The sequence below is a fragment of the Schistocerca cancellata genome, chromosome 7 (assembly GCF_023864275.1).
Source record: "Schistocerca cancellata isolate TAMUIC-IGC-003103 chromosome 7, iqSchCanc2.1, whole genome shotgun sequence".
Lineage (NCBI taxonomy): Eukaryota > Metazoa > Arthropoda > Insecta > Orthoptera > Acrididae > Schistocerca > Schistocerca cancellata.
The window spans coordinates 309,226,650-309,298,738 of NC_064632.1; positions in this window are offsets into that span (position 1 = coordinate 309,226,650).

Genomic DNA, 72,089 nt, shown 5'->3' on the forward strand with positions numbered 1-72,089 from the left:
GTGCACGCCATCCAAGCTCTGTTTGACTCAATGCCCAGACGTATCAAGGCCGTTATTACGGCCAGAGGTGGTTTTTCTGGGTACTGATTTCTCAGGATCTATGCACCCAAATTGCGTGAAAATGTAATCACATGTCATTTCTAGTATAATATATTTGTCCAATGAATACCGGTTTATCATCTGCATTTCTTCTTGGTGTAGCAATTTTAATGGCCAGTAGTGTAGTTCCTTTTGCAGTACTCTCCTGCCGCTACTGTGTACTGTGTTTTGCTCATATTTATTCTATGGTCGCATCTTTCAAATGCTTCCATTAACTTCTTTATCGTAAATTTGATATCTTCTCCACTTTGTGCTATGCTGGAAAGGAATTGCTCTGCCTCCTCAAGGCATATTCCACCGTTCCAATATACAGTGATCACCGAGAACATTATGACAACATACCTAATAGCCAGTATGTCCACCTTTGCCACGGTTAACAGCGGCGATGCGTCGTGGCATGTTAGGTCGCTGGAGGGAGTCGGCACCACATCTGCACACACAAGTCACCTAATTACCATAAATTCCGGGAAGGAACGCGACGAGCTCTGACGCTCATGTCATTCAAGATGCGTTCGATCGGGTTCACAGTTGGCGGGTTGGAGGACCAGCACATTAATTGGAGCTCGCCACTGTGTTCCTCGAGCCACACCATCCCACTCCTGGCCATATGACATGGCGCATTATCTTGTTCAAAAAAGTCTCTGCCGCCGGGAAACGTGGTCGTCAAGAGGGGAGTGCGTGGTCTGCAAAAAGAGTGCCATACTCCTTGGCCATCATCGTGCCATGCACGGGCTCCACTGGACCCATCGATGCCAACGTTAATATTTCCAATAGCATAATGTAACCGCCGACGGCTTGTTCAAAATGGTTCAAATGGCTCTGAGCACTATGGGACTTAACAGCTGTGGTCATCAGTCCCCTAGAACTTAGAACTACTTAAACCTAACTAAGGACATCACACACATCCATGTCCGAGGCAGGATTCGAACCTGCGACCGTAGCAGTCGCGCGGCTCCGGACTGCGCGCCTAGAACCGCGAGACCACCGCGGCCGGCGCCGACGGCTTGTTTCCGTCCCGCAGTACAGGTGTCAAGGAGCTGTTCCCCTGGAACACGGCGGATTTTTGCCCTCCCATCGGCATGGCGAAAAAGGTATCGGTTTTCGTCAGACGATGCAACGCTCTGCCATTTCGTCAACTTCCAGCGTTGATGGTCACGTGCCCATTTCTGTCATAGTTGCTGATGTCGTGGTGTTAGCACTGGGACACACATGGGCCGTCGGTTGCGGAGGGCCACCGTTACGAGTGTTCGGTGCACTATGAGTTCAGACATACTTGTAAACTGCCCAGCATTGAAGTCTGATATTACTTTCCCAACAATTCATCGCCTGTCCTGTTTTATCAGTCAGCCCAGCCTATGACATCCGACGTCTGTGATGGGAGGTGATCACCCCCCCAACCCCACGATGTCTGGACGTGGTTTCACATTGGTTTCGCCACGCGCTGAAGACACTTGCCACAGCGCTCTTCGAACACCCAACAAGAAGTGCTGTTTCCGAAATGCTCTTGCCGAGCTTCCGGGCCATCAGAATCTGCCTTCGGTGAAACTTAGATAGATCGCGCACCTTCCCCACGCACACGGACAGCACGCTCACTGAACTGAATGCACCGTGCGTGTGTCTGGCAATGATTCCTCGGCAAGTGAGGCTGCTGTCTCCTGGACGCAATTGGCTTGGTTCAAATGGCTCTGAGCACAATGGGACTCAACTTCTGAGGTCATCAGTCCCCTAGAACTTAGAACTACTTAAACCTAACTAAACTAAGGACATCACACACATCCATGCCCGAGGCAGGATTCGAACCTGCGACCGTAGCGGTCACGCGGTTCCAGACTGAAGCGCCTAGAACCGCACGGCCACTCCGACCGGCTGGACGCAATTATATCGATAGTAGGTCAGTGGTCATCACGTTCAAGCTGATCAGCGTATACTGCATATGTATTTTAAATTGGGTCAGTGACATACTGATGTCATATCTAAGTCCTTCCGATGTTTAGAATGTCTCACTCAGCTTTCTCCCTACTTTAACTGCTGCGTACGATTGGTGCTATATTCTCCGAATTAGGGGTATTTGTTGTGCTGGTACACCTATATACTACATTGCCTCCCGTAGTGCGTTGATGGGTAGAGAATCGTCTGCTTTCTTTAAATTCCCAAACATTAAGTGTATTTCCTGAACCTTAGAACACACCTTCTCATTTGTCTAAGGCTAAAATATGATCGATACAAGACCATGCAACTGGAAAAAACTGGAAAAAAAAGAAAACAGGCACTAAGGCAGAAAAAATTGTTTTTGATGCAGCTAAGATTGTACTGACGCCATTCATTGTTCATTCAGTTAATTCTTTCGTGGTGCAGTTTAGTTCTCTGAATTTAATGCACTATATTTTATGTAAAATACGTTTTCAGTTTAATGTAACAGTAATATACCCTCCTTTTCCCGAAATGTCATGTCTTTGTAGCGTGTTACTTACTGGCATCATATTTGACACTGTTGAACTTTGTAACCACACTATATATTTGTTTTTGTATCTTATAAGTGACCCAGACCTAGTGCTGCGTATTGGTATTCTGTTTCTTGAGCATCGTAACTGTACAATACTGAAAACCAAAGCGCCCGCTTGTGTGTGTGTGTGTGTGTGTGTGTGTGTGTGTGTGTGTGGGTTGGGTGGGTGTTTGGGTGTGTGTGGGTGAAAATACGAACAAGAGATGAATGTAATTCGTTGGAGGGTAACTGTAAAAACTAAATGTTCCAGCCGGACATTTCACGTTAGGTGCATTCTGACACAACTCTGAAGCGCAACCGCTATTATTAGACTTTTGTAATAGTGCACTATTGCTTATCCTGGGGCAACTCACCTGTAAACTAACGTGACATGCGTTTTAACGAAAGTATGTAAGCAGTCTGATAATAAACTGTATCAATTCGAAAGCAGCAGTGGTACTTTTTGAATAAAGTAAACCGAAAGCAATTTGTTTCTGTCTGCTCCTGCACACCATCAATAATTTGTATCACGTAACATCCACGATACCGACCATGTCTTTGTTTGACAAAAGTTCATAATGTAATTATTACGAACACAGTTTCTCAGTTCAAAACCAACTTATTACTGTATTTACTCAAATGACTACGTTTCCCACCTGCAATTTATGATAAAATATTGTACTTTATTTTGGCAGTACTTCTCTATACTTTATTTCTCGTAATTTGATGTCAGTATTGTTAACGTTAAAGTTTCTTGTCGGCGTGGCAATTGAGAAAGACTCAAAACCGGTTAATTTCAGATTCTTTGCAATGAATAAATACTGCATATGAATCTTCTAGACTGTGTGAGGTAAACAGATCTCTCTGGACTGTTTATTCCACGGAAAGTTAGCCGACGGCCTCCAAAGTACTGTTCGTTGCATACCGGCCATAATTGCAACATTTTGTGTCATGATGTGACTATCGGCAATCTGAGGGGACTGACAGTTGTGGCATTAGCATGGCAAGGCCTTCTCTTACGTGTTTCAATTTGCTTTCGCTGCAATAAAGCTGGGCTCTTCGGTTTTATAGCTTTGTGCAACAGTGAATCACAGCTAAAGGCAACTTCAAAAAAGTACTCCCTGTGCACTTACAAAACGTAATTTTAACCGTGAAAGAGATGAATTAGATAATGGATATGTAACACCGAAAACACGCACCAGAGATGGTACAGAAGACAAAACGATTGCAGCAGTATGAAAGTCAATCAGCAGTCGAACATGGTGCCCCGTTAACTAGTGATCCACGGTACGAATATAATGGAAAATGCAAATTACGTGGATCACATTTACAGTTGCTTTGGCTGGAACAGGAGAGGTGAGTGGAAAAATCTTTTGCTCACGCATATATTGTGTATACATGTAGGTATACTGGACTGGACATCAGCATTCAAAGACAGAGATTTTTCTGTGTTTTTATAAAAAAATGAATTACTTACTTATCTCAACCTAAATATTGACTGAAAACTTGCTGTGAAGCTATTTAGCAGAGACAGCTATTTCTTAAACACTGTTAAAAGCTATAAAAATATATTTTTAAACAAAATAGTTAAGCAAAATAAATAATACTTTATTTTGATACAATGTACTTTTTCCTTACCTTTAACAACCATTATTCCTTATCTGCTCTGAAAAGTGTGGCAACCCTACACATGAGTTTCGGCGAATCATTAAATTCCCATTGGGAAATGAAAAGTTATTCTATAAAATTTCCGCGTTCTGAGTCTGAATAGATCGCTGACGTAGTCGTGTCTCCCGTAGCTCTAACTGCCTTCTGTTAACAGACTGCGATTTCATCAACTGGCAGTATTGTATAGGGACTCTCGTTCGTGCACTGCCATACAAACAATCAAAAAAATGAATGTCAGTTCTGTTTCTTAAGCGTTTCCCTATTCCTGTCTTAAGCAAATCTGTTTTGTTTTCCATGTTTTATTGCATTTACCATGTTTCAGTTTGTACATTCGTAACTTATTCGCGAAACGTACTCGCAGGAGGAAAGGAAGCATGGGCGTCCGCAGACGTTTATCAAAGAGGAGAGAATATTCTAATATATTTGATACAACTCATTCGGTGAATCTTTGAATCTTTCGAGCCCCAAGAATTAAATTTGGTAGGGAGTACGCAGCAGTTATTCCATATGTACTCAATGTGGTACCAACGGTCGATATCACACTTGTCACGCTATCGACCGCGGGCAGTATTAGTGTCGCTGGACCCGCGAGTCGCGGCCAGCGCCGCTCCGCGGCTTGTGTCAAGCTTCTAGCGATCCCTCGTCCACTCTTGCTCGGGACGTCAAGTAGTAAAGTAGCATAGCCTTCAGATGATAGGAAGCAACCTCTAACTAGGCGCTTAGTAACTTATGCCCAAGTGAGGCCTCAAGAGGTATCTCTTTATAATTATATGTAAGCAGCCAAGAAGAATCCTGTACAACCTGTTAAGTACAATATATATTATTTTTTACGAAACGACTTCTAATTATTTTAGTCGTTGCAGATCTAGACCATGCAGCCAGCACCTTATCGACGTTTCTGACAGATCTGGTGTGAGTTATATGTTTCTATTTAGCATTGGCCACCAGTCAACATTAGCGACGATTCGTTGGTCATCAAAACACCATATTATTTTCCACTCTTTTTGCTACATAACCCTATTTTTCAACATCATCTCCGTTCAATGCGAGGCCTTACATCACCTCACTGGGGGGGGCCTGTATGCTCACATGATACCACTCTGCTGGTCGACGCTGGAGCCAATGTCTTGCTACACCAGTAACCTCCCCATCATTCATTTACTGCTTGGAACAGAGAGCATCCTTCATTGGGCCAAACAGATGGAAGTCCGAAAGTGCAAGACCCTGGTTGTAGGGTGGGTGAGGAAGAACAGTGAAGAACATCGAAGTTTTGTGAACTCCTCTCGGGTGCGCAGACTTGTGTGAGGCCTTGCGTTGTCAGGGAGAAGGAGACATTCGTTTGCATTTTTGTGGGATGAAGACGCTGAAGACGTTTCTTCAGTTTCGTGAAGGTAGCTCTATACACTTCAGAGTTGATAGTTGCACCATGAGGGAGGACATCGAATAGAATAACACCTTCAGAGTACCAGGAAACCGTCACCATGGCTTTACCGGCTGGGCGTGAACTTTTGAAATTATTCTTCGGAGGAGAGGTGGCGTGCCGCCACTCCATGGATTGCCGTTTCGTTTGCAGTTATAAGCGATGAACGTATGTTTCGTCTCCTGAACGAAAAAAAAAAAATGGTCATGATCAGCCTTGTAACGCACATGCAGTTTCACACAGATGGTCCTTCGTTGCTCTTTATGCTCTTCCGTTACAACGGGTACACACCTTTGAGTACCACCGCAACTGGTAGACGAATGTGTCAGCATTACCAACAGAGACATCCAGCGAGGTGTTTCATTGTGTTCCGTAGATAGCCTCGAATGAAAGTGTCCGCACGTTCCAACATGGCAAAAGTCACATCTGTGTACGGCAGGCCGGCACGAGGGAAACTGGACAGGTTTGGGGAAATTTGTTGAGGTGATGACAGACGCCTCGCCCAACGACTCACCTAGATTTCCTACATTGCCAGGTCTCCGTAGACATTCTCCAAACGGTTATAAATATTTAAATGTTCTGGTTTTTCGCCAAAAGCAAGACTGGTCTCTGCTTGGAACGGACCTCCTATACAGACGCCACTTTGAGGGCTACGTATAGCGCCGCCACCTATTGGAACATCATGAAAATATAGGGGCTGGAGTGGGAATATTCCACGTTATCCCAGAACAAATTTCCCGTTTTTTAACCGAAACATGCCGAGAAAAATACATGTTGCATTACTTATTGAATGCCACTAGTACATCATTTTATATTGTCAATAGCAATAGGAATATGAATGACGTCTTTGATTCAGCGATCTGGAGTTAGATGCTTCTTTTGATAAGGTCCAGGATCTCCATCCAATTATTCGCAGATTCATACTACAGTAACTTCGGCTTGGCAGTGAAAACTCAAAAAAGAAAGTGACCTAGTAAAGAAAATTGTGATAACTATAAAATCGTGTTGGATAGGAACAGAAGTAATCTGCAAAAAGTACCACATTAATACTCCTCAGAGTGGACTCAAGGGCCGGTCGGAGTGGCCGAGCGGTTCTAGGCGCTTCAGTCTGGATGCGCGCGACCGCTACGGTCGCAGGTTCGAATCCTGCCTCGGGCATGGATGTGTGTGATGTCATTAGGTTAGTTAGGTTTAAGTAGTTCTAAGTTCCATAGTGCTCAGAGCCATTTGAACCATTTGGACTCACGGACAGATTTGAACCTGCTGCTATTTCCCCCGCACAGAGTGACAACAAAACAAACCCAAGTTCCATGGCGATTGCTAAAGCTACAGTATTTCACAAATCTTCCCGAAATGCTGTGGTTTAGTAATATCATTGGTAGAAACGTATGTGACTAAGAAGTCGATTCCCCAGATCCCAGGAGAGGGCAAGTACATGCTCATCCGCTTCTCCGTTTCCCCACTCGTCCCCTCATCTTTGGGGATGCCTATGGAAGGAAAAAGATTAGTGTTTAACATCCCGTAGACATCGAGGTCATTCTAGAAGGGTATATTAGACAAATAGCATTACTTCCAAAATAAAAAATTAAATCCTGTAGGATGTGAGAGCGATAGTTCCTTGACAAGGTGAACACAAAACGTATCTCTCAATGTGATAGTAGTACAATGAGTAACAGCTCTTTGACAACTGCTAAGAAACGTGTTTACACAAAAGTATGGAAAACAAATTTGCTTTACAGAGAACACACCACCCAAACTATTGACCTTATCGTTTGTACAGTACAGATCCTTCAGTTATTTCCACGCTAGATTTGTACTGGGAAATATTTCCGGGCATTTTACTGGATTTTTAACGAGGTGCTCCAGCGACAGTGGACGAAATGAACCCATTAGCCGGCTCCACGTGTTTGTTCTAGCAGCAGACGCCTGTCAGCTAATGACGAGCCCGGAGCGGGGGAACAGGGAAAGGGCTGAGGGAGCGTTAGTCACCTCATGAAAAATTCCGACGGCCGCAGCATGGGGAAGACCGGCCGGCGCCACGTGCAGCTCGGTCGAACGCGTATTGTGTGCCGTCGTGTTGGTACCTCTGGCACTGCAGCACGCAGCGGGCAGGTCTTACGTAAACACAGGCTATCTAATCACGTCCACGTGGAAGCCAGGCTTATGGGTGCTTCAAGGGTCCTCACAGGCCTCCTTCGTAACAACATCAAACAGCGTCCACCGACCTGGGGGGTATGTTCAAACTATAAGGAATATTGTTTATTTCACGTGTTTTTTCGTTGTGTTGGTTAGCATGTCTGAAAAGTATCTGTACAGTGTTAGCCATAACAGATATCACTGGTCAACAAAATTTAAGTTTTTTAATGTTAAAACACTGTAATGCATTACTGATACTAGGTGTTTTGTGCTGATTTCAAATATTTTTACGGAAATTTTCCATTGCCCTGTTTTTGAATAATCACAATAATAACACTTTTGGTAATTACACATTTGAGCACAAGCTCTGATAAGGGAAGGATGGGCAAGGAAATCGGCTGTGCACTTTCAAAGGAGCCATCCCAGCATTTGCCTGAAGTGATTTAGGGAAATCACGGAAAACCTAAATAAGGATGGCCGGACGCGGGTTTGAACCGTCGTCCTCCCTAATGCGAGTACAGTTTCAACAAGAACTAAATGCAGTCAAAACAATAGATGTTAACAATGCCTACCAGCCCACTCTTTCTGACAGTGTTGTTAAGAAAAAGGTGAAAACTCAGCCTAAAACACTACTACAGGGATATACACCAACAGTGCCTCAAATTATTGGCAAAACTACCATATGTATTGCCATTCGGTAGTAGATGGTCTACCAAAATAGAGAATATTCTGGAAAAAAACATATTTAATGACAAAATGTACCAGAGGAACAGAAGGCAATTCTTTTTAATAAGAAAGACAAGTAGTTCCCAGTGAACAGAAGTGAATCTGCCATATCAGTTCCAAAAAGTATGGTTCTTATTACGTGGGAAAAACAAGCAGATCAGTGTGCACTAGACTTAAATAACACCACAGAGGCTGGAAGTCCAGATTCCACCTTTACGCAGCGCTATCTGGAAACCAAACACAGTTATGTAGCAGATGCAGAAATACGACATTTAGGGCTTACAAATTGACCCTATCCGAGGTGCTCCACATCAAGAGACAATACAGGAACGATCCTGAAGTACTACTGAATCAGCAAACAGACATCAATTACTTTCCACTTCTTGCTCATGCAAAACCTTACTGCTTACCCATTACAGTTGTGTTAAATTGTTCCCCATTGTAGAGGGTGTCCGAGAAACATTGGAAAAAAACTTCGTGTGGTTGTAGAGAGTGTCTTGAGGAACAAATAGAGCTTAAGAAACCGTGTCCAGAAAAGTTATCCAACGAAGCTATGGAGCGTTGAAGTTATAGGCCGGTTCTAGGCGCTTCAGTCCAGAACCGCCCTGCTGGTACGGTCGCAGGTTCGAATCCTGCCTCGGCATGGATGTGTGTGATGTCCTTAGTTTAGTTAAGTTTAATTAGTTCTAAGTCTAGGGGACTGATGACCTCAGATGTTAAGTCCCATAGTGCTTGGGGCCATTTGAACCATTTGAATGACCATTTTGGACACAGGTTTCCACCTGCTGTTTATTTTTCTCCTGGAACCCTCTGACATCTCCAATGTTTTTCAGCACACAGGAAAAAAAATTAATTGCAGGTAGAAACCCTTGTCTAAAATCATCTCTACCGAGGCAACAGAAGATAACACACACACAGGAGACAAGACCTGTCTGTGGAGCAGCTACCTCCATCTACTCCACTGGCGATCGTGGCAATCAGTAGCAATCACTAACAAACGATATTGCAAGACACTCCACCTACTGCCCGTCAGTGTACAAACTCACATTTACTGCCAAGGGGTGGCCTAGCGGTAGGCACCAGCACCTACAACTTCAAAGCTATGTAGTGTCATAGGATGACATTTTCGGACTGGGGTTCCTATCCTCGATGTGTTTTTCAAGACACCCTCTATAAACCCTCTTAAGTTTGTGGCAACATTTCTGAGACACCCTGTATGTCGATGTGCTGGTTATGTATTTACTTATTTACTTTAGTGTCCTATGGATTATAAATATACTGTTTTGTATATTCAATGTTAACAATTTCTTTGGTGTTTATAAATGCTTTGTTCTTTACATCTGAATCGTTATTAACTACAACTTCTTTGCCAATGTTGTTAGACAGTGGGAAATAACCTGCAACCTTGATCGTAAAAACAGTTATCGAAAAAAGCGACAAATAACGGTATTTTATCCATATAATGCAACATTGATTACCCACAGTGAAAGCAACAGAAACACTCAGTACGGTATTACAATATATCGAGTTACAGCACGAAACAGTACCGAGTGTACTCTTAATGAACAGCAGACCATTATTGTCCTTTTAAAATTAATTATATTGAATACTGTATTACATGACAAAAACATCATACGATCAGCGTATGTGTTTATCTAACGTGCCAAGATTAGGGTCATGAGGCCCTCTCTTATATCTCATTATTTATTTATTTACATGGAGAAAATGCTCACTATTGCGGACAGTACAGATTAAGAGATTACATGACACTTGAGCCTATTCTTAGAATGTTTTCATATGGAGTACCTTATTCAAGATAGTGTGAGTCTACATATACAAACACAAGTTTTTAATTTACTATGCAAACAAGAGTACAATATTGCGAGTCTTAACATTCAAATAAAGCGTCTGAATGATAATAATAATAGTAGTAATAATAATAATGATAATAATACTAGTAGTAAGAGTAACCATAGTAGTAATAGTAGAACTATGTATTCAACGAACAGAAGAGTGTTAATCCAATGACTGGGCTGCCACCAATGGATTACTTGAGCCAAAAGGACTTACAGTACAAAGCTTAAATCTATGTATCAGCTTCTTGTAAATATTCCACTATCAGGCATTCTATGTATTTTACACTACATCCAACACGACGACCATATTATCAGTTACATGTAATATAGAATCCTATATTTAGAAATTGCTATGACACAAATAGTGAAAAAAGACCCACAGATTATAATCGTTGATCAGAAGGACAATAATGAAGACACACTACTGACAATCATATTTAAAGTATTTGCGATAGCAGCAATGGACTTGGGGGAAGGGATCGCTGGAGGCAGGGAAAAAGGCCCGTGATAAAGCACAAGTAATGAAAGTATGGAAAAAGCGTGTGACATTACTGACTGAGATATGAAAAGGAAGGAAGTGTAACTAGGAGGAGATGGGAGCACTTAGCTTACTATTTGACAGAGTGTTTTCTTAACGATGTTACAAATTGTCAGGGCTGATAGTGCTGGACTAATGTATCAATTTGAGGTAAGGGACCTTGGTCCGGAAAACATCGAGTCGAAAGTTACAAGCAAAAGTCGTCTGATGCCCCCGGTAGTGGATCTCTTCTACTAGAAGTTCTCTGCTATCTATGTCTTTGGATGTCCAGTAACCATGGGCTTTTAAGTACATAGATTAAGAGCTATGAGCATTTATTCATCTTTGCTACTCCAAAACACGTCACTTCTACTGAAAAACTGTTAGCAGCTCTAAAGATAAGAACTTAAGAGCCTATGTTTACTGCACAATTTTTTCTTCTCTTGGTCGATATTACCTTCGCATAAAACATGGAACGCAAAGAGCTTGTCGTAGAAAAGATCCACTGTCGGAGCTATCAGAACGATAGTCGCTTGTAACTGCCGACTAGGTCGTTTCCAGGCCAGGGACCGTTGCCTAAGATCGATGTATTTATCCTTTCCAATTACCTCTGAACCTTTGTGACATCATAACGGAATTACCCTATACGTCAATTTTCGGGGAGGTGTTACGAGATTGACAGTAGGAAGTGTTTCGGTATCTTTTTAAAAGCAACAGGTCATTGAATTGTGTGCAGACTGCATGGTGCTTTTCTAGAGACGAACAGAACCAGCAGAGAGGGATAATAGTAATAATAATAATATAGATATATTTTTGTTTTGTGGATAGGCTAGGCTAGGATACTACGCAAGCATATGTCAATTGTAATTACATACACCATTACCTACGGGTTTTCCACTTCAATATTACCTGGTATCACACGTTTTCGTACAAAAAAACTAGACTGAAGAAGAACCGAAGTCACCATACTCATAGAGAGGCTATTTCATTGTTGACGGCCGGCCGCGGTGGTCTAGCGGTTCTGGCGCTGCAGTCCGGAACCGCGAGACTGCTACGGTCGCAGGTTCGAATCCTGCCTCGGGCATGGGTGTGTGTGATGTCCTTAGGTTAGTTAGGTTTAAGTAGTTCTAAGTTCTAGGGGACTTACGACCTAAGATGTTGAGTCCCATAGTGCTCAGAGCCATTGTTGACGCTCTGTTGTTCATCGTTTTGTTTGTGTTCAGTGGAACGTTAATTCTGAATATTTAGTGCAAATGTTTGTGGTTTAGCTGCTCAGGAAAACATGTGTGTCCCTGTGTGTGTGTGTGTGTGTGTGTGTGTGTGTGTGTGTGTGAAAGAGAGATAGATAGATAGACAGAGAGAGAGAGAGAGGGAGAGAGAGAGAGAGAGTGGAGCGGGTAGGGGAAGGGAGGGGGGGAGGTTGATGTGGTGTCACCGCCAGACACCACACTTGCTAGGTGGTAGCCTTTAAATCGGCCGCGGTCCGTTAGTATACGTCGGACCCGCGTGTCGCCACTATCAGTGATTGCAGACCGAGCGCCGCCACACGGCAGGTCTAGAGAGACTTCCTAGCACTCGCCCCAGTTGTACAACCGACTTTGCTAGCGATGGTTCACTGACAAAATAGCTCTCATTTGCCGAGACGATAGTTAGCATAGCCTTCAGCTACGTCATTTGCTACGACCTAGCAAGGTGCCATTACCAGTTACTATTGATACTGAGTCATGTACAGTCAAGAGCGACGCTCATCATTTATGGATTAAAGTTAAGTATTCCACTAGCTACGTCCGTTTTTCTAAAGTCTAATTTCCGTGTCCTGTTCCAGACCTCACGCCAGCCTGCGTGAGCTAAAACGCGTGCCTTTCGGCTTCCTCTAGTATCACAGTGTTGGCTCTCCTGCCAACCCACCACATTGGCGACGAGGCAACACTGCGTTCTTAAGTATACTGTCCTGATTTACTTGTGTAATGGCTTCGCCACAATCTCCAGATGTACTGTCCGAATTTTATCGCTTCCAGAATCAGCAGACGCAGGCCTTACGGGATGCCCTTGGACAGCTCGTCCAGGGTCAACGTGCGATGCAGAACTATGCGGCAGCAGGCGATCCACTGCTAACGCAGCCACAACACGCAGTTGCACCAACTTTTCGACCTTTTGGTGCTGCACTGGAAAGCTGGACGGAGTGGTCACGCCAATTTGGACTCCATCTCGCCGCCTACAGAATTCAAGATAACGAGCGGCAGCCTTTTTTGTTATCATCAATCAAAGTGAACATGTACCAAGTGATCGTCAAATTATTTCCCCAACGCGACGTAGCAACTCTGTCCTACGAAGAAATTTTGTCTGCATTAGATGCCTATTTCAAAGAATCAGTCAATGCAGTTGCGAAACGGTATACCTTCTTTCGTACAAAACATACAGCAGGTCAGTCTAATCAGGAGTGGGTTGCAACTTTGCAAGGCCTTACTAGGGATTGTGCTTTTGAGTGTCAATGTGGACTCCCTTATTCAGATACTATGGTACGTGATGCAATTGCACAGAACGTTTCTGATGTTCATATAAGGGAACAGATTTTGAAACTAGTCAATCCCTCCCTTCAACAAGTGATGGACATATTGGATCGGCAGGACACACTTGACTTTGCTGAGGAATCATTTGAAACTTCGCCACCTGTGTGTCAGGTTAACCGGCCCGCCGGGCGAGCTGCACGGAACAGTAAACAGTCCTCGCGCCCAGCCGCGCCACTGCCGACAGGCTCTCCGCCACGTGTACCGCGCCGGCAAGCAAATGCAGTGCTAAAATCATGCCCGCGGTGTGCTTCTAGACATTCGCGTGAGAATTGCCCGTCACGCCAAGCTATTTGCTTTTACTGTAATAAAAAAGGACATGTTCAGAGTGTTTGCCAGAAAAAGCTCATAACGGAAGCTCAAAACCATTCCAGGTCCTTTGCATCGCGCCGGAATCGGAATCGAACCAAGGATACTCAGGCTCGCGACACTTCGCCCATGGAAATTCATGTAGTTCATTCCACTCCGCCCAGTGCCACTCTCTCTAACAGTGACTGTGTTCGTCCCACAAATAGTGTGCGTCGACGTCGCCGGCACTCCCATCAAGTCGCAAGTGATTTTGTACGTCAGTTCACGTTGCACGAGATTGTCGCTCTTGTCATCAGCAGGACAATAAACTTTTTGTGGATTTGGACATTAACAGAAAAGTGATACCATTCCAGCTCGATACCGGAGCTGCAGTTTCACTGATCAATCAAGACACTTACAAACTGCTGGACACACCTCCGTTGCGTGCCGCAAATGTTCAGTTAACTACCTATTCAGGTCACGAGCTCCATGTGTTAGGACAGTGCAGCCTTCTTGCAACATACAAGGGACAAACAAATTTTGTGTCATTTTACGTCCTTCGTTCTTCTTCTGCAGTGAACTTGTTTGGTTTAGATTTATTTCAGTTGTTTAACTTGTCTATAGTCAATCAGGTCCTATCAGTGAACCAGACTGTGCCTTCCGACAGTGTTTCTCGTCTATGTGAAGAATTTGCAGACATTTTTGCACCGGGCCTCGGTTGCGCTAAGAACTATAAAGCACATTTGGAACTGAAAGTAAACGCGCAACCGAAATTTCTCAGAGCGCACAATGTTCCCTACACATTCCGTGATAAGGTCGCAAAAACATTACACGATTTGGAATCACAAGGTGTAATTGAACGTGTGCAGGCTCCTCTCTGGGCATGACCCTTAGTAATTTTGCCAAAACCTTCCGGAAAATTGAGACTTTGTGTGGACTACAAGGCAACAGTGAATCTACAACTAGTGACTGCAACTTTTCCTTTACCCCGCCCGGAAGATCTTTTTGACAAACTGTGCCCGGGTAAATATTTTTCGAAGTTGGACCTAGCAGATGCGTACTTGCAAATACCGGAGGACGAAGAATCGCAGCGCGTTTTCGTGGTTAACACGCATCTTGGTTTGTATCGATTCAAACGACTGCCATTCGGGTGTGCATCCGCCCCTGCATTGTTTCAGCAATATCTACAAACTGTGCGTCGGTCCCTACTGCAGCAAACTATCTGGACGATATTGTGATCTCCGGAAAGACGAAAGAAGAACATTTAGCCAATCTCAGAACATTATTTCAGGTCTTGCGACAAAATGGTCTTCGCTTGCGGAAGGACAAATGTGTGTTTTTTGCTCGTGACTTACCCTATCTGAGGCATACATCCCAGTCCCGAGCACCTCCGTGCCATACAAGACTTGTCTTCGCCGCAGAATTTGAAGCAGCTACAGAGTGTGCTGGGAAAAATAAATTACTATCATCGCTATGTGCGCCACGCCTCTACCATTTCAGCTCTGCTTCATCGCTTACGCCGTAAAGGTGTTCCGTTCGTCTGGACGACGGAATGCGACCGCGCCTTTCGCCAGTTGAAATCGGCGTTGCTTTCCAATACTTGCCTTACGCCATTCGATCCCCGGAAGCCCCTTTTGTTGATGGTGGATGCATCGGATTTCGGGATCGGTGCTGTGGTGGCGCACAAAGATGATTCGCACGATCGCCCTATTGCCTTTGCGTCCAAATTGCTCTCGTCTGCGCAAAGAGATTATTCACAGATCGAGAAAGAAGCTTTGGCTCTCGTATTTGGTGTTACAAAGTTTCATGATTTCTTGTATGGTTGTCACTTTAACATCATCACAGACCACAAACCGTTGACATCGCTTTTTCATCCGACCAAGCCTGTACCTCCACGCACAGCGCAGAAATTCATTCGCTGGTCTATTTTCCTCTCGCAGTACCGCTACGATATCTTGTATCGGTCCACTGCTAAGCACGGAAACGCCGATGCGTTGTCCCGTTTGCCTGTTGCTGAGGATGGAGCATTCGATTCATCCGAACTTGCTTGCATGTTCATTGATTCGGAAACCGATGACGTGGTCGAATCGTTTCCGATTGATTTTCGTCGTGTAGCTACAGCCACAGCTGCCGACCCTGTCCTTGTTACCGTTCTGCGTTTTGTTGCTACGCAGTGGCCCTTGTCAAAGTCACGGATCGGGGATCCGTTGGTTCGCCGATTTTCTGCTCACAAGGAGAGACTTTTTGTACGACGTGGTGTTTTGGTGTTGCGTTCTGATAATGATCAGTCCAGGGTCGTGGTCCCACGTTCGTTACAGTCCTCTGTCTTACGGCTTCTCCACCACGGACATTGGAGTATAGTGAGAACGAAAAAACTTGCTCGTCAGCACTGTATTTGATTCGGAATCGATGCCGCGAACGAATATGTGCTCTTCTTGCATGGTGTGTGCCGAAAAACAATCAGCACCACCACGGAAATTCTTTGCATGGCCAAAAGCCACTTCCCTTTGGCAACGCTTACACATCGATTTTGCTGGTCCATTCTGGAATGCTCGGTGTTTGGTTGTGGCAGATTCATTCAGTAATTTTCCTTTTGTAGTCCGGATGTCTTCCACGACGTCATCTGCCACCATCCAAGCGTTATCCGCTATCTTTTGTATCGAAGGTCTTCCACAGACTATTGTTTCCGACAATGGCCCACAATTCGTGTCCGCAGAATTTCAGTCATTCTGCAAGGCCAATGATATTCAACATCTGACGTCCGCGCCGTTTTCGTCACAGTCAAACGGTGCCGCTGAACGTTTGGTCAGGACTTTCAAGTCACAGATGTTGAAGTTGAAAGAGTCGCATTCTCGGCAGGACGTGTTATTGCTCTTTTTGTCCTCGTATCGCTCTCAGCCCCGAGATGGTCGCTCGCCGGCTGAGTTGTTCCACGGTCGCCCTCATCGCACCTTGATGTCTTTGCTACATCTGCCGCATCAGGTTCCTGTGCAGCGGCAGACACCTGCTTTTGCCCCAGGCGACGTTGTCTACTACCGCAACTATCGAGGTTCACGGCGTTGGCTCGAAGGGCGCATTCTTCGCTTCCTCGGTTGCGCTATGTATCTGGTTTTGGGGGCCTCTGGTGAGGTGCGTCGGCATCTCAATCAGCTGCGCCTCTGTCGTCGCACGGGATCTGACGCTCCCCGTCTGCTTTCAGCGACGGTGCCGTCCGGTCAGCGCCCTGGGGACCCATCTACTGGCTCGCCTCAGCCCCAGGTGTTACCGACGCTGCCTTCCATTTTGCCCCATGGCGACGCGCCGCCGCCGCCGCCGCCGCCGCCGCCGCCGCCTGTTCTCCCGCCGGCGACGCCCGCAGTGGACGCGTCGCTGCAACCGCCGGACGCCTCCCTGGGTCACGCGCCGCCGATCGCTTCCCGTGACCAGTTGTCCTCCGACATGGAACTCTTGCCCGCTCCGGACCATATGTCGTCTTCGCCCGTCGGGTGCCCCGGTCCGATGGAGGTCGACCCTTCGGCCCCTCCTGTCTCTCTACGGGCGCATACACCGCATGTTGGCGTGCACCCTGGAGCGGGTTTTCAGGCGTTTCCTAGCTCCCCGCGGTCCGAATGGCAGGGTGCGAGTGGCACAGCCTCACCTGTTGTTAGGCTCCCCACCTCGTCGCATACGTCAACATGGGGTCATCCCCACGGCGGGCGGAAGCCTTATGCCACAACCGTACGCCGATTTGCGGGGGAGGAATGTGGTGTCACCGCCAGACACCACACTTGCTAGGTGGTAGCCTTTAAATCGGCCGCGGACCGTTAGTATACGTCGGACCCGCGTGTCGCCACGATCAGTGATCGCAGACCGAGCGCCGCCACACGGCAGGTCTAGAGAGACTTCCTAGCACTCGCCCCAGTTGTACAACCGACTTTGCTAGCGATGGTTCACTGACAAAATAGCTCTCATTTGCCGAGACGATAGTTAGTGTAGCCTTCAGCTACGTCATTTGCTACGACCTAGCAAGGCGCCGTTACCAGTTACTATTGATACTGAGTCATGTACAGTCAAGAGCGACGTTCATCATTTATGGATTAAAGTTAAGTATTCCACCAGCTACGTCCGTTTTTCTAAAGTCTAATTTCCTTGTCCTGTTCCAGACCTCACGCCAGCCTGCGTGAGCTAAAACGCGTGCCACTCGGCTTTCTCTAATAATACGGTGTTGGCTCTCCTGCCAACCCACAACAGTTGAGAAGAAGGTTCTTTTGGGTAAGAGAGAGTGCATACTAGGTTTTCTTTGAAGAAATATCTTTACATATGTTTTGTTGCATAGTATTGTTAACTAATGGGGGCCATATCATATCGCTCTGACAGAAAGCAAAGGTTGTCAATAGCAAAGTCACGATTAAGCTATATGGTATAATCCAATTGGGAACTAATTACATGTAGTGCCCTACAGTGTTCTATCTTGGGGTCGTTACTTTTTACGTGTATTGTTTATTAATGATCTTTCAACAGTAACATTATCACATGACAGGTTTGTTTTGTTAACAGCTGATATAAACATGGCAATAAATAGCAATAATGTACAGTTTTAGAAAGATCGGTTAATGAAATTTTAGTGAACATTAATAAATGGCTTATAGTCAAATATTTCTCACTAAGTTTTGATAAAACATACTTTATGCAGTTCAGAACTTTTAAGAGGTTTCACCTCAGTCTATCCCTAAAGTTATATGACAAGCAAATAGAAAATGTTGATGGAATTAAATTTTTGAAATAACAGCTTTTAAAAAAATTCAGCTGGGAGCAGAACTGCTGAAGTGCCCAAACGAATCTCAATTTGCATTGCGGATGTTGTGAGGCACAGGTGACATAAAAATAAAAAGCTACCATACATCGACAGCTCAGTTAATGGAATTAGAACTGGAAATAGGAATAATCTTCACAAAGATTCAAAGTCACTTACTCTGGACCATAAACGTATCCACTACGCACGAAACACATTTTCAATAACTTTCCAGCAGCCATCAAATGTATAAGCACAAATTCAAGATACCAGAGGAATCTATGGAGTTTAATGATGGCCAACTCCTCATACCCCACTGACGAATTTTTTGGATGAACCGATTGAATGTGCATATATTATTAATGATATCAAAGAATACATAAAGTTTGATGTCTGCACATCTTCAGTGCAGTAATGGGATCAATGTAATTAAGTGTTTTGAAGTGATGTTTCTCTTTCATGATGTGTTGCTGCAATAGACAACGAATCATCGTATACAACTCATTATATAAACATTTATTTGTTATGTGACACACTTTTATTAACTTTAGGATCAACATATGTTTAATATTATTGAATCACTCCCTTCCCCAGTTAGGATCTGTGTAAGATGCGCTAAAACATTAGTTTTTCCTTTACGAATATGTATAGTGTATTCTTGTTTTATGAAATTTTCTACATCCTAGTGGATCTACTCTCAGTGAAATCAGTTGGAATGATAAGTGTTTGTTCTCTATTACAATCTAAAATTTCATTCAAATCTTCCCTTCATTGCGTTACGGCTTAAGTGTAAGGTTTCCTTTATTAGTGGAGACTATGGTTTCCTCAAGGCCCTGAGACAAAGCAATAGTCGCTGAGAGCACGTGCAGATTGTGGCAGCGGGTGTTCCGGCGTCGTCAGCACCGGCGCGAATGTCAGCAGCGGCCGCGGCTGCGTTCCCAAGCACGCACAGCTGCGCCCGCGCGTCCCACGGCCCGCCGCCGGCTCGGTTACATCACGGCGGGGCGTGACGTCACCGCCAGCACATCCGCGTGCTGCGCTTTTGTTCGCGACCGCCATCTGGCCGCGGGCGCTGGAGGCGAGATTTACGGCGCGAGCAGGTGTCCGTCTGGCGTCCCTGTAACACACCGCTTCTCGCCAGCGCGCCGAGCAGCTACACGACGCGGGGGATTCAGCGCTCGCTTCTTCTACATCACTCACGGACACAAAGCACTCTTTTCATCGGATGCAGACTAGTGATGGTTAGAACTCAATATTGTAGCACATCGAGAACTTTGGGCTAGAAAGCCAATGTAATCAAAAATATACCCGAGATCTGTAGAGCGTAGACATACATACACCGCGAACGTCTATTTATGTTTGAAACCAACATCTAAGTCGTATGACGGGTGAAGGACGTCACATTCGCCATTGACCGTAGAGATTATTTACTTCACAATTGCTATTTTGGCCATGACGCCATCATCAAATAATAATGCTAAAGCTAAGAAATGTAAAAAATAAGACAGTGTAGATGAGGGTCGTCCAGTAAGTAAGTTTCTCTATTTTATTTCTCTTTAAAACAAACTGTGCCCGTGTCATCTGAGGGCTGGCGAGTTCGATTGGTGTCTGTTGACAACTTACTTATTGGATGCCGCTCGTATATACAGCACGTAACATGTATAAGTGCCGATATTCCTACTGAACAACATTACATAAGTATTTACGTCATTTGCAGACAAATAATTATAGGTGTTACAAGTTGTGTGTCATTAGGTTGCTCAGTACCTCCAGGTGCATGTGTGCAAGAGCAAGCCATTGATGCTTATTTTCCCCTGGGCAGCAGCAGGTTTTGAAGTGAGGACGTGTGGATGCAACACAGTTAGTCTATACTGACAACAGTACTCCACTTAGTGGCGCTGTTAACAACCACGCAGGAAACATCAGGTCGTAAAATTTGTGACGTATTTGTGGGAAAACAGTTCATGACAGAGAAAAAGAAACCAGTACACTAAGGTGTGTACATATTAAGGTTCCACAGTCCGCAGCTCGTGGTCTTGCGGTAGCGTTCTCGATTCCCGCGCGCGGGATCCCGGGTTCGATTCCCGGCGGGGTCAGGAATTTTCTCTGCCTCATGATGACTGGGTGTTGTGTGTCTTTCATCATTATTTCATCATCATTGACTCGCAAGTCGCCGAAGTAGCGTCAACTAAAAAGGACTTGCGATTTCCACGGCCGAACAACCCACGTGGAGTCTCCCGGCCAACAATGCCGTACGAGAATTTCATTTCATTTCAAGGTACTACACATAAAAATATCTACACTTATAACAGTTTCACCCCGTATAGGATTGCAGGTACACACCGTGTATACAGTAGCACATCCCAAAAATGGCAAAAATAACGCATCTGTTACATGTCACTTCAACACATGTTAAAGTTTAGGATCCTCCTGCATGTATACATTTTTTCTACAGAACTAATCTTCTACACTATAAGAATACAGCGGTGTTGAACGAGCGCGAAACTCTGTAGATCGTGAAATGATGGAAATTGACGGCCGCGGTTGCCGAGCGGTTCTAGGCGCTTCAGTCCGGAACCGCGCTACTGCTACGGTCGCAGGTTCGAATCCTGCCTCCGGCATGGATGTGTGTAATGTCCTTAGGTTTACGTAGTTCTAAGTTCTAGAGGACTGATGACCTTAGAAGTTAGATCCAATAGTGCTCAGAGCCATTTGAACCATTTTTTGATGGAAATTACATGAACTATTGGCAGTGTTAACATCCTTAACACAAGTCGCAATAAGCTAATGTTCTTACACGTTTGGACTGAAGCAGTTGCTACGAAAAATTCATTCATAAGTCTTGTTTTCTTTGCTCTTGTTAGAGATATTATATTCCAGAGAGAAAAAGTGTAAGCGTAGTATTGAAACATCATTTTAAATTTGTTGACAAAATGCATCTTTCTATGTAATGATACATTCAAACGGTACAGAGGGATGGTATAGGAAAATTTCTGTATAACGCAGCGGCGTAATAAATTTTACGTGCCTGAGTCTCAGGCCTGAGAAGTCAAAGCCGAATGTCTTTCATTAGACTACAGGTAGCCTAATTTCTGCAAAATGCTAAGCGTTTTAACAGTCAGCCTTTGTAAGCATAACAAAGTCTGAGACATTGTTTCTGTGTGTAGATTTTACAAGCGCCAAAATTACATTTTCTCCAGTGAATTTCCTACTTTTTCTAAAACTGCATTATTTAGTTAACCGCTACCACAGAACTACAAGACAAAATATGAGTTTCGAAGGAAGCATATAGTTTCCAGACAGTTCCTAAAAAACTGTGTCAAATATTATATCAACTGTTATAAGACAAGTCATCTGATTTTGTCAGTGGCGTCCACTTCATTCACGAAATAGTCGCTTACGTTTTATGACGAGGTACGGAAACGTTAGCAAAATATCAAGCAGAATATATTACAAAACCTTGATAGTTGAGAAAATTCGTGTAGTGGGTTCCATAATATAGGCAGTAAGGTCTGTAATCTGTGTTAGTGTCTTAGAGAATAAGGACAGTGATCTTATGTGGAAAATAATCAATGACAAGTGCATTAGTGGTACCCAGAAAATATGACTTCTAGATCTGGAACGAAGAACTTCAGGAAATTCCTTAGGTACATTACCCATGGGAACATTGAGCTGCCGCACGGGGTAGCCGCATGGTCTGCGGCACCTTGTCACGGTCCGCGTGGCTTCCTCCGTCGGAGGCTCGAGTCCTCCCTTGGGCGTGGGTGTGTATGTTGTCCTTAGCGTAAGTTAGTTTAAGTTAGATTAAGTAGTGTGTAAGTCTAGGGACCGATGACCTCAGCAGTTTCGTCCCATAATACCTTACCACGAATTTCCAATTTTCCGACACTGAGCCAACATATAAGAAAAAATTAAAATGTGCGTAAGATGAACATAAAAAAGAGAGGATATGCAACTAATATTTCATACATTTATGGACTTTTCTTGAAGAGACAGACACAGAAGAGTCCTTATCAATAAATTCATAATATTTAAGCAAATACTCCCAAACAGAAAATCAAATGGTGCTCCTTAGAGTGAAACCACGATGATGCCGCAAGGTTGGGCGTCCATACTTGATCACAGCACGTGGATGTCAGAGGCTTATCCGCTCTGTAAAGCAGCATACGCGGCGATCTGTGGTGGATATGAATACAGGATACAACGCTGGTGCAGCCATAACTGTCTGGAGCACACAATTCAGCGCACATTACCGAACGTGTGAGGCTTCGCAGTGGACGACCCCACCGTGTCCCATGTTGACCTAACGACGCCGTCAATGAAGACGGCACGGTGCACGTGCCGCCAGGTGGGGTGAGTCACTTTCTTACTACACCAGATCGAAACATGCACCGCGCCATGGACCAAGGCCAGTGGGGGCAGTATTAAGCTACGGAGGTGCTTGTGGGTGCTTCACTGTTTTTGTTATGAATGGTTCAAATGGCTCTGAGCACTATGGGACTTAACATCTGTGGTCATCAGTCCCCTAGAACTTAGAACTACTTAAACCTAACTAACCTAAGGACATCACACACATCCATGCCCGAGGCAGGATTCGAACCTGCGACCGTAGCATTCGCGCGGTTCCGGACTGCGCGCCTAGAACTGCGAGACCACCGCGGCCGGCTGTTATGAATGGCAAGAAACATTTGTCACACACCGTTACCCACATTATCTGATTGTGCACCGGCGTTCCTGCTGCCACAAGTAGTAAGAACTGAAAAAAAAATTGCACGTAAATACACAACATTGGGGATCTGGGTATGCATTATTTGCTTATTGTTACTAGTTTCCCTCTGCCAACCAGAGCATTATCAGCTATTTAGAGTTTGGCGACCATAATGAGCGTAGCTCAGAATTTTCGACATGGTGACATCAGGCTACGAATATCTGAAGATGCACTCGTTGGCAGAGCGAAACCAGTAATAAAAAAGCTGCCAATAAGACCTGTGGCGATTTATCTTTACATACACTCCTGGAAATGGAAAAAAGAACACATTGACACCGGTGTGTCAGACCCACCATACTTGCTCCGGACACTGCGAGAGGTCTGTACAAGCAATGATCACACGCACGGCACAGCGGACACACCAGGAACCGCGGTGTTGGCCGTCGAATGGCGCTAGCTGCGCAGCATTTGTGCACCGCCGCCGTCAGTGTCAGCCAGTTTGCCGTGGCATACGGAGCTCCATCGCAGTCTTTAACACTGGTAGCATGCCGCGACAGCGTGGACGTGAACCGTATGTGCAGTTGACGGACTTTGAGTGAGGGCGTATAGTGGGCATGCGGGAGGCCGGGTGGACGTACCGCCGAATTGCTCAACACGTGGGGCGTGAGGTCTCCACAGTACATCGATGTTGTCGCCAGTGGTCGGCGGAAGGTGCACGTGCCCGTCGACCTGGGACCGGACCGCAGCGACGCACGGATGCACGCCTAGACCGTAGGATCCTACGCAGTGCCGTAGGGGACCGCACCGCCACTTCCCAGCAAATTAGGGACACTGTTGCTCCTGGGGTATCGGCGAGGACCATTCGCAACCGTCTCCATGAAGCTGGGCTACGGTCCCGCACACCGTTAGGCCGTCTTCTGCTCACGCCCCAACATCGTGCAGCCCGCCTCCAGTGGTGTCGCGACAGGCGTGAATGGAGGGACGAATGGAGACGTGTCGTCTTCAGCGATGAGAGTCGCTTCTGCCTTGGTGCCAATGATGGTCGTATGCGTGTTTGGCGCCGTGCAGGTGAGCGCCACAATCAGGACTGCATACGACCGAGGCACACAGGGCCAACACCCGGCATCATGGTGTGGGGAGCGATCTCCTACACTGGCCGTACACCACTGGTGATCGTCGAGGGGACACTGAATAGTGCACGGTACATCCAAACCGTTATCGAACCCATCGTTCTACCATTCCTAGACCGGCAAGGGAACTTGCTATTCCAACAGGACAATGCACGTCCGCATGTATCCCGTGCCACCCAACGTGCTCTAGAAGGTGTAAGTCAACTACCCTGGCCAGCAAGATCTCCGGATCTGTCCCCCATTGAGCATGTTTGGGACTGGATGAAGCGTCGTCTCACGCGGTCTGCACGCCCAGCACGAACGCTGGTCCAACTGAGGCGCCAGGTGGAAATGGCATGGCAAGCCGTTCCACAGGACTACATCCAGCATCTCTACGATCGTCTCCATGGGAGAATAGCAGCCTGTATTGCTGCGAAAGGTGGATATACACTGTACTAGTGCCGACATTGTGCATGTTCTGTTGCCTGTGTCTATTTGCCTGTGGTTCTGTCAGTGTGATCATGTGATGTATCTGACCCCAGGAATGTGTCAATAAAGTTTCCCCTTCCTGGGACAATGAATTCACGGTGTTCTTATTTCAATTTCCAGGAGTGTAGTTCCAAATGTTCGATGTGTCCTCTGCCGTGGTACCTGCGTTGGCTAATATTGTTTTCAGTCAGTCCCTTATTCTCGTGAATGTTCACTTTGTCCTTAAATCTCTGTTACGTGCAGTGTAATCAGATGTGCACATTCCTGAGTGCTTGTTCAACTGCACTGCCAGCTTCTTATAAGTTGGGGCGTAGAAGGAACACGACCTGGAGTTCGCCTAACTGTCTTTCACCTGCAACCCGCACAACTTACTTGACTTGCATATCTGCTTCATCAGATGGTTTGGTGAACGGTGTTCATTATTTTAATTGGTGTTTTTCATGTATCACGCTTTTGACACGAGTCACGTAACAGTCTTACGTCTTCCATGCTCTCACTCAAATATGAAATAACTCCCTGGGCGATTTTTAATGTCTGAGGGAATTAACATGCCTATACAAAAATTTACAGGACGATGGGGTGTCCCATAAAGAACACAACTTTTGAATTCATTGTAACAAAGAAATTTATTTATGAAATTAAGCAAATTACTACCTGCGATTACGAGTGAAACGTGATATTACTCAAATGCCCTTCACGACTCTGCAGATATACTCCCGTTCTTTCGATGAAATTTTCCATAACTTTGCGGTAACTTGCACTTCTAGTTCTGAAATTACACTCTGAATCACTGTCTTGAGCTCTAGTAGCGAAAGTGGTTTGTTGGCACACACACTAAACTTCAAACACTTCCACATAAAGAAATCACACTGCGACCGATTCCAAGATCTGGGTGGCTAATTTACGTCACTATTGCGAGCAATCACCCGATCAGACAACTTCTCTCGTAATAGGTCCATGCATGAATGTCCCCCATTTGTTTCGGGAGCATCCAATTAGCAAACGTGTGATGCTTTTCTTGTTTGTTTGGCTTCAATTCTTATGTCACATTTTATAAGCTCAGAGGCGCAGATTTTCTTTCAGAATTCGGTGTATGCTGTTGCTGGGAATATCCCGTTTGCTCTGAACGTCTACGAATAGAGTTGACCAGACTTACAGCAACATTGCCACTCAGGATGGCGGTGTTTTCAAAAGCACGACTAGCAGAAGGACTTCCAGAGGGTTTAATGTCCGCAGTAGACCCTTTTTTTCAGATTTATCAGTCAGTCTTATCACAGCTGACTTATTCGGTGGATTACGTTGGCGAAATATTCTATGGAGATTTAGAATAATCTTTGCACAAGATTCTCTTCATTTGTAATAAGTTCTCAATGTGAAACACCCTGTTCCGTTGTGAAGCGCTCTGTTACTAACTACGAGTGACTAAAATTCGGACACTACAACCGACATACAGAGAGGGTGAAGTGACATCCCTTACTTGCAACTTTGGAGACGACATATTGGATCTTATCGTATTTTGTAGTTTCTGTTTTACAACTTGCGCTTCATGTCAGTTATGACAATCTACCATTTCATGGAAATGGTGGTCTGAAGATTTGTCACAAACGTCACTCTTGGCATCATTTGCAACAATTAAGTTTCAGTTAACGACACGTAAGAGGTTAAAGCGTTTAGTAAATTTCCATGGTAAACAATACTAATGCTCAGAGTTATATATGACCAGCATGGTATTGTGGTTAGAGACGCGTGGTTATGGAGTCGAAAGAAGTTGGTTCGCGTAATAGTAGATAATTATAATTTTTTTTTTCAATTTCAACGTTTGTAACATATTCTGCTTGTTTCCTAATCATCTAATAGAAGTATGTTCTGCAACATTTGATTTAATTACATATAAGAGTGTTTTCCCTCAGGAACAAGTTTTTTTACTTCAGTCTGATTGAAAAACGAAAGATGATACTGCTGCAAGTAAAACGACCACCAATGATATTTGTATTCTTGACTGTCACAAATATTTGCATTTTTTTACGAATATGTAGCGATTTTCGAGAGTGTGGTTAGGCAAGGAAACTGAGAGTACAGCTCAAATCTCTGCGAATGAAACAAGCAGCAATCATATTCTTAGTCTTGCTTGTCACAAGTATTCATCTGCGATCGAATCGTTAGCAACGCTTCTGTAAATTCGGCGGTCAAGACAAAGATTGCACCACAATGCTAGCGGGGGACGCCACATGAGTTGAACTCCAGCAAAATGCCGAATTCCGACTGTAACATCCGAATTTTATTCACTCTTTACTAATTGCAATGAAAACAGATGAAAGTCGTGGCATTATTCAATGCTGTCAACTTAATAGAACAGAAATGGCGGGCTTTTCAAATGTTGCATTCCTTATGGGACACATTTTTACACTGTTGGTCATTACAACTGCCACAACACGAAAGCGGCATGCAACAAACATCAAATCAGCATGAAGCGTACATTGTGTAAACGGCTGGCACTTCAGCGGAACCGCGACACTCCGTCTTGCTTTTGTTACTCAACACGATATCAGCGCGCCAAGCATCCAGCAAGTTCTACTGTTGTGAAAGCGAATGCAAATCGTAATCGTTTATATTGGTTTGTATAACGGTTTTACAAACGGTAGCATCTCTAGTGCAAAAAATTATAGCAAGAAGAAGGCACCACATTTGTCTTTTTTTTGGGGTTTCCTAAGGGCCCTGAGAGGTTTTAAACGGTATGTTATAGGACAGTTTATTTCTTGTAACCTACAGATATTTACTGAAGAATGTCGCTTTGTTTTAGGCACAAAAATGGCTAGTAAACAGCACCAGACCTTTTGCAGAAAAACGTCGCATATCTACACAAGAAAGTGTCAGATCAGTGAATATGGAACGTAGGAAACGTGTATGGAATTAAATACCAACATTAATTAAAGTAGAAAATAAGCCACCACGGCTGTGGCTAAAGGGGAAATCACACAGACGTCACAATAAACCGACAGAAGTAATACTGTTTCCCAACGAAGACGAAAACCAATACCCCAATTGTTGTACATCTCAGCCAGAAACGGCCAGAATCTTCAACACATTCGCCTTTGAAGCAAAAGTGATTACATTTACAGAAATATTCGTGAAGTAGAAAGTCAAGTCAAGTGAAGTGTAAGAATATGCGAAATTAGAGATCGTACAAAATTGTTCTGTATCAAGGAAGGTGCCTGTCTTAATAAAAACAGACAAGAACAAAAAAATTTGCTTCTCGTTCATTAAATAAGGGCTTTCAGCGGAATAAGCTGCAATTAAACACATATTCGAAAGTATTTCTTCGTGAGTAAACTGTAGATTATATCTCTGAATCAGTGAGAGTCAGCTGTTTTTACACTTATATCACAATCATCACTCATGTTTTTTGATATTACAACAACTCTTTGAGTGGAAAAGTAAGGTGTTTCGTATATCACGTAGAAAAGGGTTGCGAAAGAAACATCGTTCTTAAGGTGCATGTCGCTGTGCTTTCCCATAGCTTGGAGCTCTGTTGTCACTCCAGCTGTCAAAAGGTAACAACTCTTTCATTAGAGCCTTGACTGTACGTATTAGACGGTGATATATAAGGTCACTTTAAGCATTGTGCAAGATTACATGATGTCCGTGTTGTCTTGACCTACTTTCATACACGTGGCGTATGACTTTTGCCCTACGCACCACCCACTGGAATGAGCACGCATTGGTTGCTCAAATACTCACCATTCACCATGATCCGTTAGTTAGCTAGTTACATGTTTCACAGACCATGTGAAAGATTCTTTTATCGAAATAGTATGGAACGAGCCAGTTTAGAGAATATGCATACGTTATTAGTGTTAAAATTAATGATACATTATTATTTTTAGCCCTGGTCATGCAACTACACTTAAAAAAGAGATTTCTTTTTTTTTTAATTAGCTACCAGTTTTAAGCACAAATTCGTCAGTGCAATAGAAGGATCTGTCCAGGAGAATTGATTTTATGTTAGATTTAAAGTTTGCTTCGCTACTATCAGATATTTTGTTTTATTGGGCAAATGATCAAACATTTTTGTTGCTGCATGCTGAATTTGTTTTCGAACCAATGACAGCTTTAGCAGTGGGTAAAATAACAGCATTTTTCGTTCTGTTATAGATATGGACATAATCGTTCTTCTCAAATTGAGATGGACTGTTTATGATGAATTTCGTTAACGGGTATATATATTGTGACAGCCCAGTTAAAAAGCTTAGCTCCTTGAAGAAGTACCTACAGGATGTCCGTGATAACACCACATATTATTCTTACTGCTCCTTTGATGCAACCAAAACTTTCTTTCTAAGTGATGAGTTATATCAGAAGATTATTCCCTACGAAATTATCGAGTGGACATGTGTAAAATATGTCAGGAGGTTGATACGTTTATTTCCAAGATTAGAAATTATTCGAAGAACAAGAGTAACTAAACTTAATTACTGTAGAGGTACAGTAATATACTTCTTCCAGTTCAAGTTTTCATCAATATGTACACTCAAAAATTTGGAACGTTCTGCCCTATTTACTAATTCCTTCTCATGTGATACATCCGTTGTTGATATGTGTCTATTTGCTATACAGAACTGAACGTAGCGTGCATTTTTTTTTTCATTATTTAGGAAGACCCTATTTCCGGAGAAATATCACTTACAAACTTTTCTCTTGTTTTCTCTCTAATGAGATTTATTATAACACTACTACCGTCTGCAAAAAAGTACCAATTTTGCTTGTTTAATGTTAGGTAGAAGGTCATTCACAATATAAAGAATATAAGTGGTCCCAAAATTGAACCCTATAGGAGTCCCTTTGTGATTTTTTTTTCCAGTCTCTAAAATGGATTGGTAAACTCGTTATCTGCCATCCAAGCTCGATTCCACTCGATGCCCAGTCACGTTGAGACCACCGTTGCTGCTGTGGCAGCTCTGTGAACTGAATTTCGCAAACTGTATCATCTACAATTTCAGTCATGTATTTTTCCTGCTATACCGTCGTGTTGCTGGGGGCTTCAGCCCTAAGGCTGGTGTCATGAAAGTCTCTGCCTAGCATATTCCGTAAATGTCTCTACACAAGTCTATATAATTATCCGTCTTGGTCACTATATATATATTCTTAAGTCAGTTACGTGTCCATTGACTATGGGCCACGGCATAAATGGCCACTTTGCAGCGTCATCGCGAGAAGGAAACACAATAGCCGCCGGACGGGGATAGTACCAAAGCTTATAGATAATACCTTGCTGTCTATTTTTATATAAAGTCGTTACGTTTGTCCATCCCTGGTAGTTGAATGGTCAGCGTGACAGAATGTCATACCTAACGGCCCGGGTTCGATTCCCGACTGGGTCGGAGATTTTCTTCGCTCAGGGATTGGGTGTTGTATTGTCCTTATCATCATCATTTCATCCCCATCGACACGCAAGTCGCTGAAGTGGCGTCAACTCGAAAGACATGCACCAGGCGAACGGTCTACCCGGCAGCAGGCATTAGCCACACGGCGTTTACCTTTTTTTTTATTTACATTATGTCTTATGTCCTGAACTTACGAACCTAAGAAGCAGCTTGAAATGTAGCTTGTCACGCCATGTTGTGGACATAAAATTACGGTAAACTCTGTCATGCATAATATTATACACTCCTGGAAATTGAAATAAGAACACCGTGAATTCATTGTCCCAGGAAGGGGAAACTTTATTGACACATTCCTGGGGTCAGATACATCACATGATCACACTGACAGAACCACAGGCACATAGACACAGGCAACAGAGCATGCACAATGTCGGCTCTAGTACAGTGTATATCCACCTTTCGCAGCAATACAGGCTGCTATTCTCCCATGGAGACGATCGTAGAGATGCTGGATGTAGTCCTGTGGAACGGCTTGCCATGCCATTTCCACCTGGCGCCTCAGTTGGACCAGCGTTCGTGCTGGACGTGCAGACCGCGTGAGACGACGCTTCATCCAGTCCCAAACATGCTCAATGGGGGACAGATCCGGAGATCTTGCTGGCCAGGGTAGTTGACTTACACTTTCTAGAGCACGTTGGGTGGCACGGGATACATGCGGACGTGCATTGTCCTGTTGGAACAGCAAGTTCCCTTGCCGGTCTAGGAATGGTAGAACGATGGGTTCGATGACGGTTTGGATGTACCGTGCACTATTCAGTGTCCCCTCGACGATCACCAGTGGTGTACGGCCAGTGTAGGAGATCGCTCCCCACACCATGATGCCGGGTGTTGGCCCTGTGTGCCTCGGTCGTATGCAGTCCTGATTGTGGCGCTCACCTGCACGGCGCCAAACACGCATACGACCATCATTGGCACCAAGGCAGAAGCGACTCTCATCGCTGAAGACGACACGTCTCCATTCGTCCCTCCATTCACGCCTGTCGCGACACCACTGGAGGCGGGCTGCACGATGTTGCGGCGTGAGCGGAAGACGGCCTAACGGTGTGCGGGACCGTAGCCCAGCTTCATGGAGACGGTTGCGAATGGTCCTCGCCGATACCCCAGGAGCAACAGTGTCCCTAATTTGCTGGGAAGTGGCGGTGCGGTCCCCTACGGCACTGCGTAGGATCCTACGGTCTTGGCGTGCATCCGTGCGTCGCTGCGGTCCGGTCCCAGGTCGACGGGCACGTGCACCTTCCGCCGACCACTGGCGACAACATCGATGTACTGTGGATACCTCACGCCCCACGTGTTGAGCAATTCGGCGGTACGTCCACCCGGCCTCCCGCATGCCCACTATACGCCCTCGCTCAAAGTCCGTCAACTGCACATACGGTTCACGTCCACGCTGTCGCAGCATGCTACCAGTGTTAAAGACTGCGATGGAGCTCCGTATGCCATGGCAAACTGGCTGACACTGACGGCGGCGGTGCACAAATGCTGCGCAGCTAGCGCCATTCGACGGCCAACACCGCGGTTCCTGGTGTGTCCGCTGTGCCGTGCGTGTGATCATTGCTTGTACAGCCCTCTCGCAGTGTCCGGAGCAAGTATGGTGGGTCTGACACACCGGTGTCAATGTGTTCTTTTTTCCATTTCCAGGAGTGTATTATACACTGGCCAGTCACATTAATATGACCCCTGCCTATGTTCGACAAAGTGCAATTACCACTCATAGATGACAGGAGGCGTCACCAACAATGGAGAATATATGAAGCGGGTCGGGACGACGCGGTAAAGAGTGCAGTCGTTATTGTAATGCGGAACCGTAGCGATTTATCTGACGTCCAAAATGCCATGATCATTGGTTATTGAGCCAAGGGTGGAAGCATTTCCGACACGGCTAAGTTTGTAAACTGGTCGCTTGCCGCCATAGTTAAAGTATACCGTGCAAGACAAAAGGCGCTATCCAAAACCGGCGCCGAGGCAACTGCGATGCACCAGGTGCCGTGATGACAGGGGTGAACAACGGCTGCGATGTGCACGGGCGAATAAACTTGCAACTGTTGAGCAACTGACGGCCAAAATGAACCAAGGGGCTACCAACAGTGTCGTCTCAACGTTCAACGAACGTTACTGCGTATGGGCCTCCGCAGCAGGTTCACGCACCCATGCTAACTGCTGCTCATCTGCGACTATGTCTGGAAATCGCATGCCAGACTAAACAGGAAGTCCACTGAGTGGCAAAAGATGGTCTTTTCAGATTAATCATGTTTTATGCTCCATCGGCGTGAAACGTATGAAAGGAATCATCCTACTACAAACGTCGGAAGTGCCCGTGCCAGAGGAGGGAGCGTTATGAGCTGGGCAGTGTTTCCGAGGCCTTCTGGAAAAGGCAGTGAATCAACACAATTACACATTTATCCTTGAGAACCATCTCTACCCCTACATGTAGTCTGTTTTTCCCCGGCACGACGGCATCTACCAGCAGACTTTGCAAGTGTCACACAGCAAAGAGCACCACGATGAGTTTACCATACATCACTGGTCACCAACTCCCGGCTCTAAACCCAATCGAGAATGTGTGGGGACCACATCCATCGGGCTGCTCGCCTCGTAGATGCGCAACCGAGAAACATAGCGCAGCTGGCAATGGCACTAGAGTCGTCATGGTTCCACATTCATGTCCGTACGTTCCAGAACCTCACTGGCTCTCTTCCTGCACGTCTCGCAGAGGTCCACACTACAAGAGGTGATTTTTCAGGCTTTTGACAGCTGATCACATTAATATGACTGGACGGTGTATAATCTTATAGGTACATTTTCAAATGTTTTGTAAGCACAATTCTACATTTTAAGTTTTTACAGATAAATTTTTATGGGATGACTGTATGCTTAACATAGCATATTAACTTGAATTTTTAACGTGGTAAGTTGTATTCATTATTTACATACACTCCTGGAAATGAAAAAAAGAACACATTGACACCGGTGTGTCAGACCCACCATACTTGCTCCGGACACTGCGAGAGGGCTGTACAAGCAATGATCACACGCACGGCACAGCGGACACACCAGGAACCGCGGTGTTGGCCGTCGAATGGCGCTAGCTGCGCAGCATTTGTGCACCGCCGCCGTCAGTGTCAGCCGGTTTGCCGTGGCATACGGAGCTCCATCGCAGTCTTTAACACTGGTAGCATGCCGCGAAAGCGTGGACGTGAACCGTATGTGCAGTTGACGGACTTTGAGCGAGGGCGTATAGTGAGCACGCGGGAGGCCGGGAGGACGTACCGCCGAATTGCTCAACACGTGGGGCGTGAGGTCTCCACAGTACATCGATGTTGTCGCCAGTGGTCGGCGGAAGGTGCACGTGCCCGTCGACCTGGGACCGGACCGCAGCGACGCACGGATGCACGCCAAGACCGTAGGATCCTACGCAGTGCCGTAGGGGACCGCACCGCCACTTCCCAGCAAATTAGGGACACTGTTGCTCCTGGGGTATCGGCGAGGACCATTCGCAACCGTCTCCATGAAGCTGGGCTACGGTCCCGCACACCGTTAGGCCGTCTTCCGCTCATGCCCCAACATCGTGCAGCCCGCCTCCAGTTGTGTCGCGACAGGCGTGAATGGAGGGACGAATGGAGACGTGTCGTCTTTAGCGATGAGAGTCGCTTCTGCCTTGGTGCCAATGATGGTCGTATGCGTGTTTGGCGCCGTGCAGGTGAGCGCCACAATCAGGACTGCGTACGACCGAGGCACACAGGGCCAACACCCGGAATCATGGTGTGGGGAGCGATCTCCTACACTGGCCGTACACCACTGGTGATCGTCGAGGGGACACTGAATAGTGCACGGTACATCCAAACCGTCATCGAACCCATCGTTCTACCATTCCTAGACCGGCAAGGGAACTTGCTGTTCCAACAGGACAATGCACGTCCGCATGTATCCCGTGCCACCCAACGTGCTCTAGAAGGTGTAAGTCAACTACCCTGGCCAACAAGATCTCCGGATCTGTCCCCCATTGAGCATGTTTGGGACTGGATGAAGCGCCGTCTCACGCGGTCTGCACGTCCAGCACGAACGCTGGTCCAACTGAGGCGCCAGGTGGAAATGGCATGGCAAGCCGTTCCACAGGACTACATCCAGCATCTCTACGATCGTCTCCATGGGAGAATAGCAGCCTGCATTGCTGCGAAAGGTGGATATACACTGTACTAGTGCCGACATTGTGCATGCTCTGTTGCCTGTGTCTATGTGCCTGTGGTTCTGTCAGTGTGATCATGTGATGTATCTGACCCCAGGAATGTGTCAATAAAGTTTCCCCTTCCTGGGACAATGAATTCACGGTGTTCTTATTTCAATTTCCAGGAGTGTAGATTATTTTTTATGTGAGGCTGTAGACTCAATTTGTGGACGTTATTTTGAATTTTAGCGTGACAATTTCAGTTCGTTGTTTCTTCATTTAATGAAATGACCACATTGTTTGTTTCTATTTTACATTGACAAGTCGTATTGCCTTTAACGCCACCTAACTGCCACAGAGCATTTTTTTTCTTCTTTTCTTTTTGAGATAGGCTGCCTCACCGAAGAGCTCTAGCCATGAAACAAGTGCACGTGTAACTGACGAGATGCAGTGTACGAAGTTTTTTTTTTTTTTAATGTGGAATGTCTTTATTCTGTTTTTACACAATGTACCATTGAAATTGTTATAGAATATTACTTCTCACTTATTCTCTTTATCTGACAGGTTCTGATGATAGCTGTGGCCTAAGCACGTAAAAAAAAGATAAGAGCGATCTAAGTATTTGGTGATAATGGTCGTAGACTTATACGATGATTTTATCTCATTTATGGACAAATCTCTGCATAAGTACTGCATCGTACATCGATATGAGTATGGTTATTATATTCAAGTTTTGGTCTTCCTCTATAATACTGGTCGATATCAACCAATAGTTTATTTAGGTCAAGTTGTGCTACAAATTTCTCTTTCCACAATTCCGTCAGTACCTCCTCATTTATTATCCATTTTACCCAAGCAAATAGCATTCCTTTGTAGCACATTTGAAAAGGTTCTCTTCTCGTTTGAAATGTTCAGTGTTCACATTTCACTTCCATACAAGAGTGTGCCCCACAGAAATACGAGGGTCGTCTAGAAAGTAAAGAACGACTGGGCGTAACGCCCGGAACCGATCCCCCACCACCGGGATTACAAGCGTGCCCGTTCGCTCCTCCCCCTTCTCAATGCTAGCGGAATTTTGCTGCCGACCGGTCACTCCTCTTTATTCTGCAAACTTTGGAAATGTCCGTGTCCATCGAAAATCCCGCCAAATGCGAAGTATGTAGTCTTATTTGTTCGATCCATGAGGAGTTCGTGACAAGAACGGGAACAGTCAATGCAGAAGCCAGTTGTGAAACTCTTGAACGACTACGGCGCGCCATTCCAAACAAGAGACGTGGAATGCTGACGGCAAAGGTGTTTTTGATTCATGGCATTATGTGTCATCATGCATCGGCACGAATATAGTAAAGAGTTCAGCGTCTTAAGTGGGAAATTTTTGGACATCCTCCTTACAGAAATGACTTGGCACCAAGTGGTTTTCACTTATTCCAGAAACTAAAGGAGTTTTGGGATGGGAAACAGATCTCAGACAAGCAGTGGCATCCTGGCTCAAATCTTTGGCGGTAGAGCAGTACAACATAGAAGCCGAAGAACTGGCCCCATGTTACAATAAGGGCCTTTACAGTTGTAGCGACAATGACAGATAGGGAAGGTACTGTAGATGCGTAAATAAAGTTTTGTGTTGAAGTATCTTTTTTGTTCTTAGTTTTGCCAAAACGTTCTTTACTTACTAAAGGAGTCTGGTAGCTTCGGATACATTCCCCACGACTTAAATTTATATTCAATGTTAACAAAATTTTCGTTTTCGAATGACTGTTGTTGTTGCTGCCATTATGCATTTTATATATCCTCTCTAGTTTAGTCATCTTCAGTTACACCGCCATGCAAAAAAGAAAAAAAAAGAAAAGAAACTGAAGCACCCGGCAACATAACTGTGCTTGGCTTAATACCACTATTTATGGAGGATCAGTGCAGAGGCAGGTCATAATACAGCTGTGGATGTCAAATGACTGACGTCAATGATGCCAGTCTCAAAGCAGCTCGTTTCATTCCCTTCATCGACTGCAACATATGTTGTTCTCTCTTTCTCTCCCTAAGCCAAATAGAGTGAAATCAGTACCGATTATGGTAGCATAATATATCTGACCAAACAGAGGTTACCTTTAAGCTTTCTTTTGGAACCAGAGAGGTTCACGTAATGTTCCCGAGAATATTTCACGGTAAAAACAATTTACTGTTCGCTTAACCTTTAGATAAATACACTGCCTGAGACAATAAGTTAAACACCCGAAAGACTTGGTCGGATGCCAATGTAACTCCGCGCACTTATACACCATCTGCGGGCATGTAAATGATTACAGGTGAAATTCTCTAGTGACAACTAGAACAGTCAGCAGAGTGCATTAGTGTTGTTCGCGTTTAGTTTTCTTACCAAGCCTCGTAGGGTGTACAAGAAGCGTGAACAGTGTCTGATGTTGAGCGATCAATGTAAAGGAACACGTAGATGCCGCGTGTTCGTGTGAGACAGAGTTATCAACTCGTGACAGAGTTTGAAAGCCGCCTTATTGTGGGTCTTTATTTTGTCGGCCGGTCGACTTGTACAATATGAAGATAAGTGGGGCATTTGGATGTGACAACAGACCGATACTGGACTGCGTGGAACGTGAGGCAGACATATTCATCGTCAAGGTTCAAAATGGCTCTGAGCACTATGGGACTTAGCATCTGTCCCCTAGAACTTAGAACTACCTAAACCTAACTAACCTAAGGATATCACACACATCTATGCCCGAGGCAGGATTCGAACCTGCGACCGTAGCAGTCGCGCGGTTCCGGACTGAAGCGCCTAGAACCGCTCGGCCACCACAGCCGATCATCGTCAAGGTTCCGGTCGACCACAGTGACAACCACAACGCAGTATCGCCGTATTATGCACCAAGCACATTGTAGCCATATCACACCTGCGTCTGCAATCCGAGAACAAGCAATGGACTCCCTGCTGCAGTCTGTGTTACCATGTACCATGTAGGCCGCCGTCTGCACCACAATAGAAACGGCTGCGTTTGGAGTCATGAGGTTAACGGGTAGCAAGAACTGCTGATGAATGGTGTTTCATTTTTTTTTTTCAGGGATGAATCGCGGTTCTTCTCTGTTCCGAACGATCATCGTCGGCGAGTGTGACGGCGACTGGGGAGAGATCTCGTTCTACCAATGACTCTGAGAGGCACAGCGATGTTACTCTTAGCGCCGTGGGGCGGGGAGTCATGAGATGTGACTGCAGTCACGGCTGGTAGTGAGTGAGGAAACTGTGGCGGTATAACAGCACATCACAGGCATGGTGCGAACTTAAGTGTTATCCTTCATACGGCAGCACTTTGATGTCGTTTACCAATAGGTTAATGCTCGTTCAAGTGTGGCACGTGTCTCTATGAAATGCGTGATTTTGTGTTATTCCTATGGCTAGCAAGGTCTCTCCCAAAAGAACAAGTGTGGGACCACCCTGGACGTCAACTCCATTCCAGAGCCAGTATACAGGATATCAAGTTACAACAGCTGTGGGCCAATACTAAACTAGACTCCTTTCTAGCAGATCATGACGGCCCAACGGTACCGACCGGCCGCCGTGTCATCCTAAGCCCACAGGCGTCATTGAATGCGGTTATAGAGGAGCATGTGGGCAGCACACTGCTCTCCTGGCCGTATGTCAGTTTACGAGACCAAAGCCGCTACTTCTCAATCGAGTAGCTCTTCAGTTTGCCTCAGAAGGTCTGAGTGCAACCCGCTTGCCAACAGCAATCGGCATATCGGACAGTCACCCATTCAAGTACTTGCCCAGCCCAACAGCTCTTAACTTCGGTGATCTGCTTGGAACCGGTATTAACACTGCTGCAAGGCCGTTGGCAGTTGTGGGCCAGCTCGTCTGAAAAGGAGATAAAGCGGCTTTATGACACCCTTCCTAGCCGAACCAGTACATGCCTCTGCGCCAAAGTGGGTACAATATCATACTCCTAAGTGGGCTCATTTTGCAAAATTCTTTGTAAATCAGATTCGAGTTTTTAATCATTGAAATAACGTCACGTACTCTTTCAACCATTAGTTTTTTATTTAATTTCCACCTCACTTTCTGGGTTTCACCAGGTAGTTTGGATACTCATCCTTCGAGACGACGGAAGGCCTAAAAGCGCCGATTCACACTGGTGCGCCGACACACTCGCCAACCCATCCGACTGTGTGCCACAGATGACTGCTCGGTGAACCCTAACTGCCTGCACTGAAGGATTATGGGCTGGCAGATCGCGGCCGGGGCTAGCAGGTAGAGGTCCGCAGGTCAAACCGACGAACGTAGACCACGAATCGGACAGAGGACCCGCTCCCAAGTACAGGCGAATGGGTCCGTGCAGGAGCGCTCCTCGGACGGGTCGACGGACTCGTCCCATGTGTGTGGGGGCCTTTACTGGAGCTGGCGATATCCGCACATCTGCGCTTTCGAGCCGTCGTGTCCGCGTCTGTCCCAACACCGCCAGCACTCGAGGGGCATCCACAAGTTAAATGTTTATTAAACAACACTATATTTCAGTCTAATGTATTGAAGCCATCATCACATTGTCAATTTATTAACCACTAGCTGGCCTGACCATGTGTTCCTGTGGTTCAGTCTCATAAAGTACACGTTTCTGAAACTTATGGAAATTGGATATACATCCTAATCTCCTTCCTCCCTCTGTCTCTGTCCATCTCCTCCTCTCCATCTCTTTGTCCAGTGAGACTCACGTCGATTTTACAGACTACCATTTAATGTGCAAATACGACGTACTGCTCGAAGTGGACCACAGCTGGAATGTGAAACACTGCCTTGATTTCATTCGACAGACTGAAACTCTGTTTTCGTATTTAAAATGTGAGCAGCGTGCCCGAGATTAATTTATTAAGTTCACAGCTCGTTGCCTAGTGGACGCCAGCGCAGTAGCTCAGCGTGATCGTGCAGGGGACGGGCAACACCTGTAACAAAAATATGAGTAAATGTCTCATCATTGAACTTTGTACTTTGCGAGACGTCACGTGACATCCACGCAGAACTTCAGGGCAAAAATGACGAAGAAACAGGTAGAAAAAGAAGTGGTTAGCGCGCTGCATCTATATCCTTGAATCCCGGGTTCAATTTCTGGCATGTCAGAGATTTTTTCCCTCGGTGATTTAGTGTTTATCATCTCATTTCGTTTTATCGCCGCCCAAGTAACTGAAATAGCGTCAAATAGAAAAAATTTTATCGGCTAGTCAAAATATGCTAGCCAATAATGTCATTCATGTTGTATTCTTGACTACGTTTACTTAATCTTATGGACTGACTTTTTTCGGGTTCATAAACATTTTATTTTTGTCTGGTATTACTTTTATGTTGTAATTCCATGTACTGACATGTTCCATGACCTTGGAGATTTGCTCCTCAGTTTGGTCCTACGAAACTTGACGTTAAAGAATAAAATATAAAAAATACGTTATTAAAAATTATAGATGGGTAGATTGCTTCCATAACAAAAGAAGACTTTATGAAACGCTGTGAGTGCGCAAAAAAATTAAAGAGCATTACATTTCAAGTGGAAGTTTACTGGACCAAGGCTGATGACCTTAAATGTGGGAAGTGATGGACATGAACAGTGAAAGTCACGGGGATGGAAGCAACACTGATTCCGCAAGTGAAGATGACAATGGATCAACTGACAACGTGTACTGATTCTCGAAATACCGACAGCAAGACATCCGTAGTATTATCTCAAACAATGGACTGTATTATTTGAAATGTGCATTTGTGTCTGTAATTATTCTAAAGATCTTTAAACATCTTATAAACAGCGAAGCTAGTAATTACCACCAAACTGTACTTTTCACATGACTCTGCTTGTGAAATAAATCTGCTTATACTTCCCTATGTATGTTTGTGCCATCTCCAAATCGTTTGCTCGTAATAAAACTTCATCCCCTCCGTTGCATTGTAATAACTTGTCCCCTCTATTGCGTTACCCCTCCTACACATTTCCCCTCCTGTGCATAAAAGTGGCCTCTGTTTGCATGAAGTGTACCACTAAATAATGTTATTATTTTTAATTGGATACTAATAGCTGTTAATTTCCCCCAGGAAACTGAGCCATGCAGCAATGGGGTCCCTGATAGCTCTGGGCCTGTAGCATATGTACATGTGCCACATGGATAAACTACTTGTGGTGAGGGGGCTAGAGGACCACTGATGAACCGTAACATGAGCATTGTCCACTGCCACACTGAATCCCACCTGGTGGGGATGCAGGCATTAAGGAGACCAAATAAGAGGAGCAGATACGAATGGGGAGTCAAGGCCTTTGACACTGTCGACTCTGGCATTTTACCTCCGAAACATAGCAGTCTAAATATCTCTCCAAGCGAAGTGCAATGGCTTGGCTCATACTATGGTATCACTTAATGGTATGGTAAGTTTCTGTCCAATGTCAATAGCTACCGTATGTGATCTGGCAGACCCAATGGAGCCCGCCCGCTGAGCCACACCTCCAGTGGCTCTGGACAGTGAGTGCCCTCTACCACCACAACAGCAGCAGTGACACGGCCCACTTCCGCTTGGAGCCACTTCACAACGACACCATCAATTGTGTCCAGTACAATGAGCTTCATCCTTGTTGACATTATGATTACTGGACTCTACTTTTTGCTGTATCACGTGTAATGTGTCTTCATATGTTTGGAGAAATACAAAGTAAGGAAATCTTCTGTTTGTTGTATTAACACATTATAAGGTGGCAGAATAAATGAAGGTCAATTTCGCACGTTACATAAGAGTTTCATACATTGTAACATGAAGGTGAATATGACATCTAACTTACTTTGGCGGTAATGAGCCGATTTGCCTCTAAGTATGTAATGCAAAAGGGATGACACCCAATCGATGATATTAACACACCACTCCCATATAATGAATGTCAATGCCAGCAGAAGGTGAAACAAGCAGCGAGAGGAAACGTTTTGTGTGGGAGCAGGAGCGGGTAGAAGCAGAGGCCGCACCACGGGAGGCACCACGAAAACCTCTTAGGGAGCGTCCCGTGGCGGGAATCAGCGAGCAGACAGGTAACGCATACTGGAGAGTAAGTAACGGACCACCAGAAATATTTTATTTCGTGTTTATGTTATTCATATCTATTTCATTTTGAGTTACGTTCGCGTTCTCTTTTCGAGAGCTGCGAATAATGTGTTTCAAGAAAACAGTAATAGGTTATAAGTGAATCCTTTAACATAGGCCGCCACTCAGAATCGGCCGCTCTGGGCAGCTCCTTAGCCTGCCTAGGCCTAAACTATCCTCTGCTTGCGTCCCTTCGTACTTGAAATATTCTACAGTGGCAGCGCCATCCTTTGGCAAGGTAACTCACAGTGTCACAAGGCCAGAATCGTACTACAGTGGTTTCAGAAGCACGATTGTGAACTCGTGTTGATGTCTTGGCCTCCAAATTCGTCTGTCTGAATCTAATGGGAAGCCTATGGTCACTTCACAATGCCAATTCGGCACCCACAACCCACTAGTCGTAATATCCGGGATTTCTTTGACCTCTGCCTGGATATAACCTCTGGAAACGTACCAGTGACTTGTGGAATCCATACCAGTTGCTGCTGTATTGACTTCCAGAGGTGTACCAACACACGTTCTAGTGGGTGATGACGATGTTTTGACCCGTCAGTTGAAACGTCCCCTACGTCCCCTTAGAAAAATTATCCACGACTGTGCTTATAAACCTCTTACACTATTTGCTTTTCAAACAGCTGAGCAAAACTGAACGTACTCAAACATTCACTAAAGTGACACACAATATTTTTAGCGCAACGCAATCTGACTATCAAAGATCCCTGCAAAAGAATGGCCCTGAGTAACATTAAACTACACCTTTCAGAAATCACTTACCTCACAAAAATCTTCATTACTCGAACTACTGCAATACAGCGAGCACCACTACTGCCAGCTAAATAAAAGATACAAACTACGGAAGGCACTAACTACTGATAGGGATAGTTAGCAAATGAAAGATATTAATAGAGAACAAACAATGTATTTACCTTAATAATCATAATATATATCCAGTTTTACAAATTTCAAAACTCCGCCATCTCTCTCCCCAGATCCACCACTGCTGGCGGCTCACCTCCAACTGCGCAACGCTACGCGCTGTTCACATCCAGCTGCCGCTGCCCAACACTACAATGGCAGACAACAATGCAAACTAGCCACAGACTGCACACAGCACGGCCAGTGATTTTCATATAGAGCGCTACGTAACGTTGCCAATAAGAAAACATAAACAGCCTACTTACACAGTATAGGTAATGCCCGCTCTAGTGTAATGACTGAGGTGATCCGTCGTTTACTGCCACCCCTCACCACGCCCAGACCCTCGGATTCCTCCACGGAGCCACAGCGGAGCGCCTGGCGAGGACAATGGCTGCAGCCGGCCGGCCGGCATTCCTCGTCCAATTACAAGGCGCGCGTGACGTCACCGTGACCCCGGGCCTTGACCCGCTCGCCAGGCAGGTACTCTCGCCGGCTTTCGCTGCCACGGCCTCACCGCATGAAACCACCGCCGCGCCGGCGCATCCTGCTGCTTACCTCAAAACACGCCAGCGTGCTGACGTACCTCTATGTGCCTCTTCGATGACGTGGGCGAGTGCCAACTCTTGATCGTCGTTGCAGGAAAAACACAGTACACAGGAAAGTTCTGCGGGAAACTTCTCTTTGCTAAGCAGTGGAGGTCTCTGGTTGTCGACAAGTGGCACAAATTACTTTTCCCAACATTTTTCTGCCGATTCCTGAAAAAACGGAGCGTCTCTTGCAAGGACTAAAAAGCAGCATTATACTGTCCATTAGCGCACTTCCTGGCAGGGTTCTGTGGTGACACATTTATTTAATTACTGAATATTAATTCGCAAAATACATGTTTTGTAATCCATATAGAAAATCATCTCCGTCGGCAAAGAAGTTCAATAAATCTATGACTTATACTACCTCCTTCTACCCAAGCTCTAGTCTCCTCATTAGTTCATAAATTAATTTACAAAATGTTGTTGTGCCTTCCATTTTTTGTCAGGACGAGACGTGAAATATTAGTAAGGGAATATCTGGAATGACGACAGTGATTAATTAGTCGAATTTCAAGTAACGTCAAATAAACATTCTCCAACTACTGCCAAAGATCATATAAAGTTCCAAAACGTTAGCATAAATAAAATTCTTCCTTCGTGTATAATACAAATAAAGTCTTTCATAATCATCACTTCCTGTCTGAAATTTCCTCCTTCTGGCTTCTTAGCTTGTAAAAATAAAATATATCACTTGATAAAAACAATCGTCGAAATTTTAATCAATCATTCTATTATTCTCAGATATTATTTAAATGCACATTAACTTTTATCACGGAGGTGAAATAAAAGGAGGTGGCCCTACAGACTTACGCTGTTCATTGCTTTGAAGCCAAAGTCGCCATATTATTAGCCCCTAAACATTAGCAGACTAATATTTATGCTTGATTCTGGTTTTAATTTTTGTTGTTTTCACGCAACAGTTACTGTAAATAGTAAGTATTACACTGAATTTTCTCATGTTCAGAAATTCCAAGGAGCAATCTATTTTACTTAGTAAAAAAGCTTCTGTAGCCATGATCGCATAAATTCTCCACATTTTGAGTTCATACCTGAATCCGATCATCTGTCTATCATTTCATTTCTTTATTTTACTGAATATGTGCCTGAATGTAAACGAATGAGTATTTTTATGTATACTTCGGGTTTTCTTGTCTAGTAGTAGTTCCATGGAATGTCTGCTCGTAGCGGAAGACAAGTTGCTTGGCCTCTGCTTTTACCTGAGCAACGGGGGTTGCTTACTATTAGGTTGGTGGCGGAAACGGCCGCACTGGTCAGTTCTGTCTGTAATCCGGGGTAGCTTGGAGCTTTGTTCAGAACGGTACGCTTCGTCTGATCGCCGATGAGTGTGGTCATAGGATTAAGTAAGCCTTCTGCTGAGTTGGAATATGGTGTTACGCCCGTTTTGCAGTTACTAAAGAAATGGTTCAAAATATTTAAGTTCCTTGAGGTTAGATAATGCGCCGTTTTTTTTATTTTTCTGTTCGTTTTTGGATTCTGGAGTGGAATATTTTTGTTTCGGAGTTTTTCAGTGAGCGAAACTTCCCTTGTTACTTTGAAACAGCGGGGTAGGATAGTCACCAGTAGGAGTGTTTAATGTGAAGTAGTAACTTAAAATATCGTATGAGTGTGGTTTAATTGAATTCATATGCGTGTGTGCTTTTATGTTTCTGATTTTACGTATATTTCTGCAGGATTTCTGTGTCTGGTTCATACTTGGGTTTGAACATCATGTACTTTAGGCGACAAATGGTTCAAATGGCTCTAAGCACTATGGGACTTAACATCTGAGGTCATCAGTCCCCTAGACTTAGAACTACTTAAACTTAACTAACCTCAGAACATCATACACATCCATGCCCGAGGCTGGATTCGAACCTGCGACCGTAGCAGCAGCGCGGTTCCGGACTGTAGCGCCTAGAACCGCTTGGCCACAGCGGCCGGCGATAGGCGACGAGCCACGAGTGTTGCTCCTAGTTTGTAATCGTACTTCTTGATTCGGTTTAAATTTCACTAGTGCCGATAAATCATTTGAACTTTAAGATTTGAGTGTTTTATACGAACTTGTGAAAGCTGCATTGTTTGGTGAAGAGCCACGCGTACCGTGAAACCGTTCTTAGTATTCACTTTTACAAGGGTAGTTCTCCTACGTGTGGCTCTCGATCATTTAATCTCGTCGTTATTTTTGTCAGATTTCCGGTATTCTCGGTGTATCTATTTTCGTGGAAGAGTTTCAGTTAGTTTAAATGTGTATGGTAACATTGCCATGTGGTTGAAGTCGGCTCTTGGTTGTTGGGCGCTATTCATTATTCTTTGATATTACTTTTGTAAACTATTCGAAACGGATTAGAACGCTTTGCTAGTTGGTGCATGCATTTAGTGGTGATAAATTGTGTCTTGATCTGTTTTATCGTGTGAGAGTAAGAGTAAATGTTTGCAGCACTTTATCCTCTCGCTCCCTCACCCAAATTACAGGTTGAAGTTCTTTATCTTACTGTATGTTTTAGTGTTATCTTACTGCATGTTTTAGTTTATGTTAACTGAATATCCCTCCCCCCCCCTCATTTTAATGTGTTTTTTTGGGGGGGCGGGGGAATAAACATGATTCATGAAAGTTAACCTCCTGTGGCCTGTTCGTTCATATACAATTGTTTAAGTGCCTTTCCCATTTCAAAAAATTGTGATTTCATGCTCCTCTTATATGTTCACAGAGAAGGGCTGTAACCAGATAAATTCATGAGACCACTATGTCGGCTAAAGAGGAACCAGTAATTTCTCAAGCCAGTTACGTTCGTCACTTGCCACAACTAATTTAAAGGAATTAATATTTATCATTGAATTAGTTATTCAACTGATGTTCCAGTTCATTCTTAATACTTAGGAAGGTCTAGAATGGTGGCGACTCTGTTTTATTATCATAGCTTTGTCTCTAATAGTAGTTTAATCACGTAAAGGTATGGTTGTTAACGAAACTTTCACGTGGTAAGAAGTAGGCAACAAACTTACACACCATACAAAAGTTAGTCAGAAGTAAAACATTTACAATTGAAAAGCACCTGGTGTACGTGTCCGTGTCAGTACATAGCGCTCACAGATGATTGTTAAGTCTCAAAAATCGCAGTATACAGTAAAATGCGTATTTTCATATCTGTTTACGTTTGCGTGACATGTTCCATACATTAATGATCCACCTCAGACGATGCATGTGGTGCAACCGATTGATTATTATTTCACATTTATATCGTTTTTACGCTGTAGTAAACCAAACGTATGCCACTTTTACGTACTGGCGCTATTCAGAACTAAGTTGTGTGCATCTATTTGTGTATATATGGTTTCAAGGGAAATTTTGCAATGCAAGTTGTACTATCTGAATGAATATAACATAACAAATTTGAATTTAAACCAGTCGGAGCTACCAAACCCTATCTCCTTATCACAGTCGCTTTAACTGATTGTGTCATCCGATCACCACACGAGGATAAACATTCATTACGGGAATAGCACGACGATGCTTGGCTTATTCTGCCGAAGGGATATACACGAACGGAACGGAACTCACTAAATAAGTAAATGCCATGTGTTTACGAACCGAGTACAAGCCATTTGATTTGATACCATTTCCGTGGATTCCGTGTCTGTTTCTTCGTTCATATTCTCAAAAAGCTCTTAATTTGGTCCAACGGATCTTGGAGGACCTCTTCCAGACGTATCCACCACATAAAAAGCGAGGTGTTCACTATGAATCGAACCTGGAACATATAAGTGAGTAGACAGCATCACTAACCAGCCTCCCAAAACGTCGATTACAGTCGATGAACTGATATGGAAGTGAAGTCACAAGATGGAATGTTATCGGTGAATTGCGTCGATAATTGATGATACCACCATACGGAGTACTTTTGGAAGTACGTTATTGTCTTGAAGGATATTCGATTAGCAGAACCCAGTACATTATGCTGGACGGTGAAAATTCTACAGAAATGAAAGTAACATTCGCTGTGGCCCAAGGACACGTAATGGGTCTTCCAACGCTCTCAGCAGACGTAAACCATTTTTCAGACAGGATCGTCAGCAATACAAAATGGGTCGCTGTCGGTGCTGTTGATTGCAGCAAAGCATCATTCTTTCACTGTTTCATGAAAGCGTAGAAAGTCTTGGACAGAAGTCGCACGTGGCTTAATGAATGGCAGCTCGCTTTAAATGTGGATAAACACTGATATGAGGATCGATCAAGAAATTTCTGTTTAAGGGCAATGCTGCAGCCTGTATGCAAGCTAGTGCGACTCCGATGTAGTTATGTAGGCATCGAAATATAGGCAAGCGGTTAGTGTGTCTTTCGAACGGAACTTTGTGATCCTTCCCCCCCCCCTCTCCCCCCTCCCCCCGTGCCACTCGAGACACGTCACGTTAAATTACCGCAGAAAAACTGTGCAGCCGTTGCCGTAAGGCAGAAATAGAGCTATTTTTTGTGACGTCCAAAACGACATGATCATTTTCGTTCAGGCCAAGGTTGGAAGCATTTCCGAAACGGCTAAGTTTTTGTTCACTTGTTGCCGTATTTAAAGTGAAGGACAAAATGACACTATCGAAAACTGGCGCCGAAGCAACAGTGCTCCAGCAGGGGCCGTAGATGACTGGGGTGAATGACGGTTGCGAGGATATGTACGGGTGAACAGACGTGCAACTGTTGAGCGACTGAAAGCCCAGACGAACCAAGGCAGCAGAGTCTCCTCAACGACTCTTCACCGAAAGTTCGTGCGTTTGGGCCTCTGCAGCACGTGCCTGGTTCATGCACACATGCTGACGGCTGTTCGTCGACGACTAAGGATGGAATTTGCTCGACAAAACCACAACTGGGCATCCAATGAGTGGCGACAGGTGGGCTTTTCAGGTGAATCACGTTTTATGCCTCATAGTACAGATGGCTGTCGGCGTGGGCAGTGTGGAACGTCTGAAAGCAAACGGTAGAGAACGGAGGAGTGGGCAGTCATCTCGTCATTCAGGTAGGCACAAAATGTATCAATACAAGTACGCACCAATCCTCGGGGACTATCCTCGGCATGACGGCGTCTACCAGTGGGACAATGCATGTTGTCACAGTGCTCACGGCGTACTTGGTTTGAAGAGCATTCCCCTGGCCATCAGTCCCCCCAGATTAAAACCCAATCGAGAATCTGTGGGACCACCTCGATCGGGCTCTTCGTGCCATCGACCCCCACCTAGAAGTGTACCGCAGCTGGCCACTGCGCTGGAGTTGGCGTGGCTCCACATCCCTGTCGGTACCTTCTGGTTCCTCATTATCTCTCTTCCCGCATGTTTTTCAACGGTGCGTGCTGGAAAAGTTGGTTATTCAAACTTTTGACAGGTGGTCACACTAGTGGTCCTAGACAGTACTTGTAACAAAGAGCGCACCAGATTCCACAAATAATCGTGAACATACAGAGTATACGTGTAATGGTACGAACCACTAAACTATCGATTCTTTAAGGATTCGAACTCCCATGCACGTATAAAAGAGCTGCAAATGTCTGATAACTTTACAAGTTAGTTAATGTGTTAAATATTTTATGTAAAGCATGTAAGCTAGAAAAAGTTTAGAAAATGTTTGATATTGTGCTTGAATATTGTTCGAAGTCGCCAAGAACTCTCATTAATGCACAAAGTCTGGATAATTTGCGCTCCATTTTCAGCAGCTTTCTCCTGCAAAGACGCCATTGCGGCAGCAGCATTCCTAAATTACGCTACCTGTAACAAGAGACAGGAAAAAGAAATCGGGTACTGTCAGAGCATCTGCAGAAATACATTCATAAAATCTTTATGTGTTAAACTACTGTTTGCAATAAATCGCATGGCTGTAGAAAGCATACTTTCTTAGAAATAAATTTTTTCAGTCAGAGAAATACTTTATGTTCACCCTGTATGTGTAGATTTAGAATTTGCGGTCTAACGAATAGACAATAAATTAAAAATTGTGGGTACTGTACCTCCAAATCGGATAACCTGAAGGTTGCGAGCTTTTCACTAGTTCATCTAAATTTTTGATCAGACCATCAATTAAAACCATCTATTAGACAGTAATCTTGAATTGGTGGAAGGGGAAAGGAAGGACGAATAAGATTTAACGACCCATGGGGGACGAGGTTTTAATGACGCAACACAAACCCGGGTTGGGGAGGGACGAGGAAGGAAACCAGCGCTGTCTAGTGTTCCGCTCTATAGACACGATGGTCGGCAGTTCTGGTACAATACTCAAATGACGTCTGTAGGAAATGGTAGCATTACCGGTAGTACTGATAGGAAAAGAAATATGGATGAATGTGTAAAAGAGAAACAGAGAACCGACGACTTCTCTTTGTCTGTTTGTTCGTTTGTGTGGTTGTTTTTTTTTGCACGTAATTAGAACCGTACGTTATTCAGTGTTAGTCCATATTTTGTTCTTAATAGAACGTTCTTCATCGTGATCAAAGACGTGCTTCCTGTTAATACTAATAAATGCGAAAGTTGTTTATGAATAACAGAAACATGTTTTATTGAAGTTATACGAAGTATTGGAGCGATCTTTATTTATTTATTTTGAGATAATTGCGTTTCTATTACGAAATTTTTGCTTTCTTCTATGTTTACTTAAACTTACCTCTTCTTCACGTTACAGATCAACGGTTTTCGAATAAACCTGAATTACACATTGATAGCTTCAATTTTATTTTTATGTAAAAGACATGAGGATAAATAAGTGGAACAAAAATGTTTCGTAGGTTACGCGGCGCTTCAGATATCTTCACTCAGTGTCCACTTGCTTGCTAAGTACTTTCTGATGCTTTAGGCTGATTCGCGAAGTTCTTTGCATATTTGAGACACATTTTAATACATTCAAAACTAAACATGATTTGTATATTCTCGAACATTAGCTGTGGTTTATACTTACAATAGATCTTTTGGCCTCATCCTTGCGTAAGTGCTTTGGTGTATCTATCAAGTTTCTCTTTCCTTGTTACAACATTTAGTCCTCTAGCATATCCGCCTGGGATGTTTTCTTCTTTACGTGCATATCTTTACCTACAGCTAGCACACATTCTGTTACATTTAGCACAAAACTCAATTCCTTTTCAGTTTTAACTACCTATCTCTGCTGTATCATCAATGAATCGTACCTTGCTAATTTTCTGTCCTCGACAAAAAACAACCGTTCTTTAATTCCCTTTTCAGTAAATAAATAAATCTCAGTCGTGACAATGAACTATTCTTACATGTTTCCTGGTTTTCACTTCTTACAAGGATTATTCCGAAAGTAAGGTCCGATCTGTTGCGAAATGGAAACCACTGTGAGAAACATAAATGTTTCATTTGCTACAGTTACCTTCACCTTGCAGCTACTTCCCTACAGAGTCGCCGCTTCGACTTACACGTTTGTCCCAGCGTTGTACCACCTTTCCAGCATAGCCTCGTCATAGAAGGCAGCCGCCTGCGGTTTCCTCCAGTTCTCTACGCTTGTCTACAGCTCGTTGATTTTGCAAAAATTTGTCTTCAATGCCAGCGGTTCATATGAGCAGAAATGAAACTCAGGGGCATCCAGTTACGGGCTGTATTGTGGGTGATGAAACACTTCCCATCGAAAACGCTGTAGGAGCATCTTCATTGCCCCTCCAGAGTGCAGCAGAAAAATGGTTCAAATGGCTCTGAGCACTATGGGACTTAACATCTATGGTCATCAGTCCCCTAGAACTTAGAACTACGTAAACCTAACTAACCTAAGGACAGCACACAACACCCAGTCATCACGAGAGAGTGCAGCAGAGAGTTGTCCTGAAGAAGGAACCGCATGACAGTTGTGTTATGTGGGTTGCATGACATCAGGGGATATTTGTCACTTGGTCCTCATACTTTGCGGGAGACACTGTGTAGCTAGGCATTTTTATGTGCTCACTGTGCGGTCAGAACTGGAAAGAGCGACGTGATGTGATCGATGGGCATACTAGAGACACTGCCCAACTCATCTGTGCAAAGCTTTATCGGATTTTCACTGTGGTTTCCATTTTCCGCCCGATCGGATCTTATTTTCCGATTAGCCATAGTATATATATCTATCAGTCAGTCTATTATAATTCGCTTTGAAGAAAGAGAGTATTTCCCTGCATTGACTTAGAAGCTAGTTTTTACACCACCAAGGTACTGTAGACAATATTTGTCACAAATAATCTCTACCCATTTCTGAGAAACAGTTGTCTCACTATCGGACAGGAAACAGACAGGCGGATTACAAATGGTAAACAAATACTTTTTGTGTGACGCAATTACAAATTAACAATTTTCGGATTTTTCCTTTACTTGTACTGTGAAATCATGTTCCTAGTCAAATTTCATGATTGTAGGTCAACAGAAAGTACACTATAGGTTTTGATGAGTGAGTTTGCGAGTACCAAAATATGCGACATAAATGGCTGTATTTTTTGATTGAATTGACGTTGAAGTTTAAAGATTTTGCATCTCCCAGGAACTGTAGACCTTAGTGTTTAACATAAATTTCAACCTAATATCTCTAACCGTTCATGAGAAGAGGGGGTCTAAACATAGGACAATAAAGTGATTCTACAAAGGTTCCGTTTTTGCCTAGTGAAGTCCGGAAACCTGAAAATGAAGTCAGGGCAGAATGCTCCCTGAAAAGAAGCACTCGGGGAAGGACTAACGTGACACGAGAACGTTGCCCGATGAGTGTACCATGTTGAAAGATATGGAGGTCAATACACCTAAGTAACATAACGAATCTCCATACTGTAACACCTGGATCGCCAAGACGATCATGTTCGACAGTGTTTCTCGCTGCCAATTCTTGCGGCGTGACGCTACGTTCAGAACCAATACTCAGACGTAATCTGCTGTCCCCGAGGACACGCGGCCGCAGTCGACGCTCTTGGCACCGTTGGAAACGGTGCCGCCGACGTTCGGGTGACAACGGAACACAGCGTATTGGTCGTCGACAAAGAGATTACCCCCATGCAGTCACCGTGGCACTGTGGAGCGTGATGTTGCATGCCTTGCAGTCTTACAAAATGTGGTTGCAACTGCACACGGTGTTTTACGTCGGCAGCTTCTCACCTGTTGCATAATGTAGCAGTCATCTCTTACTGTGGTTTACCGGGTCAGCCACCTCCTCTCTTTCGGGTAGCAGTGCCTGTGGTTCGGAATGTTCCACGTGCACGTGAACCGTACCAAACTCCTGGGCTAAATCCGTCACAAATCGACCTTCTTCCAGTTTCCAGATGATTCTCTTCCATGTGGTCATACAAATGTCTCTGGGCCATGTTGTAATGAATTACATCCAAGCAGTGCACCGTAACTGGTCGCTGATTGAGACACACAGTCGTTTTCGTACCTTCAGCTGCTTCTTGTTGTGGTTCCGATCCAATTTGGCACTATAGTCACCCTGACCACACGTCATTTGTCGTCCAACTTTCTGTGAACGGCTGGGAGAGTTCTGACAACATGCTCCGAGAGTTCATTTCATTTCCACCGAATTGTGTATATATTCTTACGCCATCTGTCTCGTCATTAAATTTTCCAGAGAGATTTTCTCAAACGTAGGTTTCCAAAATCAATTTTTCTTTTTTAAATTTATATCGACTTTCAGTATTAGTATAAATTTTCCTTAGAATTTAAAACCTATAGCAGGAGAGAGGTTTTGTCAGATTTCAACCCGTAGCATTGTAGATAACTGAACTAACGATCGAGAAAAAAAAAGGGCAAAAAAATTTTCTGTCAGTTTCAGGAAAAGTGTGGCAGGTGGAAAGCTGGAGACGTCTGTTAAGAAAATTCCAGAGCAAAGTCGCGGTACGAGAGCTTCAGAAGTTTTGACTTCTTACAATGCAGTCAGTTATTTTATTATACAAGGAGTTATTTTATTATACAATGAGTTTCATAATTAATGGGGGAAACTGATACAGGTGAAAGTATACGATAACAGAACCAAAAACTTCCCGGTAAATATGTGTCCAATAACGTCTACCCACTAGAGAGGAAGAATCCGAGGGGGGCAGAACTCGGTACATGTGATGTACATGTACAGAAAAAACAAATGATTACAATTTCAGTACAATTGTGTGATTTATTCAAGAGAAAGAACTTCCCAAACTGAGCAAGTTAATAACCCATTAGACCACCTCGGACCCTTACGCAAAAAATTATCCTGCATTGATTGTTACAGTTATTGGTGTCCTCCTGATGGATATCACGCCAAATTCTGTCCAATTGGGACGTTAGATCGTCAAAACCCCGAGCAGTTTGCAGGGCCCAGATTCTTCAAACTTGCTGGCCAAGATGGGATTTGGCACGCAGTAGAAACTCTCGCCGTATGGAGGCGGGCATTATCTTGCTGAAGTGTAAGCCCAGAATTATTTGCCATGAAGAGCGGCAGCAAAACGAGTAGAATATCTCGACGTACCGCTGAGCCGTAAAGATGACACGGATACCAATCAAAGGAGTCCTGCTATGGAAAGAAATTGCACCCCACACCTTTACTGTTGGTTGTCGGGCTGTATGGAGCGCGACAGTCAGGTTGGTATCCGTTCGGGGCATGTCCAGACACATCTTCGGTCTGGAATCTCATTCACTGGAGTTGTCTTGAGTCCAGCTTCGAATTAAGCCCTGATAACAAGCGTAGTATTGTCTGGAGACGGCCCGGACAGCAATGGGATTCCAATTTGACTATCGCTCAACATACGAACTGACAACCAGGAGTGATCAACTGGGATGCAATTTCTTTCCATAGTAGGACCTCTTGGGTTGTCATCCGCGGTACTCTTACAGCACGACGGTGCATTGACGACGTTGTACGCCTTGTTTCGTTGCCCTTCATGGTAAGCCACCCTGAACTTACATTTCAGCGAGGTAATGCCTTCCGGCACTCGGCTTGAGTTTGTACTGCTTATCTTCGTGCTTGACCAACCCTACCTCGGCCTGAAAGGTTCCCGGCCATCATCTCAACTGAGAAAGTCTGAAACTCTACTGGAAAGGCCCTCCAAACAGCTCAAAGTTCGGACAATCTTAAGTGTCATTTGGACAGAATTTGACACGAAATCACTCATGAGGACATCCAGCAACTCTCTCAATCAATGCCAAGCTGAATAACTACTTGCGTAAGTTCTAGAGGTGGACCAGCGCGTTACTGACATGCTCAATTTGTTAAGCTATTTCTCTCGAATAAGTCATCCAATTTTTTAGAAAGTGGAACCATTTGTTTGTCTTTACATGTACATCACATGTTCCGTTTTCCGTCCCACTCGGATTAATTCCTTTGTGGTGCGTTTCATTAGAGATAATAGCACGAAGTAACTAGAAGTAATCTGTAACCTGTCAAACTAACATTATAGTTTTCTTTTACAATAAGCTGGTGTTTCATATACACTACAAAAATGCTGTTGATTTAAACTTTTGACTAAGTCTGCATTTAATCTAACTTCGCCCATGGCGTACCATAGAAGGAAATACAATGCCACTTGATCACGTTACATGTTACAATTTACTGTACCCTAACGCCTGTGCACCAGCCAACTGATGACGAGCATTCAGTTTGGCCACCTTCTGATTTTTGTGATTTAGGCATGAGACACCCACACACGCGATTTTTCAACAATCCACGTCGCATGAAAATGTTACACAGTGGTGGAATAATCAAAGTTTTTCACATTTGCAAGCTCTTGAGTACACTTACACGGATAATTGTGGACTAATGACCTTAACGATCTTCAATCCCCGAAGGTCTTAATGATAGTGGTGAGTCACTAATATTAAAAAGATTCTCCTTAGAACGAGAAAACCATTTTCTTGCCGTGCTCTGTCCAGTGTCATTATCCCCATACACCGCGCAAATGTTTCTGGCTGCATCCGCAGCTGCCGTCCCTCTACTGAACTGAAACAGAAGAATATGTTGCCATCGTCCGATTTCTCCACTTGGCACTCCATTTTCAAGTGTCCACAGCTCCGCTCATTGTCTCTAAATGACAAAATGACAATACGCGCACGTAAACCCAAATAGCAAAGTGAAATACAAATAAAAAATGGCAGTCGTAAGTAAACCGGCAGCAATCGGAAAACCAATATGCAAAGCAAAAACGCTACGAAGTTATACACCAACCGAATTTTATCGCACACTTCCACAGGTGTCAGCTTTTCCTGTTGGTTATGGTGCCGCCAGTAAACGGAATTGCTGTTACTTTTCGCAATTGGAAAGCCTGCCGTGTCCTGGAGAGGCAGCAAGTGGCGCCGATCCACTCTGGGGGAACTGGCGCCAGCCACTTGAGCTGCGGAGAGCGGAAGCAGAGATGCGGGTGACCGCTGCGACTTCCGGCTCGTTGTTAGGCGCGGCGGGAACTCTATACGTCGTGAGAACACGGCTGCTGCTGCTGGTGCCACACTTGTTCCGGAGAACGGTTTCCGCAAAGCGAAGAGCTACACGCAGGACGCACTGTGTTCTTCCATCTGGCTTGCTTTCACTTCTCATCACAATACGCGATCTTACTAAGAATGTCATTTACATGTTCACTCACAAAATTTTACAAGCATTAAATAACAAAGTAGCACCGGTTGGTATTTTCTGTGGTTTATGTAAGGGATTTGACTGTGAGAATCACGATATTTTTCCAGATGAACGGACGTTTTATGGAACTGATGGTACACTCCTGGAAATTGCAATAAGAACACCGTGAATTCATTGTCCCAGGAAGGGGAAACTTTATTGACACATTCCTGGGGTCAGATACATCACATGATCACACTGACAGAACCACAGGCACATAGACACAGGCAACAGAGCATGCACAATGTCGGCACTAGTACAGTGTATATCCACCTTTCGCAGCAATGCAGGCTGCTATTCTCCCATGGAGACGATCGTAGAGATGCTGGATGTAGTCCTGTGGAACGGCTTGCCATGCCATTTCCACCTGGCGCCTCAGTTGGACCAGCGTTCGTGCTGGACGTGCAGACCGCGTGAGACGACGCTTCATCCAGTCCCAAACATGCTCAATGGGGGACAGATCCGGAGATCTTGCTGGCCAGGGTAGTTGACTTACACCTTCTAGAGCACGTTGGGTGGCACGGGATACATGCGGACGTGCATTGTCCTGTTGGAACAGCAAGTTCCCTTGCCGGTCTAGGAATGGTAGAACGATGGGTTCGATGACGGTTTGGATGTACCGTGCACTACTCAGTGTCCCCTCGACGATCACCAGTGGTGTACGGCCAGTGTAGGAGATCGCTCCCCACACCATGATGCCGGGTGTTGGCCCCGTGTGCCTCGGTCGTATGCAGTCCTGACTGTGGCGCTCACCTGCACGGCGCCAAACACGCATACGACCATCATTGGCACCAAGGCAGAAGCGACTCTCATCGCTGAAGACGACACGTCTCCATTCGTCCCTCCATTCACGCCTGTCGCGACACCACTGGAGGCGGGCTGCACGATGTTGGGGCGTGAGCGGAAGACGGCCTAAAGGTGTGCGGGACCGTAGCCCAGCTTCATGGAGACGGTTGCGAATGGTCCTCGCCGATACCCCAGGAGCAACAGTGTCCCTAATTTGCTGGGAAGTGGCGGTGCGGTCCCCTACGGCACTGCGTAGGATCCTACGGTCTAGGCGTGCATCCGTGCGTCGCTGCGGTCCGGTCCCAGGTCGACGGGCACGTGCACCTTCCGCCGACCACTGGCGACAACATCGATGTACTGTGGAGACCTCACGCCCCACGTGTTGAGCAATTCGGCGGTACGTCCACCCGGCTTCCCGCATGCCCACTATACGCCCTCGCTCAAAGTCCGTCAACTGCACATACGATTCACGTCCACGCTGTCGCGGCATGCTACCAGTGTTAAAGACTGCGATGGAGCTCCGTATGCCACGGCAAACTGGCTGACACTGACGGCGGCGGTGCACAAATGCTGCGCAGCTAGCGCCATTCGACGGCCAACACCGCGGTTCCTGGTGTGTCCGCTGTGCCGTGCGTGTGATCATTGCTTGTACAGCCCTCTCGCAGTGTCCGGAGCAAGTATGGTGGGTCTGACACACCGGTGTCAATGTGTTCTTTTTTCCATTTCCAGGAGTGTATAAGCAAACAATGGATAATGTCATATCTAAACAAAATAATCGAGAAAGCTGTACTCCACCAATGTAGCCCGGGGACCTTATTCTGACTGGGTTAGAAATCATGTATGGAGTTCTCTAAGGCTCCATCTCAGGTCCATCATTGTTCCTCATATATGTAAATAATCGTCCATTTAATATACAACAAGCATAATTAGTTTTTTGCAGACGACACTAGTATTGCAAGCAATTCAAGAGTACATACAGCAACAAAAGAAACGGTAACAAGTTTCTTAAAAGTATCATTTACTGGTTTTATGTGAATTGTTTCACGTACAATTTTAAAAAGACACATGTTCAGTTCTCCTCATGTATGAGTACTACAGCAATGACAAGCGTAACATATGATGTGAAAATAATAAATAGGGTGGAAACTTCAAAACCTTAGACCATATTGATGAGAATTATAACTGGAAAAGCATATTTTGGAACTCCTACGACAATTTAGCTCATCCACATTTGCACTTAGAAACATTGTAAACCTTGGGGAGAAACAAATCAACCAGTTAACATATTTTGTATATTTACATTTAATAATTTCATACATAGTAATGAACTGGGGTTACTCATTGATGAGTAACGTGCTGCAAGAATAATGTGTGGTGTTCACCAACGATCATCTTGTAGACATCTACGTAAGGAGTTGGGCATTCAGACTACTCATTTACAGTGTGTTTATTCCATCATGAAGTTTGCTGTCAATAATCCACTACTTCTTAAAAGGAACGATGATGTACTCAATTCAATATCAGAAGAAAGAATGACGTTCATTTCTCCACATTAACGTTGTCCTTAACACAAAATGGGATGCATAATGCTGCAACTAAAATTTTTGATCATCTACCCATCGTTATGAAATGTCTGGCACACAACAAAGTAGAAGTTGAAAACAAACTGAAAAAAATTTTTCCTTGACGATTCCTTCTAGTCTGTATAAAAATGCCTATTGTTGTAATGTGTCAAAGGTGTTGCGAAGGAATTACTAACTCATATCTGTGGATTTAAAAATAAACCTATAAATGTAAAGCGTGAAGCCATATTTACAAGTTATTATGTGGCAGTTTCACATCATTACAATTTATCGTGAAAAATGATCCATGGACCATGAAACCAACTAACTAACTATCTAACAAACTAGGGATACTTACGTGTTTTAACATTCGGTTAGTAACTTAGTTTACAACGAACAGTTATGTTCGGAGAGGAGCAGGGTGTCATTGTTTGTCTCTTTCAATTTCGCCCCCCCCCCCTCTACCACTCAAATATAGCTTGTTGTACCCCAAACTTTGAACGTACCGCAAATGCCTTTGGTCTCAGTAATAATAATAATAATAATAATAATAATAATAATAATAATAATAATAATAATAATAATAGTAATAATAATAATAATAATAATAATCGACACCTCATGTTCTGTTATTACCAAGCAACAAACCTAGGAACCAACACAACTGGATACAGATCACAAGTATACACAACATTTATTACCAGATACCCGGAATTAAAATTTTTAACAGAACAACGACTAGCTGATCAGATCCGTGTAATAATCAAAAATAACAGGATACCCCAGTCAGAATTAGAAAACATCAAACAACAAGTACAACAAATACTGGAACAAAATAATGTGCAATCAGAAGAGGAAGAAAACACAGTAATGGACTCAAACATCCCAGAGCAAACAAACAAAGACCAACACGCATCAATTAAACAGTCAGAGGAAAACGAAATCTTAAGACAGCCACCAGAACAAGCACAAATAGACCACGAAGAGACACATGTGTTAGATATAGAAGAGAAATTTCAGCTGACATATATAGAATACAAAGACACAAATACAGACATTAGACCATTCTTGCATAGACCGCCAAATAACCCACAAGTCGAAACAACAATAAAAACTATCAACACAATCATACACAACAAAATAAATGAAAACACAACTATGGAAGAGTTACAACTACTGGTTTATATAGGAGCACTCACTACACTAAATATACACACTAGGCAGAGATCAGAACAAACCAACACACAGAAGAAACGCACAAAACCAGCATGGCAACACAGGTTACAGATCAGAATAGAAAAACTGAGAAAAGACATCGGACAGCTAACACAATTTATAAGAAATGAAATATCAGACAAAAAACGAAAAAGGTTAGGTAAAATCTCACAACAAGAAGCAATAGAGCAATTAGATGAAAAAAAAGCAGAAGTTGCAAGCATTGGCCAAACGACAATGGATAACACACACATTAAAATAGACAATCCACCAAACATAACAGACATGGAACACTTCTGGAGCAGCATATGGTCAAACCCGGTACAACATAACAGGCATGCACGGTGGATACAAGCAGAAACAGACACATACAAGATGATACCACAAATGCCTGAAGTGATAATTTTGCAACATGAAGTCACCCGAGCAATTAATTCTACACACAATTGGAAAGCCCCTGGAAATGATAAAATAGCAAATTACTGGCTAAAGAAGTTCACCTCAACACATTCACATCTAACTAAATTATTTAACAGTTACATTGCAGACCCATACACATTCCCTGATACACTTGCACATGGAATAACCTATCTGAAACCTAAAGATCAAGCAGACACAGCAAACCCAGCTAAATATCGCCCCATAACATGCCTACCAACAATATACAAAATATTAACTTCAGTCATCACACAGAAATTAATGACACATACAACACAGAACAAAATTATAAATGAAGAACAAAAAGGCTGCTGCAAAGGAGCACGAGGATGTAAAGAGCAACTGATAATAGATACAGAGGTGACATATCAAGCTAAAACTAAACAAAGGTCCCTACACTACGCATACATTTATTACCAAAAAGCCTTTGATAGTGTACCCCACTCATGGTTACTGCAGATTTTGGAAATATACAAAGTAGATCCTAAATTGATACAGTTTCTAAACACAGTAATGAAAAACTGGAAAACCACACTTAACATCCAAACAAATTCAGATAACATCACATCACAGCCAATACAGATTAAGCGTGGAATATACCAAGGAGACTCATTAAGTCCTTTCTGGTTCTGTCTTGCTCTGAACCCACTATCCAACATGCTAAATAATACAAATTATGGATACAATATTACTGGAACATACCCACACAAAATCACACATTTGCTATACATGGATGATCTAAAACTACTGGCAGCAACAAATCAACAACTCAACCAATTACTAAAGATAACAGAAGTATTCAGCAATGATATAAATATGGCTTTTGGAACAGACAAATGTAAGAAAAATAGCATAGTCAAGGGCAAACACACTAAACAAGAAGATTACATATTGGATAACCACAGCGACTGCATAGAAGCGATGGAAAAAACAGATGCCTATAAATACCTAGGATACAGACAAAAATAGGAATAGATAATACAAATATTAAAGAAGAACTAAAAGAAAAATATAGACAAAGACTAACAAAAATACTGAAAACAGAATTGACAGCAAGAAACAAGACAAAAGCTATAAATACTTATGCTATACCAGTATTGACCTACTCATTTGGAGTAGTGAAATGGAGTGACACAGACCTAGAAGCACTCAATACACTTACACGATCACAATGCCACAAATATAGAATACATCACATACATTCAGCAACAGAAAGATTCACATTAAGCAGAAAGGAAGGTGGAAGGGGATTTATAGATATAAAAAACCTACATTATGGACAGGTAGACAATTTAAGAAAATTCTTTCTAGAACGAGCAGAAACTAGCAAAATACACAAAGCAATCACTCATATAAAAACATCAGCTACACCATTGCAATTTCATAACCACTTCTACAACCCTTTAGATCACATAACATCAACAGATACAAAGAAAGTAAATTGGAAAAAGAAAACACTACACGGCAAGCACCCGTATCATCTAACACAGCCACACATAGATCAAGACGCATCCAACACATGGCTAAGAAACGGCAATATATACAGTGAGATGGAAGGATTCATGATCGCAATACAGGATCAAACAATAAACACCAGATATTACAGCAAGCATATTATTAAAGATCCCAATACCACAACAGATAAATGCAAACAACAAATAGAAACAGTAGATCACATCACAAGCGGATGTATAATACTAGCAAATACAGAATACCCCAGAAGACATGACAATGTAGCAAAAATAATACATCAACAGCTTGCCTTACAGCATAAACTTATAAAACAACACATTTCCATATACAAGTATGCACCACAAAATATACTGGATAATGATGAATACAAATTATACTGGAACAGAACCATTATAACAGATACCCCAGAATACCCCAGAAGACATGACAATGTAGCAAAAATAATACATCAACAGCTTGCCTTACAGCATAAACTTATAAAACAACACATTTCCATATACAAGTATGCACCACAAAATATACTGGATAATGATGAATACAAATTATACTGGAACAGAACCATTATAACAGATAAAACAACATCACATAACAAACCTGACATCATACTCACCACTAAAAAGAAGAAATTAACACAACTAATCGAAATATCCATACCCAGTACAACAAATATACAAAAGAAAACAGGAGAAAAAATTGAAAAATATATCCAACTGACTGAGGAAATCAAGGACATGTGGCATCAGGATAAAGTTGACATTATACCAATTATACTATCAACTACAGGAGTCATACCACACAATATCCACCAGTACATCAATGCAATACAGCTACATCCAAACTTATATATACAACTACAGAAATCCGTAATTATTGATACATGTTCAATTACCCGAAAGTTCCTAAATGCTATATAACATATACCGTACAGTTAAAAGGAAGTCACGCTTGATCAAGGTCCGCGTCACTTTTCATTTTTGACCAGACATAACGTCTGAGAAAAGAAATAAATAACAATAATAAACAATAACACATGCAAAATGTTTTAATAAAATAACTATTTAGGTCTGTTCTCAGTCCGTCGCTTGGACGTAACATTCAAGAAACTGTAATTCAGGGAAATACCGGACTTCTAAAGCATTCGACCAAGAATTTGAGAAGTACATATCTCATGAAAGTGACCTGAGGGGAGAACCACCCTAAAACTTAATTTTTGGGCTATTTTACTTCTTTGGATCCCAAAACATTTTGGCTGTATGCGAATCCCAAGTACGTCTAAGGAATATTTGAAATATGGATAGTGCGAAGGTTCGTGATATACCGACAGGGGCCTGAGTGGTCAACATAGTACCTGCCTATCGGACACTTCCATCTGATCCACTAATAGCAAAATGCATCCATGGCAAGACACAAAGTGGAAATGAAAGTCTGCACAGTATCATTTGGCCCAAGTGCCCCACAGACGGAAAAAAAGGATACTTCCGTCTTGTAGAAGTTGTTTCTTTGCTCACTATCGGATATGTGAAGAATGAACAGTGCGTTAATTCCAACATTCCTTTATCAACTTCACAGAAGAAGATCCGCTTATCTAAAGATGAACGGCGGATCAAGCAGTCCACAAGACGCTGCCTGGAGAAGGAAAAATTCAAGAAATATGATACTCTGTATTGATAGTAAAAGAGGAAGAAGCGTTACCGGAGCACAAAGGGAAAACGTATGGCGCTAGTGAATTTTAATTGGTAAGTATATTGTGGTAGCATCATTTCTTAATAAAATTTTAAAGCCCATTTTACAATAAGCCGGTTTTTCTAAATTCAATGCCAACTTATTTATATTGAATATTAACCAGTCTCAATGAAATTTTTGCAGGAAATAGTCTTGAGTTATTTGCATACAACTACAAATTAATATTATCGGAAATGTAGTTTTTCTGTTTTATTATCACATTTATGTACCGATAAATAAGAAAATGTGTTTAAAACTTGAAAGAAATACTGAAAGTAAATTAGTAACATTTCCCACAAAATGAACACATAGAGCCGTTGACTAATGTCTTGTGAATTTATCTAAAATATATGGAATATGACCATTTCGGCCTGAGTGCCAAAAGTTGATTTCCAAAAGTACCAAAAAAATCATATTCAAAGCTCAGAAACCAATAAAGTTCTGGGGTTCAAGCCTTGGCCATTGCTACATATTTACGTGATACATTTGATTTTAAAATTCAGCTGAAATGCACAAAGTGGAAAAGAAATTAAATTTTTGGGCAAAGTCTCTCCTTGAGAGTTGCTGTGATGTAATTCTATTGACTTCGCCACACTATTCAAAAATCTGGAATCGACTGCGCCCTCTAGATCTCTTCCAAATCAATGGGTTCAGCTGAAAACTTCTTTGTTCGCCATAACGTAAACTGTTCGTAATTAATGGTGGTACCGATGTAAGGTAACATACATTCGGCCGCTAAACAAAATTGCTTAAAATTATTCCCCTTTCCATATCGACCTCTATGCTTCAGTTTAATTTATCAACTTCCTTCGTATGCTTCAAGTTTCCGTATTTAATTACTCTTTTAGAAATTATGCCCAACTTTACTGCGGAAGTCTGAACCATCTGTTGTTGTGAGGCACATAATAGGTTTTGCGGAGAATATGTCCCATCAAAAAGTTCTGCGAAACCTAGTTGAGAACACCACTCATTTTTATTATGGCACTGTTTTTGAAAAAATGGCTCTGAGCACTATGGGACTCCACTTCTGAGGTCATTAGTCCACTAGAACTTAGAACTAGATAAACCTAACTAACCTAAGGACATCACACATATCCATACTCGAGGCAGGATTCGAACCTGCGACCGTAGCGGTCTCGCGGTTCCGTACTGCAATGCCTAGAACCGCACGGCCACTTCGGCCGGCGTGTTTGAAAAACCTTTCGAAGCATTTGATGTATGCTGCGCAACAGAATTGTCTCCCACTGCGACGCATAAGTATCAAATTTGGCTAAAAGAAGGACATCACACACATCCATACTCGAGGAAGGATTCGAACCGGCGACCGTAGCGGTCTCGCGGTTCCAGACTGCAGTGCCTAGAACCGCACGGGCACTTCGGCGGGCGTGTTTGAAAAGCCTTTCGAAGCATTTGATGTATGCTGCGCAACAGAATTGTCCCCCACTGCGACGCATAAGTATCAGATTTGGCTAAAAGGTGTGTACAACCTTCCTCTCTCGACTTGCAAAAGCGTCGCGGTCCGCGACGCTATCCTCGGGCTCGGCGACTCTACAAATACCAAGAAGTTGACATTGCGAGAAAAAGAGCACATCTGCAAGGTTCGCAGGAGAGCTTTTGTAAAGTTTGGAAGGTAGGAGACGAGGTTCTGGGAGAAGTACAACTGTGAGGAGGAAGCGTGAGTCGTGCTTGGGTAACTCAGATTGTAGAGCACTTGCCCGCGAAAGGCAAAGGTCCCGAGTTCGAGTCTCGGTCCGGCACACAGTTTTAATCTGTCAGGAAGTTTCATATCAGCGCACACTCCGCTGCAGAGTGAAAATCTCATTCTGGACACATTTCAGAAGTTCATGTGACCCTTCGGGCAGGTTAATGATGTTAGATTGGCACCAAATTTCATCGCAGTTCTACCCAACGCCGCTACGACGTGTCACATGACGCGAAGGTCTTCATAGCGCCTCTTACATCTACATCTACATCTACATCTACATCCATAGTCCGCAAGCCACTGGACGGTGTGTGGCGGAGGGTACCTTGAGTACCTGTCTCGGTTCTCCCTTCTATTCCAGTCTCGTATTGTTCGTGGAAAGAAGGATTGTCGGTATGCCTCTGTGTGGGCTCTAATCTCTCTGATTTTTTCCTCATGGTCTCTTCGAGAGATACAAGTAGGAGGGAGCAATATACTGCTTGACTCTTCGGTGAAGGTATGTTCTCGAAACTTCAACAAAAGCCCGTACCGTGCTACAGAGCGTCCCTCCTACAGAGTCTTCCACTGGAGTTTATCTATCATCTCCGTAACGCTTTCGCGATTACTAAATGATCCTGTAACGAAGCGCGCTGCTCTCCGTTGGATATTCTCTATCTCTTCTATCGACCCTATCTGGTGCTGATCCCACACTGCTGTGCAGTATTCAAGCAGTGGGCGAACAAGCGTACTGTACGCTACTTCCTTTGTTTTCGGATTGCATTTCCTTAGGATTCTTCGAATGAATCTCAGTCTGGCATCTGCTTTACCGACGATCAACTTTATATGATCATTCCATTTTAAATCACTCCTAAGGCGTACTCCCAGATAATTTATGGAATTAACTGCTTCCAGTTGCTGACCTGCTATATTGTAGCTAAATGGTAAGGGATCTTTCTTTCTATGTATTCGCAGCACATTACACTTGTCTACATTGAATTGCCATTCCCTGCACCATGCGTCAATTCGCTGCAGATCCTCCTGCATTTCAGTACATTTTTCCATTGTTACAACCTCTCGATATACCACAACATCATCCACAAAAAGCCTCAGTGAACTTCCGATGTCATCCTCGAGGTCATTTATGTATATTGTGAATAGCAACGGTCCTACGACACTCCCCTACGGTACACCTGAAATCACTCTCACTTCGGAAGACTTCTCTCCATTGAGAATGACATGCTGCGTTCTGTTATCCAGGAACTCTTCAATCCAATCATACAATTGGTCTGATAGTCCATATGCTCTTACTTTGTTCATTAAACGACTGTGAGAAACTGTATCGAACGCCTTGCGGAAGTCAAGAAGCACGGCATCTACCTGGGAACCAGTGTCTATGGCCCTCTGAGTCTCGTGGACGAATAGCGCGAGCTGGGTTTCACACATTTGGTACCTTCTTTCGACGGCTCTGTGATGGAAATAAGAATTGTGACACCCACCGTTGAAATCACGCGGTTTTCTCATGGATGGCCGAGGAAAACGTTCCGGCCGCAATGCAGCTCAGAATCGACACGAAAAGGCCTCAAGAGCTGGCTTAAAGGCCGTCATGAAACCATCCTTTACCCTAGAGTTTTGATTCCCACAATTTCGCGTCGAAAAGGACAGGTTGCAGTGCGACGAGCGACAGGAATATGTTCTTCAGACCCTTCGACAGGGCTAACACCCTCGGACCTGTCAAACTTCTCTAAGGGCTTTGCGAGGCTGCAGTCCCACTGAACCTCTTAGTAGCTCAGTGCGACCGCAGTTTTTGTTCTCATGGTCCTAAGGACCATTGAAAACTATTTGGTGAAATTTGAATGCGATCCGTTACACAAAAGAATACTCACACATTTTCCTCCCTCCTATTTCGCGCCCTTCTGTTGTGTGATCATGGGGAAGTGGCGGGGTGCGTCATTGACGTGAATAAAACGACAAAGTGTCTCGCTAAGAACCCTCAGTTCGGCAAAAGCCTCGGTGCCACAAGCCAACCAAAATGAGAATTTAAAAAAAATCAATGTGTACAGAAACTAACTGTAAATTAGTTCTAGGCGCTGGCAGGCCGGCAACTGAATTTGTAAGGCCCGCATCTCGTGGTCGTGCGGTAGCGTTCTCGCTTCCCACGCCCGGGTTCCCGGGTTCGATTCCCGGCGGGGTCAGGGATTTTCTCTGCCTCGTGATGGCTGGGTGTTGTGTGCTGTCCTTAGGTTAGTTAGGTTTAAGTAGTTCTAAGTTCTAGGGGACTTATAACCACAGCAGTTGAGTCCCATAGTGCTCAGAGCCATTTGAACCATTTGAATTTGTAGGGATGTCAATGAGTTTCCTACCTGCAGGCACTTCGCGCTATTGACTTGTTATTCCTGCAAGCTATCATTTTTAAAATTCTGAATAAAGGTGGGCAGATGTCATCGAGGGTTTTGCAGAACTGAGGGCTCTTAGAGAAATCGTTTGCTGGTTTATTCACGTATGTGTCAATGCCGCAGCCACACGTGATCACACCACTGGAGGACGCGAAATAGAAGGAATGGAAATGCTTAAGTACCTTTTCCTACCACAAATCACGTTCAGACTTCGTCAAACGTTCGCTAGTGGTTCTATCCTATACACGAGAGCAAAAATTGCTGTCACACTGCGTTCCAAAGGGTTACTAGCTACAATATTCTAAAATTGTAACTGTTCTGCGAGACCTTTTACTAATCATAATCACTCTTTATGCACTGAAGAATAAGATACTGTATTTACTCAATAACTATGAAGAACACGTTCATGAAGAATTCACTAACAGCATATCTTGATTTCCACTGAACGCCTCCCTCACAAACGATAATGCAGTGTCAACAATGTCACACAGTCCTATGGTCCATGGATTCACGTGACAAGCGAATACAATAATGAAGTCAACAATGACAGCAAAAACTGTGAAACACTGAATATCATGGGTAGCTACAACAACAAGACGCTAGGAAATACTGTTATCTTAGATCGTGGCGGTTATTTACACCATTGCATATTAACCCCAAATGTACAAATATATCTTGGCTGCAATATTCGAAATAGCGTTGTACCATTTCTCTCAAATAAAATTTTCACTATCCCCTGAAAGGGACAACATTTCTGGACCTATACCCCTTTGCCCAAAGAAGAACTTAGCCTTACCGAGTTGTAATAATGAAATTGTGTACAAACTGATCAATAATTAAAATCCAGAACCTCAGTACTAAGACCATTGCATGAGTAGAAAGTTGGGGTGCATCCCCTTAGCGATACTTAAACGACCTCTAATTACAACAGCCAAGTTAGGGACCAGAACCAATAACCAACTAGGGCAATTAAACCACGCATCAATTATCGCTCTACGAAACTTAAGGTTATACGTGTTTCACAACGTAGTCTACTTAGAGATGCTATCCTTGTCGATTTCGTGTATTCTGAAGTATGACATCACACGGAGAAAATGGTTCAAATGGCTCCAAACACTATGGGACTTAACATCTGAGCTCATCAGCCCCTTAGACTTAGAACTACTTAAACCTAACTAACCCAAGGACATCACATACAAGTATGCCGAAGGCAGGATTCGAATCTGGTACCATAACAGCAGCGCGGTTCCGGACTGGAGCGCCTAGAACCGCTCGGCCACAGAGGCGAGCTCATCACATGGAGATCAACAACTAAATGCAGAAAATGACTCACTTTAACTGACGTAAGATATAGCGCGCATTAGCTCCACTACGATTCAGAATTCTCTGAATATGACTGCAAGTAACAGCCACTGACAGTTTAAAAGGAGAAAAACAATCTCAACAACACAATACTGCAACAGATTTCATCTCATGCTGGTTACCCCAATGACTGCCGTACTTAACAACTTCAAAAATCAGTGATCCACAGATGAACCTAATCTGGAAACCCACTGGAGCACAAACAATAATTCAAACTTCGTGATAAAGCAATCAATATGACCACCAACGCCTAGCGATGTATTAGAAAAGTTTGGTGAACTAAGTCCACTTAATTCTTGATGCAGTATAGCCATGTCAACCTTTTACTATTTACTAACTTGCAATTTAAGGAAATTTTTGCAATCAAACACCAGCCCCTTCAACAGATATGTTTGTATGGGATCGAACCTGCTTCTTCTGAATGTTACAGACTGGTAGACTGTACAACGTCAACGACTTGTCATTCGCCCATCAGACTTAATAGATGCCAGACTAATCGGCGCAACACATAAATATTCAGAGAACAACTAGAGCAACAGCTTAACAAATGCCAAACGGATTCCTCTCAAGGAAAAGTGGGCATGCACAATGAGCTCACCGATCTCACTACATCCGTTTTCGCGATTAGTTCTTAAACTTCCCATCCACAGCACCACATGTCGACTACAGTAGTATGTGTGGCATGTGAAGAATGGCACTAGCTACCTATAACTGATTAAGAAATAAAATTTCTGTTGTGCCGTAGTTGTTGATCTTTTTCAAAATGTGCACTTACAAATACTGGCGATGCATACAGTACCAAACATTACGCATTTGTTATTGATGTTATTCTTGTTGTGGTCTTCAGTCAATTTCAGTGCTAATCCACACGCGCATTCCCTTTACCTCTAAATAATTACTGCAACCAGCATCCACTTGGACCTGCCTACTATATTCAAAACTGGCCTTCCTCAACACCCTCACACACATACTCATAAAAAATCCTTCGATTACCAAATCGACGATCCCTTCAGGCCTCGGGAGGTGTCCTATCAAGCAACCCATAGTTTTAGTTTTCTTTTTTTTTTTTGTCATCAGTCTACTGACTGGTTTGATGCGGCCCGCCACGAATTCCTTTTCTGTGCTAACCTCTTCATCTCAGAGTAGCACTTGCAACCTACGTCCTCAATTATTTGCTTGACGTATTCCAATCTCTGTCTTCCTCTACAGTTTTTGCCCTCTACGGCTCCCTCTAGTACCATGGAAGTCATTCCCTCATGTCTTAGCAGATGTCCTATCATCCTGTCCCTTCTCCTTATCAGTGTTTTCCACGTATTCCTTTCCGATTCTGCGTAGAACCTCCACATTCCTCACCTTATCAGTCCACCTAATTTTCAACATTCGTCTATAGCACCACATCTCAAATGCTTCGATTCTCTTCTGTTCCGGTTTTCCCACAGTCCATGTTTCACTACCATACAATGCTGTACTCCAGACGTACACCCTCAGAAATTTCTTCCTCAAATTAAGGCCGGTATTTGATATTAGTAGACTTCTCCTGGCCAGAAATGCCTTTTTTGCCATAGCGAGTCTGCTTTTGATGTCCTCCTTGCTCCGTCCGTCATTGGTTATTTTACTGCCTAGGTAGCAGAATTCCTTAACTTCATTGACTTCGTGACCATCAATCCTGATGTTAAGTTTCTCGCTGTTCTCATTTCTACTACTTCTCATTACCTTCGTCTTTCTCCGATTTACTCTCAAACCATACTGTGTACTCATTAGACTGTTCATTCCGTTCAGCAGATCATTTAATTCTTCTTCACTTTCACTAAGGATAGCAATGTCATCAGCGAATCGTATCATTGATATCCTTTCACCTTGTATTTTAATTCCACTCCTGAACCTTTCTTTTATTTCCATCATTGCTTCCTCGATGTACAGATAGAAGAGTAGGGGCGAAAGGCTACAGACTTGTCTTACACCCTTCTTAATACGAGCACTTCGTTCTTGTTGGTCCACTCCTATTATTCCCTCTTGGTTGTTGTACATATTGTATATGACCCGTCTCTCCCTATAGCTTACCCCTACTTTTTTCAGAATCTCGAACAGCTTACACCATTTTATATTGTCGAACGCTTTTTCCAGGTCGACAAATCCTATGAAAGTGTCTTGATTTTTCTTTAGCCTTGCTTCCATTATTAGCCGTAACGTCAGAATTGCCTCTCTCGTCCCTTTACTTTTCCTAAAGCCAAACTGATCGTCACCTAGCGCATTCTCAATTTTCTTTTCCATTCTTCTGTATATTATTCTTGTAAGCAGCTTCGACGCATGAGCTGTTAAGCTGATTGTGCGATAATTCTCGCACTTGTCAGCTCTTGCCGTCTTCGGAATTGTGTGGATGATGCTTTTCCGAAAGTCAGATGGTATATCGCCAGACTAATATATTCTACACACCAACGTGAATAGTCGTTTTGTTGCCACTTCCCCCAATGATTTTAGAAATTCTGATGGAATGTTATCCATCCCTTCTGCCTTATTTGACCGTAAGTCCTCCAAAGCTCTTTTAAATTCCGATTCTAATACTGGATCCCCTATCTCTTCTAAATCGACTCCTGTTTCTTCTTCTATCACATCAGACAAATCTTCACCCTCATAGAGGCTTTCAATGTATTCTTTCCACCTATCTGCTCTCTCCTCTGCATTTAACAGTGGAATTCCCGTTGCACTCTTAATGTTACCATCGTTGCTTTTAATGTTACCAAAGGTTGTTTTGACTTTCCTGTATGCTGAGTCTGTCCTTCCGACAATAATATCTTTTTCGATGCCTTCACATTTTTCCTGCAGCCATTTCGTCTTAGCTTTCCTGCACTTCCTATTTATTTCATTCCTCAGCGACTTGTATTTCTGTATTCCCGATTTTCCCGTAACATGTTTGTACTTCCTCCTTTCATCAATCAACTGAAGTATTTCTTCTGTTACCCATGGTTTCTTCGCAGCTACCTTCTTTGTACCTATGTTTTCCTTCCCAACTTCTGTGATGGCCTTTTTAGAGATGTCCATTCCTCTTCAACTGTACTGCCCACTGCGCTATTCCTTATTGCTGTATCTATAGCGTTAGAGAAATTCAAACGTATCTCGTCATTCCTTAGTACTTCCGTACCCCCTTCTTTGCGTATTGATTCTTCCTGACTAATGTCTTGAACTTCAGCCTACTCTTCATCACTACTATATTGTGATCTGAGTCTATATCTGCTCCTAGGTACGCCTTACAATCCAGTATCTGATTTCGGAACCTCTGTCTGACTATGATGTAATCTAATTGAAATCTTCCCGTATCTCCCGGCCTTTTCCAAGTATACCACCTCCTCTTGTGATTCTTGAACAGGGTATTCGCTATTACTAGCTGAAACTTGTTACAGAACTCAATTAGTCTTTCTCCTCTTTCATTCCTTGTCCCAAGCCCATATTCTCCTGTAACCTTTTCTTCTACTCCTTCCCCTAAAACTGCATTCCAGTCGCCCATGACTATTAGATTTTCGTCCTCCTTCAAATACTGCATTACCCTTTCAATATCGTTATACACTTTCTCTATCTGTTCATCTTCAGCTTGCGACGTCGGCATGTATACCTGAACTATCGTTGTCGGTGTTGGTCTGCTGTCGATTCTGATTAGAACAACCCGGTCACTGAACTGTTCACAGTAACACACCCTCTGCCCTACCTTCCTATTCATAACGAATCCTACACCTGTTATACCATTTTCTGCTGCTGTTGATATTACCCGATACTCATCTGACCAGAAATCCTTGTCTTCCTTCCACTTCACTTCACTGACCCCTACTATATCTAGATTGAGCCTTTGCA